This window comes from Arvicola amphibius, chromosome 10, assembly GCF_903992535.2.
Source record: "Arvicola amphibius chromosome 10, mArvAmp1.2, whole genome shotgun sequence".
NCBI classification, from domain to species: Eukaryota; Metazoa; Chordata; class Mammalia; order Rodentia; family Cricetidae; genus Arvicola; species Arvicola amphibius.
In genome coordinates, this window is record NC_052056.1 from 95,185,195 (window position 1) to 95,255,137 (window position 69,943).

At 51.3% G+C, this 69,943-nt stretch overlaps 3 protein-coding genes across 3 annotated transcripts; 1 reads left to right on the forward strand and 2 right to left on the reverse strand.

Annotated features, from left to right (window-relative positions):
• The first annotated feature begins 6,838 nt into the window (after nt 1-6,838).
• On the forward strand, nt 6,839-8,692 carry Vgf (VGF nerve growth factor inducible). Its single transcript, XM_038344678.1, has one exon. It carries the CDS (start codon nt 6,839-6,841, stop codon nt 8,690-8,692), a length of 1,854 nt encoding a protein of 617 aa, XP_038200606.1.
• A 2,322-nt stretch (nt 8,693-11,014) lies between these two features.
• Ap1s1 (adaptor related protein complex 1 subunit sigma 1) lies at nt 11,015-20,564 on the reverse strand. The gene is made up of 5 exons (XM_038345367.1): nt 20,451-20,564; nt 17,277-17,455; nt 16,576-16,684; nt 13,138-13,275; nt 11,015-11,747 (listed from the first exon to the last, which is right to left on the reverse strand). The coding sequence occupies exons 1-5, from the start codon at nt 20,451-20,453 to the stop codon at nt 11,700-11,702; spliced, it is 477 nt and encodes a 158-aa protein (XP_038201295.1). The 5' UTR covers nt 20,454-20,564; the 3' UTR covers nt 11,015-11,699.
• Nucleotides 20,565-34,164: 13,600 nt separating this feature from the next.
• Nucleotides 34,165-44,430, reverse strand: Serpine1 (serpin family E member 1). Its single transcript, XM_038345653.1, has 9 exons — nt 44,274-44,430; nt 42,839-43,104; nt 41,260-41,493; nt 39,624-39,818; nt 38,722-38,920; nt 36,854-36,954; nt 36,661-36,747; nt 35,984-36,067; nt 34,165-35,752 (listed from the first exon to the last, which is right to left on the reverse strand). The coding sequence occupies exons 2-9, from the start codon at nt 43,101-43,103 to the stop codon at nt 35,715-35,717; spliced, it is 1,203 nt and encodes a 400-aa protein (XP_038201581.1). The 5' UTR covers nt 43,104; nt 44,274-44,430; the 3' UTR covers nt 34,165-35,714.
• Nucleotides 44,431-69,943: the final 25,513 nt, after the last annotated feature.

Sequence of the window (69,943 nt, forward strand, 5' to 3'; positions counted from 1 at the left end):
GCATTTTCTGAACTTGTCCGCCCAAGGGGGGTTGGGGGGGGCGGGTCCTAAACATTTATCCAACTACGGTTTTGCTGTTCAAGGCTCCGTCCAGCAAGCGGTTCTGACTGGGCTGGAAACCTGAGGGCAGTAGAGGGCTATCCCATGATATTTCTGGACCCGTCTTCCACCATTCCTCTAAACAACGTGTGGACTCTCCCCACCCCCTTAGACAACATCTCGTGTATCCCGGAGCTGGGCCTGAATTTGAGATGTAGCTGGGAATGGCTTTGACTTTCTGATCTTCCTGCTTTACTCCCAAGTGTAGGGATTACAGGCATGCCTGGTGAGACTTAGTTTACGCAACAGGTGCTGGGGATGGAAGTCAGGGGTTCGGTTTGGGCATTCTAGGCAAAGGCTCTTCCGATTGCGCTGCACCCCAACCTCACCCTGGATTCTCTTTGCTTAAATATGAAAAATGACGTGTTTATTGGGTGTGGTCTCCTTTGTTGGATCTCCATGCTAACTAACTCAGAAAGATCCAAGTGGTTTCTAAGTGACTCTCAGTTGCCTGAAGTCTCTTCAGAGTCTATAACCTAAGCCGTCCAAGCCCCGAGCATGCGCGGAATCTCTCTCTGGGCAATGCTATCGGCTTGAACTTCTCGTTGGACATGGAAACAGTTGCTAGGGAAATGTTACCTTCAGGACAGCGTTTGCTGGAGATGGCATCCAAGTTGTGGGCTGTGAAGGGCTCCAGGAGGTTTCAGTGCATTCAAAAGGGGACAGTCATCGTGTCTAATTCTTCCCAGTTCAGCCATTGCAGCTGCTCTGCCCTGTCTCAGCCTGGCCATGCCACCTTTCTGGTCATTTCCACTATGGCCATGTGGCACTAAAGGATCTTTGGTCTTTCCTCTGTATGTGTATGTTTCATTTCTTGACCATGGGGGAAGGATGACTCCCCCCCCCCCCCACACACACACATCAGCCTGTATTCAAGAGGATCTCCAAGCCCCGTAGCAATTGGGCTAATGACTTCCCGGAGCAAAGGGCGGGGAAAGATGCTATCCATTCCCCCCCCCCCACCAAACAGAAGAAAGAACCCAGGTTGTGCCCTGGCTAGCCCAGGGCCTCAGTTTCCCCTGGACATAGGAATGAATTGCTTCCTAAATTCTTGGGTTCGTCTCCTGAGTTCACTCTGTCATCCAAGACCAGCTTCTCTCTCAACCCCGATCCAGGCATCTGGCTCCCACCTCTTTAGATTGTGCTTTTCAGACGTTCTCTGCCTTTCCTCATTTCTGGGTGGGCAGCGCGTGACAGAGAGGAGGAGGTGAAAGGAACCTGGGCACCGCCCCCCACCCCCTTCTGCTCCAAGAGCGGCGGAGACTGCGATCCTCAATCCTACCACACGGGGGCGCCAGGACAAGTGCGGACGCGGGCGAGGCAGCGCAAGGTGGTTCTCGTCCGTGTGAGTGCGCCCATGGGTGTCTTTGTGTGTCTGCGTTTCTGTACATACGTGTGCGAGCCAAGGGGTGTCTGGGTGGGATGTATTCGGGGCAACAAACCTGATATATCCTCTGAAACAGGTACTCCAAGTGTCTTTTCTTTTTATGAGGATGCTTAATGTCACTGGCTATGTGTGGATGGCGAGGCAGGAGACTTATGTGTATTATCGCGTGTACATAGTGCAGGCTGTGAGTCCCCGAAACTGCGTCTTGATTTTTGAAGTCACGTTCCATGAGGCTTTTTTCTTTTTTCTTTATTTTTCTTTTCTTTTCTTTCTTTCTTTCTTTTTAACCCTCTCTCCCACCACCCTGGGAGGAAAAAGGAATAAGGGCTGTCAATGAGAATTGCTATCACTCCGGGTACATCCTCAGCATTAAGTCTGGGTGACTGTGCTAAGTGTGACATTGTGTTTGTTAAGTGGGTGTGTCTGAGAGTCGGAGAGTAACTCGGTAAGAGGGGGGTCAGGTCCTGTGACAGGTGGATTTTGGAGGGGTTTGGAGCAAGATTATGGAAGCACCCAATTTCTCATGTTAGTTGTGAATACCACCTTCATTGTGTGTGTGAATGTGTGTGTGCGCACACACACACAAACATATGTGGTGTGTTACCCTTCCTAGGTCTCTCAAGTAACAGTCTCTCTGTGTCTCTCCCATCTCTGTCTCTTTTCCTTGTTGCTTGGTGACTCATCTATGCGGCAATGGCCTCCCCCGGCTTGCTGGGTCTCCCATCCCCCACTCAGAAGTGGGTGGGCGGGGGTCTAATAGAATGGGACCTTGGGATTAAAAATCAGAGTGGGAATTCCCCTCCCCACAATGTATCATTCGGAACCTTGTTGGCCCCCCTCCCTGACCCTCTCTCCAAGTTCCTTCCCAGACTTCTCCAGCTTTGGGTTGGCTTGGGGGGTAAGACATGAATGGATTCTAAATCGGACCATTCTCAAGGGTCTTTAACACTTTCTTTTTTTTAGTTCAGAGTGGAGACCCCTGTCTCCTTATCAAGCGCCCCTCTCCTTGCCTATTTCCATCCCTTCCCATGGCTGACGAAATGAATGGCTGCCGAGGTGAGTCACCGGTTGGGGGAGGGGAAGCAGGAAAAGGGGGGGTTGGATGAGCTGCAGAGCTGAGGGTGGGGAGACGAAGCCCCTGCTCTTCCTCTCCCATACTTCCTAATGCCCTTCCCCCAGCCCTCATCCCTGGTTTTCCAAGCCTTCAACTCTGTGATCATGGCTCTGCTGAACCTCACCTTCTCTTTCTACCCCTGGAATGCATGAGAGATTCAGATACCAGGACCAAAGTACACAGGTCCAAACACGAGTCAGAGCAAATACTGAGTGTCCCCTCCACGTCCTCATCTGAGCTATGCCTTTTCTAGGTGTCTTTCCGTGTCATTATCCAACTGGCCATTTTCCTCCTCTCCCGCAACCTAGGGACCTGCCCCTGTCTAGATCTTTTCCTATGTAGAGACGGCAGAGTCTTAAGAGGTGGTTGATAGGACTCGGGGTGGGGGGCGAGTGGAGCTCCGTCAGTAGAGTGCTTACTCAGCATACATGGAGCCCCGAGTTCAATCCCCAACACTGCGTAAACCAGGCATTGAAGATTGCATCTGTAATCGTAGCACTTAGGAGGGGGAGGCAGGATCAGACATGCAAGGTAATCTTCAGTTAGTGAGTTGGTGGCCAGCCTGTGCTACTTAAGACCCTGCCTCAGAAACAACATAACTACAAAGGGGGAAGTCGTGAGAGCATCTGTCATCCCTGGGAGGGGAGGGATATGTGCTATGTGAATGAGCTGAGCTAGGGACCAGATAGAGAGACACAGAGTCCCAAGAGCATGAAGGCAGAAGGGGCTTGACCCTGTGAAATGAACTCACCAAACCTGTCTGGTATCTGGGCCTTCCTTGCCCATCTCCACCCTATGACGACCAAGGGTCTTAAGACCCTTGAGTTTATGCGCAGTTACTTGGGTTTCCAAATAAGGGGAGTTAAGGATGACAGAGAAATAGGGAATGCCCCTAACAGCCTGGGATAAGGACTTGGGGGAGAGGAGCTGCAGACAACTGGCTTCAGTTATAGACTTTATTGTCCCGAGATTTGCAAGGCGAAGAAAGGAGAGGGACAAGAACCAAGAATGGTACAGAGAAGTTCACATAAGCATGGATCCCCAGAAAGGCACATACACTAAGCTAGACACCAGATCTGGGAGCACTCAAAGACCCCACATAACACAGGTGTCTGGCTGAGAGTTCCAAGAGATTAGAATTTACCCCACGTACCAACAGCCACACAGGTGGTAAGAGAAGCTCCCCACCCAACTAATTTAAACTGGAACTGCAGCCATCCAGTCTCAACCTGATTCCTTCACTTGCTTCTTCCTATTTCTCTTTTTCTTCCCTGCCTTGCGTCTCTTTACTCTCTGCCCAGAGAAACACACACACATGTACACGCACACAAGAGTGCCTGTGCATGCATACAAGCCCACAGGTATCTGGTTTCTCTCTGTGTCTGTCTCCTTTCCCAGGATCTCAAACTTAAGACTCTCAATCCCCTCAGTCACCCTTCTTTGGCCAGCTCTCTCCCCCACCTTCCTCTCTCTGAAGGCTTCCCCCCTCTCAGACATCGGAACCAGCAGCCTTCTGATCTTCCTTAAGGAAGGTAATGCGACCCTCTCCTTAGCTCACTGCTCCGGATAAAGGGAGATTGGGAGGGGAAAGGAATGGAGGGGATTCTAGCCGCAGGCTCTGGATGGTGGTGTGGGGGAGTGTCAGGCGCTGCTGCAGTGGTGGTGGTGGGTATCTCTAGGCCCTTCTCCCTCCCTTCTTTGCAGTGCATACTGTCACCTTGGTTCTCAAGTTGGTTTGTTTGTTTCTCTCCTTTCGCCCGCTCCTTCAACCTGCTTCAGGTTCTTTTTCCGTCCCTTCCCCTGCCCCCATCTCTTCCCTTTCCTCCCTCACCCCACCTTTTTCTCCGCAGAGCTGATGGGTTTTCTTCTGGGAAAGTCAAGCCACTGATGGAAGGGAGAAGCCACTGCTGGTTATAGAGGGACCGCACGTGAGTGTGTGTGTGTGTGTGTGTGTGTGTGTGTGTGTGTTCATGCCCGCGCGCAGGCGCGTGCACGAGCCAGGGGCTTAGAATGAGGGTCAGTTTAATGGTGGGATGAAGGTAGGGCTAACTCTGAAAGAGGCGCTGAGACCCTCCACACCCATCCTGGTTTCCAGATTGTTGGGGTGCTGGGGGGCTTTTCGTGTGCCTACAAGTACCCCTGTGTCCGCAGTTCTTGTGTTTCTGGTATGTGTCATTGTCACCCCCCTTTCCCTGCCCACGCCCCCGCACTGCTCTCCGTCCGCCTGCACCGCAGCCCCCTCCAGCCTCCCTCCCTCCCTCCCTTTCATTCCTGCAGTAGCTGCTCCCGGGGCCACCTTTCCCTCTCCTCTACCCCCTCCCCATTTCCGTCCTTCCATCCCACCCCCGCCCACGTCTGGTCTCCCTTCACCGGACCCGGCTGGCTAATAGATTTTCTGCGCAATCTCTGCGTCATCGCCCCCCACTCCCGGAACCTCTAGCTGTTCAAGCCCCCAGCCCCAACCCCTCTGGGCAGGAGATACGCTCTAAGGGTCTGATGGCCGAGAGGGTCCATCTCTGACGTGGCAGTGCACCCCCCCATCCGGTCGCGTTCAGACCTCCTCTTTAAGCAGCGGAGAGAAATGGAGTTGAGTCACCCTCTCCACCTGCTCAACCCCCTCCCCACCTGGTCTGGTCTCGCCCTCCAAATGTCCTTGGGTGGGGGCTGTGGGGGAGAGGAAAATAAGCAGAAGAATGTGGGAGAGGTGAATTGAAAAGGGGGCACAACATGGACCCCTAACACGCACAGCAGAGTCCGCTGGCCAGAAGGACAGACACACCTTTTTCCCCACCCCCTCCAGACACGAACCGGTCGTGAGCAGACACGACCCAGAGGCACACACACCGTCAATCTTTCCCTTTTCTCTTCCGACTAGGACCCTTTCCAAGGTGATTACCCAAACCGCAATATCCACCCATCTGCCCTGGCCCTGGGCGCGCATTCCGCACCGCAGATCCACTCCCTCCTCTCAGGTTCACGTCGTCCTTGGGCGTGCTCCCTATAGACCACGCTGTGGCGGCGGAGTAGGGAGCTCGTCCCCCTCCCCGGCTTTCAAACCCTTACCGTCCCCCCATCCAGTATTGATCTCTTATTGACGCCCAGTTAGATGCTGGCGGTGCCCTCTTCCTAGCCTATTCTGCTCAGCAACGCCGGCTCTGCGCCGCAAGTTGCTTTGTAACCCACCCTCCCGCCTTCTGGCTCCTCTGTACCCACCCTTCCATTCATTCTTCCATTCATTCATTCATCCTTTTCTCCTCGTCCCTCCTTCATTCATTCATAGCCCCCTGCCCCGCCCGCCTCGACATTTCATTCATTCATTCATTCATTCATTTCCCGGAGCTCGGCTGGCGCACGCCCCTCCAGCCGAGGGCCTCACTGCGCAGGCGCAGGCCGGGAGCGACGCTCATCCTCCAATCACTGGACACCCACCATCCACCAGGCACCCGCCCGCTTCCCCATGAATGAACATTGACGTCAATGGGGCGGGGCGAGCCCACGTGACCCCGCGCGCTCTCCTTTATAAGGCGGCGACGCGGGCGCTGTCCAGCGTGCTGAAGCCGGAGCGAGAGCGCTGCTTCGACCCAGCTGAGCCCAGCTCCTAGAACGCCAGCCCTCGACCATCGCTGATACTCCAGCCGCGGGACGGAGTCAAGGCGGACGGGTCCCGATCTTCCCCCTCTCCCGACCCTCCTCTCCACCTTCCGCCGTCGTGACACCGGCTGGTAAATACTCCGATGTCCATTCCTCCAACCCTCTTTAGTCGTGGGCGTGAAGGGAGGGTTTTCTTCCGAGTGGGGTGTTGAGAGCACAGCGGGGGGCCCCGAGAAGGGTCTTTGGTAAATGGGGGAGTCTCTGCTTTTCTGTCGCTGATGAAGTCGCCCACGCACCATCCGGGGAGTCCTGCGGGGAGGGAACAGATACCCCCCCTCCCGCTTATCCTTGTACGCGGGCGCTGGCTGAGAGATGACTTAGGGAAGGGGGAGACAGGAGGCACTGGGCACCCAGAACGAGGACTGCGGACCTTGTTTTTCATTTGCACGACTCCAGAGATCGCTACATCTTTCTTGTTCTCTGCTAAACGTGTTCTCTTCGGGTAAGGTTAGAGAAATGAGGGAAACCCCGGATTTCCTGCTTGAAGGTGGGGGAAGGGAATGTAGAAATAGAAACCGGGGAATTCTTACAGAAATCCTCTATTTTTTGGTTTTTTCTATTTTTCAGTCTCTGGCAGCCCGTTGGTCATGAAAACCCTCACGTTGCCGGCATCCGTCCTCTTCTGCTTCCTTATACTGATCCAGGGATTGGAAGCAGCGCCCCCCGGGCGCTCCGATGCTTATCCTCCTCCCCTCGGCTCTGAGCTTAAAGAGCAGGTAGCTGAGGACGCAGTGTCCCGGCCAAAGGATGACAGCGTCCCAGAGGTCCGAGCCGCTCGGAATTCCGAGCCTCAGGACCAGGGAGAGCTCTTCCAGGGCGTGGATCCCCGGGCGCTGGCCGCGGTACTGTTGCAGGCACTGGACCGTCCGGCCTCGCCCCCGGCGGTCCCAGGAGGTTCCCAGCAGGGAACACCCGAGGAAGCAGCAGAAGCTCTGTTGACGGAGTCCGTGCGCAGTCAGACCCACAGCCTCCCGGCACCAGAGATCCAAGTGCCCGCTGCAGCCCCCCCTCGCCCTCAGACTCAGGACAACGATCCCGAGGCCGATGACCGCTCAGAAGAGCTGGAGGCGCTAGCATCCTTGCTCCAAGAACTTCGAGATTTCAGTCCGAGCAATGCTAAGCGCCAGCAAGAGACGACCGCAGCAGAGACGGAAACCCGCACGCACACGCTGACCCGAGTCAATCTGGAGAGCCCCGGGCCAGAGCGCGTATGGCGCGCTTCCTGGGGAGAGTTCCAGGCGCGCGTCCCGGAGCGCGCTCCTCTGTCACCCCCGGTCCCTTCGCAATTCCAGGCTCGAATGCCCGAAAGTGCTCCCCTTCCCGAAACCCATCAGTTCGGGGAAGGGGTGGCCTCCCCTAAAACACATCTAGGTGAGACTTTGACACCCTTATCTAAGGCGTACCAAAGCCTAGGTGGCCCCTTCCCCAAGGTGCGCCGGCTCGAGGGCTCACTCTTGGGCGGCTCAGAGGCTGGAGAGCGCCTGCTTCAGCAAGGGCTGGCTCAGGTAGAGGCAGGGAGGAGACAGGCGGAGGCCACCCGGCAAGCCGCAGCGCAAGAAGAGCGGCTGGCCGACCTCGCCTCCGACCTGCTGCTCCAGTATCTGCTGCAGGGCGGAGCCCGGCAGCGCGATCTCGGGGGTCGCGGGCTGCAGGAGACGCAGCAAGAGCGGGAGAGCGAGAGGGAGGAGGAGGCGGAGCAGGAGAGACGCGATGGTGGGGAGGACGAGCTGGAGGAAGAGGATGAGGAGGCGGCGGAGGCGGAGGCAGAGGCAGAGGAGGCGGAGAGGGCGCGGCAGAACTCGCTCCTGTTCGCCGAGGAGGAGGACGGGGAAGCCGGAGCCGAGGACAAACGCTCCCAGGAGGAGGCGCCAGGCCATCGGCGGAAGGATGTAGAGGGGGCAGAGGAGGGAGGGGAAGAGGACGACGACGACGAGGAGATGGATCCGCAGACGATCGATAGCCTCATTGAACTGTCCACCAAACTCCACCTGCCAGCCGACGATGTGGTCAGCATCATCGAAGAGGTGGAGGAAAAACGGAAGCGGAAGAAGAACGCCCCTCCCGAGCCGGTGCCGCCCCCCCGGGCCGCCCCAGCCCCCACTCATGTCCGCTCCCCACCGCCCCCACCTCCCGCCCCGGCCCGGGATGAGTTGCCAGACTGGAACGAAGTGCTCCCACCCTGGGATCGGGAGGAGAATGAGGTGTATCCCCCGGGGCCCTATCACCCCTTCCCCAACTACATTCGGCCGCGGACACTGCAGCCACCCGCATCCTCCCGCCGCCGTCACTTCCACCACGCGTTGCCACCTGCGCGCCACCATCCCGACCTGGAGGCCCAGGCCAGGCGCGCGCAGGAGGAGGCGGACGCGGAGGAGCGCCGGCTGCAGGAGCAGGAGGAGCTGGAGAATTACATCGAGCACGTGCTGCTGCGCCGCCCGTGACCCGCCCCAGCCCCGCCCCCGCGCGCCCGCCCCCAGCGGGGCGCGCCCCCACGACCCCCTCCGTGTCGCTCCTCCTCCTCCTCCTCCTCCTCGGTGTTTGCATGCGCCCCGGCTCCGCCCCTCGGCTGCCGCCCGGCCCCGCCCCACGTGACCCCGCCCCGAGTTCTGTCGGGACCGGACCTGTCAGACTCCCCCCCGGGTCTGCAGTCCAGAACTCCCGAAACTCACCGGCGACCCCGGGGCCATCCCAGGCGGGTGGGTGTTTTGTGCGGGTCCCCTTACATCCCCCCCCCTTCCTCCAGGGGCCTCGTCCCCATCTAGTTTTGTCGGTCCCAAACGGGAAAATCTGTTCTAATAAATCGTGTGAAGTGTATGTCTCCCAGCCTTGGGGCCCTCCCCCCGGAGCCTCCCTTTCCCCAAATCGCTGTGAACTTCCCCACTTCCCGCCCTTCTCTGTTGTAAATACCCCTCACGGAGGAAATAGTTTTGCTAAGAAATAAAAGGGACTATTTTACTAGAGGACTTTGTTTTCCGTTATTCACCAGTCCCCTTGGGCCTGCGTGGTCCTCTCCAAGGGGCGGTGAGGGAAGCGGTGTCATCACCTGTTCCCGACTCTCTGACCAAAGCCAGAGCTGGCTGGGAGAAAGGTGTGAAGCTGTACCTGGAAATACCTATGTGGGATGGTTCAGTGGGTTGTCACATGTTGCCACGCGTGACAAGAGTGTGACACCAGGGTTCTTTCCACAGGATGGAAGGGGAGGGCTGACTACCACATGCCTACCACCCACCCACAGGATAAATAAACAAATAAATAAATGTAATAAAAACCAAAGCAAAATAGAATCTCAATCTCTGCTTTCCACTACCACTTTGTGTCAAAACTTTGGCCTAGGTAAGAGTGGACTTCAACAGGGGCAGGAAATTTGGTTGGGATACGGTTCAGTTGGTATGAGTGCCTGCCTAGTGTGCACTTGGCCCCTAGGTCTAGTCCCATAAAGTGAGTTCATAAAGGGTCAGAAAAAAAAGACAAAACAAAAACAAAAAAAAAGAGTCAATTGTCTGGGACGAGAAAATTTCTAGAACTCAAAAGAAAAAAGGTACCACCTAAGAGATGTTCCTCACTGGGTATCTGGGAGGTTCCCCCCACCCCAAGTCATCCATGCTCCCCTTCATGGCCCCCTGAATTCCCAGAAACTTGGGGAGGAGCTGACCCCCACATACCTTGCTTTTAACCATTTCTCAATTACCTCCTCAAACAAAATGAAAATGGAAATTCTCTATGCAGACATCTCAGAAGAGAGAACCTACGACTTCCGGCCTGTTTTTCCCTGGGTATGTGTGTAGTCACAGGCAGTGTGTGGGGCAGGGCCACCAGACAGAGCAAGACACTCATGTAAGCTTCAGTTCCAGATAAGCAATGGATACCCCAGAATAACATGGTGCATGGGACACACTAATTTATCTGTTGGGGCTTTGGCTGTGGCTCAGCAATAGTGCATCGACCTCAAATGCAAGAGACCCAGGGCTCTGATCCCTAGTATTGCAAAATACAAAATCAACTCTTATGGTTGGACATGTGTGGCTCTGTGGGTCAGTGCTTGCCCAGCATGCATGAAGCATTTCATAAAACAGAATGTGCTGCTGAACACCTGTAACCTCAGCATTTATAGAGTAGAGGCAGGAGGATCATAAATGACAAGCTTATCCTCCAATCCATATTGAGTTTGAAGCCAGCCTAGACTATGTCAGATCCCGTTTTAAAATTTAAAGAAACTGCCGGGCGATGGTGGCTCACGCCTTTAATCAGCACTCGGGAGGCAGAGGCAGGCGGATCTCTGTGAGTTCGAGACCAGCCTGGTCTACAAGAGCTAGTTCCAGGACAGGCTCTAAAGCCACAGAGAAACCCTGTCTCGAAAAACCAAAAAAAAAAAAAAAAAAAAAAAAAAAAAAAAAAATTTAAAGAAACTTCCGATGCATCTGTTGGGTGGGGTGTGGCTGGCACATGCTTGTAATCCCAGACTCATCCCCAAGATCCAGGTCACCCCGTGTCTCCAAACACAAGTGAAAACAATGGCGGGCTAAGCGCTCAGTAGGTAGAGTATCCGCCCGGCACGCACAAGGCCGTGGGTTTGATTATCCCAGAACTTAAAGCAAAACAGCAACAAAACCTGTTGCCCGGCTGTCATTCAACTGGGCATCTTCTATTTTTAGCTTTTTTTCTTAACTATGGTGACCCAGGTCCCAGGAAGACACTAGCAGGAAGCTTTCCTTGACCTCAGGGTGGACACCAATCTGGTTCAACAAACACAGAGGCAAACCAAGTCCAGAAACACGTGTTCTTTTATTCCAGAAGAAAGGAAATAGAGGCAGCCGCTTGCTTGGCTGGAGTGGAGGGGGATAGGGCCAGTGTCCCAGAAAGCAGGCCCTTCCCCCAACTGTCCCTTCCCTCCAGGAGGCAAGGACAGAAAACCATTAACTTGGTGGTTCCTTCCCTGGCTCTGGCTGGACAGGAGCCCAGCAGGAAGTGGGGGCAGGAGAGGGAAATCCCCTCCCAGGCAGAGACGCTGCCCTGGCTGGCTATGGGGAGGGGTGGAGGTAGGTTTTGGGGCAGAGGGAGAAAAGAGCCCTGGAAACCTTTTCCCTTTAACCTGACATATTTATATATTTACAGCAATAAAGGACGGGGAGGATGGAGGATGGCTGGGGTTAACATTGGTTCTTCCAAGGAAGGGAATGAAAGCCACTTAGCACCCCCATCCAGGTCACATTTTCCTGCCTTCCTACTCCTAAAGCCTCCACTGGGAAAGGTAGAGGGTGGAGGGAGGGAATGTTTGAATGAAGGGCTGGAGCCACAGCTCCTTCCAAGGAAGGTGAGGTGGCCGAAGAAAAGCAGCCAGCTCCCACCAAGAGAAGGGACCTGGGGGAGAGGTGGGAGAAACAGTCCCCAAGTGCTGCCTCTTGTCTCGGCTTCCCCAGCTCCACAGGGTCCCCTGGCTGGCTGACGGGGCTATGCCAGGCCCATCTCCTCCAGGACACTGCGCGGCGACTCATCCTCCTGAGACACCAGGAAGGGCAGACAGGGAGGGCAAGATGAAGGGATCAGAGTCAGGGGAAGCACAGACACGTGGGGGTGGGGGAGGAGAAGCTGGTGTGAGCCCAAGTCTGGAACACCATGAGCCCTCAGTTGAGGGGGGCTCACAGGCCTCACGGCACCACTCCCAGAACCCACAGTGGTGAGGAGAGGTGGATGCCAAGTTCATCACCACCCAGAACCTAGAGCTCTGGACTCTGGGAGCGTAGGTGTGCAGCTTCAGAGCCCAAGGGCTGGGGCAGGATGCAGAGGAACCCTGATTTCCGGGAGGCAAGTAGAATGGTCTTTGCCTCTTAGAGTGGGAAAGCCAGCAAGACACTGGTCCCAGAGTCCTCGGGAAGAGAAGCTTAATGACCAGGGGGCACGCATGCATCTGTGTGAGGGCGTGACGTGAGCGAGTCTCCCCTGGAGAAGCCAACCTCCCTCATCGCCCCATCTCTCCCCCTCCTCAGAGCCAGCTCAAGTTGGCTTGCTCTGGCTTGCTTGCCACTGCGGAGTCCTGGTGACTCATCCCCTGCACCAAGGCTCAGCAGCAGCGTGGCAGAGGGGGTGTGCCAGGTAGCAGGGAGAGCCAACAGTCCCCACAGCCGTCAGTGCCTGAGCAACAGCGGGGTGTGTGTCTACACGTGCATGTGTGTATACATGTGTATGTGGGTACACATGTTAAAAGTGGGGGTCAGGCATGGCTGTGGGGTCTGCCCCGTCGTTAATGTACTGTCATGTGAGCAGGAAGACCTGAGTTCAGGTCCCTAGCAACCACATGAAAGCCTGGCATGGGGGAGTGGGCGGGAAGGAGTAGAGACAGGCAGATCCTGGAGCTCAGTGGCCAACCAGTGAGGCTGAATGACCTCCAGGTTCAGTGGGAAACTGTCTGGAGGAATAAAGGTGGAGAATGACTGAGGAAGAGACCCAGTGTCGACCTTTGGCCTCCACACCCCCTCACGTTAAACACGGGAGCACACACAGGCAGGCCAAGTAGGGATCAGGGCCCACGGCTCCATCAGCAGAGGCAGAAAACAGATATGAAATCAAGGAAGAAAAGGCGTATCTACCATAAACCACTCTCCAATTCTCTAAACAGCCCTTACTGCCAGGAGAATCATTAAATCAAAGGAAATAGGTCTTGGGAAGAGGCCATAGCTTGGGATGAAAGAGGGAACTGGCGAGTGGGAGACGGCTCCACCCACCTCCTGGTCCAGGGGCTCAGGACTTAGGACAAGTCAGACAGCCGGACGTGAGGGGGGCCCACTCGTCAAAGGGCAAGGTGTCCCAGGGAGGGGAAGTCCCCTCGGCCACAGTATTCCTCCTCCTCCTCCTCCTCCTCCTCCTCCTCCTCACTGTCCCTGGCTCGTACCTCCTGTAGCAGGTCGGCCTGCTCAATGGCCTTAAGCACACTCTTCTTGGAGGTGTCCTGGACATCCCCACCCATCAGAAACTCATCCAGGATAAAGTAGGCTTTCTCAAAGTTGAAGATGATATCCAGCTCGCACACCTGGGAGGGGAGAGAAGGCAGAGCTGAGCATCAAGATGTCCCCGGCCTTCTTCCTTCTGTTTTATGCCCCTGACAGTCTCATGTAGTCCAGGCTGTCCCTGGATTCACTATATAACTGAAGCTCTCTTTAAACTGGCTCTCCTGCCTCCACACCGCACCATGTGGCACAGGGTACCGGGCATGCAAGGTAAGCACTCTACCTACATCCCCAGCCCGCAGTGAGTCCCTTCAGTGACTCTCAGATCCTCCCAGCCCTCAGCTCTCAACTCTGGTCTTTTCCCCTAGGCTGACCTTGAGGTCTTAATCCTCCTGCCTCAGCCAGTGCCACATTTCCTCATCCTTTTATAGTCAGCCTCCTATTCTGGACCAGGAAATACAAGTCTGTGGTCACTGTTGCCTTTCTCTTAAAATCTCCAACATGGTTTCTGCCAGACCCTGAGCTAGTCTCCGCCTTAGGCATTCTGGGGCAGAGGAGAATATCACGGTCTTTGCTTTAGAAGACCAAGGTGCTTTCTGCTAATACAAAATTAGCCATGTACATCATGGAATGTCTATGGGCCTCAGTTTCCCCATCCAAAAATGGAGACGGTAATGCTGACTCCTTGGATAGATGAAGAACAAACCAGAGAACCTCAAAAGGCCTGTGGGAGTGGTGTGGGTCTCTTGTCTCAGCTATTCCGGAAGCTGAGGCAGATGGTCTCCTCGGCTACAGAGGGAGTTCAAGGTCAACTTAGGCAACCTGGTGAGATGCTTTCTCAAAATACAAAGTGCAAAAGGGGCTGAGGAGACAGCTCAGGAGAGGAGCATAAAATAGCCTGATGTGTGAGGCCTTACGTGCCAGGTCTAACATGAAATCAACCAATCAATCGCCCTAGTCTAGGAATACAGCTCAGGTGGTTGAATGCTTGCTGCGCTGGTGTGAGTAAGAATGGCCCCCACAGGCTCAGATACATGACCGCTTAGTCACCAGGGAGTAGAACTGTTTGAGAGGATTAGAAGGATTAAGAGGTGTGGCCTTATTGGAGGAAGTGTGTCACTGGGGATGGGTTTTGAGGCTTCAAAAGCCCATGCCAAACCCAGAGTCTCTCTCTCTCTGTGGATCAGGATGTAGCTCTCGGCTGCTGCTCCAGCCCCTGCCTGCATGCTGCCACGCTCCCCACCAGGATAATGGACTAAGCCTCTGAGGCTGTAAGCAAGCCCCCAATTACATGCTTTCTCTTGTAATAGCTGAGTTAGTCATAATGTCTTTTCACGGCCGCAAGAACAGTGACTAAGACACTTGCTTAAAATGGGTCCGTTTCCAGAACCCTAAAAACTGGGTGTGGCGGTCAGACCTGTGACCCCAGAACTTGGGAGAACCAGAAGTCCAGGGTCACCCTCAGTTGTCCAGTGAGATGGAGACCAGCTTAGGATACATACATGCCACTCAAAAGCAGGAGCGGGCGGTGGTGGCGCACGCCTTTAATCCCAGCACTCGGGAGGCAGAGGCAGGTGGAGCTCTGAGCTCGAGGCCAGCCTGGTCTACAGAGTGAGTTCCAGGACAGCCAGGGCTATACAGAGAAACCCTGTCTTGAACCTCCCTACCTCCTCAAAACAAAACAAAAAATGGGCTGGCCAGACGGACTGGCAGGGAAAGGCCCTTGTCACATAAGCCTGACTACCCTAGGACTTACACAAAAGTGGAAGGAGAGAATTCGCTTGACAAAGTGGTTCTCTGGCTTCCCAGAGCCATGGCAAGCATGCCCGCAATAATGATAACAATAAGGGCAGTCAGATGGCTCTTTGGGTAGGGACACTTACACTTGCTGCCAAGCTGGAGGTCAATCTCCAGGACCCACGTGGAGGAAGGAGAGAAGAGTCTCAAAAGTTGTCCTTTGACCTCCACATTCCTGAGTGTGCCTTACCATCCCCAAGTAAATAAATGTAACCCCCCAAAAACCCTTAAAACAAAAACAAACAAAAAGAACAATAGGGAGAGCACAGAACAGCAGCAGGCGCGCAGGCCTGGCCCAATCCCTGGCACCACCAAAAGAAATCAACTGACCCTCCCCCGCCCCCTGCCTAAGCAGGACTTCTCTGTGTAGCCCTGTGTCTTGGAGCTCACTCTGTGTAGACTATGCTGGCCTTGAACTCACAGAGATCCATTTGCCTCTCCCTCCTGAGTGCGCCACCACCATCTGGCCCCAGTTGGGCTTTGTGCATCATTAACAGTCCTATGCATCACCACTGCATTCTGATTCTGTATCTACGGTCTGCACTGTCTGTCAAAACCCAACCTGCACACCACACAAGTTCATTCAGATTCTCTGAGAGGTTAGGTTCTGTGTATCATTTTTTAATGTTTTAGATTTTCTTATTTTTATATGCACGAGTGTTTTGCCTGCCATGTATGTATGTATATGTACTGTCTGCTTGCCTCAAGCCCAAGCAGTTGGGTCCACTGCACACGCCCAGACAGACACACACACACATATGAATAAACAATAAAATGGGCCAGGCGGTGGTGGCACACACCTTTAATCCTAGCACACAGGAGGCAGAGGCAAGGCGGATCTCTATGAGTCTGAGCCCAGCCTGGTCTACAGAGTAAGTTCCAGCTACACAGACAAACCCTGTCTTGAAAAACCTAAACAAACAAACAAAGAAATAAAATGAATCCTTAACCTTTGGGGAAAAAAGAAAGAAAGGATGGAAGGAAGGAAGGAAGGAAGGAAGGAAGGAAGGAAGGAAAGAAGGAAGGAAGGAAGAAAGGAAGGATAGAGAAGAGAAGAGAAGAGAAGAGAAAAAGAAAGAGAAAGAACAAACTCCATCAAGGTAGAGTGGAAGGTACCAGATGAGCAACACATGAGTTTGTCCTCTGGTGTCTCCATGAACATAGGCGCGCGCGCGCACACACACACACACACACACACACACACACACACACACACACACACCCTATAAACACATGCATACCCTCCTCTCCCTCCCTCCCTCTCTCCAGACTATCCCAACACAATGCCAAGTAAAAGGAGAACTTGGTCTTTGCCTATACTCAATGCCAGGATCCCTCTATGGCCACCACCCTCTACCTCACGCAGCGAGGCTGGAGCTCAACTAACTGAGGTACACCCCCAAGCTGATTAAGGGCCACAGCTAATAGGCTTAGAGCTTTAAAGGGGAGATTAATTATGGCTCCTGTGCCCCAACACTACCTCCCCACTGAGACTTCCAGGGCAGGGAATGGCTGAGCCTTTCTTAGGGCTTGGCAGTTAGAAGGGACTGCCTGGCATGGGAGCGGGGGTTTGTGGGGAGACGTACGCTGCCAAAGTACTTGTCCAAGAGCTCCACGTATCGGTGGATCAGCTCCAGCGTGATCAGTTCGTTGTCTTGACCTTCAATGGCGCAGCAGAAATACAGACTGGCGTATCTGGGGAGGAAGCCCACGAGGCGTAGTTAGGCGCTGGCTTCAGGACCCTGGAGTTCCAGGCTCAACCTGTCTGCCAGCCTGAGGTCCCCCAACTGTCCACAGACACGATGGTCCCAGTGGGTACAGAGACTAACACGTTTCCTGTGAGCGTGCTTCAGAAACACCCACGATTCGTTCACTCTCCCTCCTGCCCTCTGACCTGCCTGGCTGGACTCAGCATACACCTGAGCCAGTTCACACGCTCAGAGCAGAAGGTACTGGGAAGGTATGCATGGGAATGTGGGTGTAGGCATGAGGAAAAGTGGCGTGAGGCCTCAGCACGGTGAAGGAGACTGGGAGGGACCTCTACGTGGGCAGGAGAGCCTTCAGGGTGTGTGCGAGAGGACGCGTCGGAAAACCAAGGAGGCAACCTGAATTTAGATGACCTTAGAAAGTAAAGGAAGAGGGCGTTCATGACCACCCTGCAGATTCCTCAGCTCCTCAGAACTCCTCCCGACTTCGGAGAAAGAACCATTTCTCAGCCGCTTTATTTAACCCAGTGTGAATGCCAGTGCAATCCGGGGACGGCTAAAATAAAGGGATGGAGCATCACCTCTTGTAGACGACTTTGAGGTCCCTCCACTCCAGGAAGCTGCACATTTTAGGCTTTCGAGCCAGCACAACCTGCATGAGTTCCCGGACCATTTTCTTCCTCTCCTTGTCTGAGGTGGCCAGGTACCATTTCTGCAGTCGGAGCTTCCCCTGTCGGCTGAACAGTAGCATGAATCGCATCTGGAAGGGAGGAAGGACCAGAGCTGAGGGGCAGAGAATGGTTCAGGGCCTCTTGCCTCGCACCAGCGCACAGCCCCAGGCTCAGCACTATTCATGACCACCTTCTTCAAAACGTCTGTCCTAGCTGCGTGGAGAACAATGTTTCTCCTGAGGGAAAGGCAAAGATTTTTATGCCTGCGGTTTGGGTTCGAATCCTGGCTCTACTAGCTGAGTACAACCGCCAGCAAATTAATCTGTACTGGGCTGGCAAGATGAGCTAAATTGGTCAGGTTGCTCGCTATCAAGCCTGATGACCTGGGTTCAATACCAGTGGCCCACATTCCAGAAGAGAGCCACCTCCCACAAGCTGTCTCTAACCTCTACGCTCCAGCGGTGGCAAGCGCACGTATAACAAAAGGAATAAATGTAAAAACATTTTATTGCCAGGCAGTGGTGGCGCCTTTAATCCCAGTGCTTGGGAGGTAGAGGCAGGAGGATCTCTGAGAGTTCAAGGGCAGCTTGGTCTATGAGAGCTAGTGCCAGGACAGACAGAGCTGTTATGCAGAGAAACCCTATCTTGAAAAACAAACAAACAAAAAAAACCTAAAAAAAGGAAAAATGTTTTTATTACACTTATTTGTGTGTGTGTGTGTAGTTCAGAGGACAGTTTTGGGGAGCTGGTTCTCTGCTTCTATAATGTGAGTTTCAGGGATCAAATTCAGATACTTGTCTTGGCAACAAGTGCCTTTACCCACTATCTTACTGGTTTTGTAAAAAAATTGTCTCTGAACCTCGTTTTTTGTGGTTTTTTTTTTTTTTTTTTTTGACAGGGTTTCTCTGTTAACAGCTAAGGCTGTCCTGGAACTCGCTCTATAGACCAGGCTGGCCTTGAACTCACAGAGATCTTCCTGAACCTCAGTTTCTTTACCTGCAAGATAGAAACAATAAAGTTACTTTCTTTACAGAATTCTTTTAAGACTTGTCTTTCTTCTTATTATTTTTTAAAGACTTATTTTATGAGCGTGAAATAGTCACATGCATACAGGTATGCGCACCACATGCATGCCTGCTGGAGCCCTCAGGACCAGGGTTACAGATGGTTGTGAGCCACCATGTGGGTGATGGGAATCACACCCAGGTCCTCTGCGAGAGCAACACATGCTCTTGAGCACCGAGCCCGCTTTTGTTATCTTTAATGAAGTGTAAGTGTGTGCCGTGCATCTACACAGCGGGTATGTGCACGAGTGCGGGTGCCACGGGGGCCAGAGGCATCGGATTTGTTGAATCCGGAGTTACAGATGGCTGTGAGCAGCCTGACAAACGTGTTGGAAACGGAAATGGGTCTTCCGGAAGAGCAGCAGGTGCTCTTAATGGCTGAACCCCTCCTGCCTTAAGGAATTTTTCAATGAGCTCATTTGTGGGCGCACCTGGAGCACAGTAGGCCCTACAACATGCTAGGGCTGCTACTGCTCCTTGACCTCCTGTTCCTAACCTCGTTCTCCACGAGGATTGAGATGCCTGGTCTCATGATGAGCTGATGTCAACAACAGTTCTAGTTATGTTCCTTCTAGACACCGTGTCTCAGAGATGCCAGGTCTCTATCCCACCCTGCCATAAGCCCCTTGGCACACAGCCTCTCTGTGCCAGCCTCAAGCCTGTTGATAATCTTCTCTGCACATTGTACGTACATCCGAACTGCGCTTGGTACAGGGATATTCAGCTCTCACCCTCTGCTTTCCTCTGCTACCCACACATTTGGTTTCTAGTGCTGGCTTTCCTTCCAGTTTTTAAAAATGTTATTTCGTATGGGGGAGGTGTACTGATAGGGGAGTGTCAGGTCTCTCCTTCTACCATGAGGTTCCTGGGGATTGAACTCAGGTTGTCGGGTACTTTCACAGGCTGAGCCATCTCTCTAGCCCTCTTTTCTTTCTCTTTCTTTTTTGAGCCAGAGTTTCAAGTAGCTCAGGCTGACCTCAATTCCCTATGTAGCCAAGGCTGCTCTTGATTTTCTCTGATCCTCCTGTTTCTACCTCCTGCGTGCCAGGGTTACAGGTGTGCACCATAGGCCTGACCTTTCTTCCCAGACACCAGATCACGCAGTCCCTCATAGAGGGTCGGTCACCCAGGATGGCTCTCCTAGGGATGTCTGTGGAATAAGGAGCAAGCGGAGTCCTCACCACTTCATGGATCTAGTTTCTCCCCCGTTGGAGGGGCTCCTGATTCCTTACCCTTAATTCAATTCCCAAGCAAACAGAACTGTGAACATGGCCAGGGCTGGAATCTCTGGGTGTGTGTGGCACTTCCTGCTTACAGGTTATAAATTAAAAGGAACAAAGACCCCAGAAAGTAAGGGCGGGGATTGTTGGGAGGACAGGGAATTTGAAGAACTGAGGGAGCCGAGTGCGCTAAGATAGGGGGTGACAGCTATGGCAGGAAGACGGAAGGCCTAGGTTCCGGAAAAGAAAATGGGCTGGGGAGGGTGGAGAGTTGGGAATACCCCAGTCGGGAGTCTTCCAGAGCCTGGGTTCCCCGACCACAAACACAGGAGCCCACCTGAGCGAAAACTCCGAGCGAGCTCAGTCAAGGAACTGAGACAGGAGGTTAACCCCAGACACCCGGAAACCGCTCTCCTCGGGCCCCGCTCCAGCGTGGGCCTCAAGGGAAGGGGATTGGGCGAGCTGCGAGCCCCCGAACGACCCCGGCGCCCTCTCCCCGTGTGGCTTCCCTGCAGCAGCGACCGTGGGCATCGCGAGGGCCGAACCCCGTGTCCCGAGCGCTCCACCCTGCTCGGGACAGTCCCGCCACCCTTCAGCCCAGTCCCCTCTCCCCGCCCCTGTCCCGAGTGCCATTTCCAGCTCCCGAGGTCGGCTCGCCCCAGTTGCCCCGGGAAGTGGATCCTTAGCGGACCACAGGGAAGACAGGGCGACTCCTACTACAGGCGGCCCCCCTCCGGACCCCCAGCAGGTACAGCCCACGCCCCTCGGGTCCCCGTCCCCTCCCTCTCTGCACAGCCTACCATCCTGCAGCCTCCCGCTCGGCACGTCCCTCTCCGGCCACCGTAGAAGCCAGCTCCACTCCCTGTCGGATTCTTTTCTTTTCCCTCCCTCTCCGCTTCAAGCCCCGCCCCCGGCCTCGCCGGCTCCCTGCGCGGCTGCATTGCGCAGGCGCCAACGCTGCAGCGCCCTCTCTCCCTCCCACCCGGCGCGCGGGCGGGGCTGGAGGCGGAGAAGCGGAAACCATGGCAACCAGGTCCTTGACTTCAGCTTTGCAGAAGCTCGGTTGTCATGGTAACAAGGCAGTCTTGGAGGGTTGATTGGAGGATGGGAAAGGGAGAGAGGGTAGGGGGACAATGAGGGCCTCGAGCTTTGGAGCATTTGTGGGGGGGCAAGGCGGGAAAAGGGTGAGAGGCGGATGCACGATCTTTTAGAGTTTATGAAGAAGCAAGGAGGAATGATGCAAGGAGCTGAGCACTGAAGAGGGAGCACGGTGGGAATGAATGATTGATGTGGAAAACGTCCGTCAAAGGGTGGTGATGGAGCAGCACGAGGGAAGGAGAGAACGGAGGCTGGGAGATACGAGAACAGCTCAGGGCTACGTAACACACAAGGCAGGTGTGGTGGTGCACACATGTGATTCCCGCACTTGGAGGGCAGAGACAGGAGCAACTTGTAGTTCAAGCTCAGCCTCAACTAAGTGGCATGCTGGAAACCACCCAAACCTACCAGCGAGCCTGTTTTAGGCAAAATGAAACGAAGCAGTGGGGGCACGATGACTCCACAGAGATGTTCCCCAAGCCCATGGTGAAAGGAAATCAAGGACTCCTGCAAGTTGTCCTCTGACATCCACACAATGGAGCACCCTGGCAGGTACACGTTCCCACACAGCACGCTCCCTAGCAACGCAAAATACATCTATTAAATGTAACCTTCAAAAACTAAAGGAGCCGGGCGGTAATGGTACATCCCTTTAATCCCAGCAGTCGGGAGGCAGAGGCAGCAGATGTCTGTGAGTTCAAGGTCAGCCTGGTCTACAGACCAAGTCTCAGGACAGCCAGGGACAGAGAAACCTTGCCTCGAAAAACAAAAAAGCGTAACAGTATAGAGCTTAAGTATTGAGTGAGAATTTACTAGACACAACACTCTTTGGTGTGTATATACAGTGTGTGTGTGTGTGTGTGTGTGTGTGTGTGTGTACCTGGGTGATGGTATACACCTGTAATACTGGAGTTAGGAAAGAAGAGACAAACAGATCAAGGTCAAGAGTTCATAGTTATCCTCGGTTATATAGCAAGTTCACAGTCTGGGTTGAGACATCTGTCAAAAAAAAAAAAAACAAAGCAAACAAAACAGCCAGACAGACAACAAAATTACTCACAAACAAATAAACAAGATTAGCCAGGCATAATTGTGTGTGTGAGTTGTCTGACGCCTGGGAAGGCAGAGGCAAGAGGATTGGTCAAGAGAGTTCAAGGTCAGGCTAGGCTGTGTAAAGAGAGAAACTGTCTTAATAAATAAACAGATAAACAAATAAACAAGTAAAAACAAACAGCAACAACAAATCCCCAAAGCAAAACAAAATAAAAAAATAGTAGTGGCGCGCGCCTTTAATCCCAGCACTCCAGAGGCAGAGGCAGGCGGATCTCTGTGAGTTCAAGGCCATCTTAGTTTACAAGAGCTAGTTCCTGGACAGGCTCCAAAGCTACAGAGAAACCCTGTCTCAAAAAACAAGCAAACAGCCGGGCGGTGGTGGCACATCTCTGTGTGTGCCCATACAGATACACATGTGAACAAAATTAAAAAGCCCGAAGGATGAAATAGAACGATTATGACAATGTGTTGCCATGGAGTTATCACCGTCGCTGCTTCTGTACTCTAGACCATTCAGCGAAATATGGGGTATTTGGACACAAGCACTGTGCTCACTCTGATAACCAAGGTGGCTGCTAAGTGGTTAATGTGTGAGCACTGGACAGTGGGATGATGGGGACGGAGCGGGGAGTCCTCAGGAATGGCATGCGCTTTAAAGCTCATTAATCAGGACTGGGGATTCAACTCAGTTGGTGGAGTGTTTGCCTACCTTGTGTGGAAACCTGGGTTCTGCTCCCGGTGGTGAACGCCTGCAATCCCAGCCCTTGGGTGGTGGAGGCAGGAGGTTTAGGGATTGGAAATCATTTCCTTCTGCTTAGCTGGGTCAAGGACAGCCTCATATCCGTGAGACTGTCGTCAAACAAACACACAACAGTAAACAAATAAATGTTTAATAAAAATGCACAGGGAACTTGTGAATTGTTTACTTCTTTTTCATTTTAACTTATTTTAAAAAGTAGCTTTTCTCATTTTACATGCCAAGTCCATTTCCCACCCAGTCCCCTCCTCCTGCTTCCTCCACACACACCCCCCATCCATTACTCAGAGAGCTAAGGCTTCCAATGGGAGTCAACAAAGTCTAGCATATTGCTTTGAGGCAGGACCAAGGCCCTCCCCACTATATCTAGGCGAATTGTTTGCTTCTGAGTATTTTCCATTTAATTTTTTTGGATTACAGTTGACTTCAGGGAACTGAAACTAGAGTGACCATTACTAAATAATGGTTGGGGGCAAGGAACAACTGTATTTTTTTGTTTTCTAAACATTTGTTTTTAAATTGTGTGTGTGTGTGTGTGTGTCTCTGTGTGTGTATATGGGCACACTAATGTGAGTATAGGTACCCTTGGAGGCAAGGAGAGGCTGTGGAGCCAGGTTGTGATGGTGCATGCCTTTAATCCCAGTGCTCGGGAGGCAGAGGCAGGTGGATCTCTGTGAGTTGGAGGCCAGCCTGGTCTACAGAGTGAGTTCCAGGACAGCCAGGCTGTAGAATCCCCTGGAACTGGAGTTAAACACAGTTGTGAGCTTCCCGGTGTGGGTGCTGAACTTGGGTCCTCTAGAATTGCTCTCAACAGCAAAGCCTTCTCTCCAGCCCTGTGTTTTATTATTATCATTTATTTTATTGTAATTTTTTTTTGTTTTGTTTTTTGAGACAGGGTTTCTCTGTAGCTTTGGAGCCTGACCTGGAACTAGCTCTTTTGGACCAGACTCGAACTCACAGAGATCCACCTGCCTCTGCCTCTGGAGTGCTGGGATTAAAGGTGTGCACCACCACCGCCCGGCTTCTCTGATCTCCACTCATATTATCGCAAGTGCACACTGTCTCTGTCTGTCTCTCTGTCTGTCTCTCTATCTCTCTCTTGCACGCGCGCGCACACACACACACGCGAACGTGCACACACAAATAAGCATTAAAAAGAAAAAGAGGTGGAGAACCAGCCAATGACACCTGTTAAGTTTGGAGGCTCCAGAGATGTGAACACTCCCTGGGAAGCCGGGAATCTCGAGAACTCCTCATCTCAGTTTGCCTAGCTGCAGAAAAGAGGCAATTCACAAGAGAATTGTCGGGAAGATGAGTTTCACAGACATGGCTGGCTAGTGTGGGAGCTGAGCATTGTCCCTGTGTGGTTGCCTGTCTTGCCTTTCCACTTGGAAGGCAGGAGAGAGCAGCAAGAAGCTGAAGGGAGATGAGGCTGCTAGTCCTATTAACTGTTCCCCTCCTGCGCCAGGCGTAAGCTCAGAAGGAAACTCTGGCTTTGATCCCCAGTGCCTAGCACAAAGAGCTATCATTACACTTGTAATCCCAGCTTTTGGGAGGTAGAGGCAGGAGGCTTGGGAGTTCAAGGTATTTAGCAGCTCCGTAGTGAGTTCAAGGTCATTTTGGACTAGGTGAGGTTTTGTTTCCAAAGCCAAACAAATGACCAGAAAACAAAAACAAACGAGCCAGGACCAGAAAACAAAAACAAACGAGAAGCCAGGACTGGAGAGGATTTGCTGCATTTCCAGAAGACCCGAGTTTGATTCCCAGCACCAATGTAAGGTGGGTCACAACATCCCCACCCCCACTCCACCCACACCCCTCCTCCATAACCACAGCTCCTTGGATTCTGCCTCTGGTGTTTACATCCTTAGGCACCTGCACATACATGCACACACTCTCACACAGACACAGAAGCACAATAAATCTTAAAAACAAACAAGCAAGGATTCTGCTCGTGGAGAATGACAGAAAGGTGATGGGCTGGATTTCTTAATTGTTTGTGAATAATGAAAGCTGAGAGTACACGTGAGGGTTCCTTACTGCCGGTGCCTGGGGAGGAGTTAGGGTTTGATGCAGTGGGCAGCTGGGAGTCGTTATGGCCATTGGAGCCGGTGAACCACCTAATGAAAACTGTGGTAGGAAGCTGTGAGTCAGCTCAGTGGTTAAAGTGTTAAGTCATACAGCACTGTGTGGGATAATTGGGAAGCACTGATGGAGGCCAGAAGATCACGGAGGAGGCCAGTTAGGTGTATCCGGGCACAAGGGGGAGAGTCAATCAGAGCTGAGTGTGATGGGCTAATCAGCCTAGGCTGATAAATGATCTAAGAGGCGGAGAAGGGAGAAGAATCAAAGATGAGTTGGAGGAGCATGTGCGACTCCCTTTGCGTGGATGACGGAGAGCACAGAATGCAGTGTGGGGGGCGGGGCGGTACCTCCATCCCACCCAGAGCAGCAGCCAGGGCCCTCCGATGACAGAAATGGGGTCTCACGTAGCCCAGGCTTATCTCAAACTTGTGTTGTTAAGCATGACCTTGAATTTCTGATCCTCCTGCCCCTACCTTCCTAGCACTGGGATTGCTTGCTTAACAAGCACATCTGTTTTGTTTGTTTGTTATTTGTTTGCATATTTTTGTGGATTTTTTTTTTCTAGATAAGATTTCTCTAAAAAGCCCTGGCTGTCCTGGAACTCATTCTGCAGACCAGGCTGGCCTCGAACTCAGGGATCTGCTTGCTTCTGCCTCCCGAGTGCTGGGATCAAAGGTGTGCGCCACCACGTCATCTGGTTTGTGCAGTGCTAGAGATGGAACCCAGGCCTTCAAGCAGGCTAGGCATGCGCTCTACCAACTGAGCACATTCCCAGCCCTCATTTGACAACCTTGGCAATTTAAACAATCGTGGGTGTGGGTTTTTGTTTTGTTTTGTTTTGTTGAGATAGGGTCTTAAAAATCCAGCCCAAGGCTAGCTTCCAAGTGGCTTCCTAGCCCAGGCTGCCCTGGATCCTGAGATCTCTTGAGTACTAGGATTATAGGTTCATGCCACCACACCCTGCTTAGCATGACCCTTGCAGTCCAGTTCAAAGCCTGCTGGACTTTGGTACAGGAGGGAGTGAGGCAATCAAAGCAAGATAGGTAGATTCTCAAAGAGAGTCAGAAGGTGAAATCCCTCAGGTGGCCATATCGTGATGCTGCTGACGGTATCCCCTGTTCAGCAAGGACATGGGTGGGGTAGGGAGGCACAGGTGTCTTGGGGAGCATTGTTCTTCATACGTAGCTTTGTTCCCCTGCTGGCCTGGAAGTTCTCTAAGCGCCCCGTTTCCCTGCTGTGCTTCAGTTAGTCAGAGCTGGTTTCTGTTCATGCCACAGAGAGCTGCCTGGTAAATTTCCTCATTGTGCGTTCTCTGCTGACTGCCTATGAGTCAGCCTCATCGATTCAGCTGGGTTCCGGGCTCCTGTGGGATGCTGTCACATGCTTTTTCATTGCTCCCCATCACCCAGAAGAGGGGTGTTTGTTTCTGTATACGTGTGTGTGGATGCATACATGTGTATGCTTATGTGCACACGTATAGTTTGTGTACATGTTTATATGGGTATGTGCATGGGAGTTGTCTGCGTGTACGTGTGTGTACATCCATGTGAAAGACGGATGGGTATCTGGTGTCTTCCTCAATTGATCTCCACCTTGTTTATGAATTTTTATTACATTTGTGTGTGCGCACGCACACATGCTCACACATACATGCGTGCACATGTTTTTCACATGTGGCAGCCAGAGGCCAGCTCTCAGGAATCTGTTCTCTCCTGCCCTCATGTGGGACTCAGGGATTGGACTCGGGCCATCAGGCTTGTTGGCAAGTATCTTCATCTGAGCCTCCGATTCATTTTTTTGAAAGAGGGTCTCATTGAACTTGGAGCTCGCCAACTGTCTAGGCTGGCCGGCCAGCGAGATCCAGGAACCTGGCTGTCGTTGCCTCCTCTGCACTGGGATTACAGATAAACACAGCGCACTCAGCTTTATACGGTCTGTGGGGATTGGAACCAAATCCTCACATTTGCCCAGCAAGTACTTGGCCTCGGTAGGCTGAGCCCCATCTCCAACCCTCAGAAGAGTTGTGACCCACATAGATGAGTTTTGATATAGGTTAAGTGTGGGTCCCCTAAAATTCCTGCCTTACTTTCTCAGTGTGACAATATTGGGCAGCAGGGCCTTTGAGATGTGAGATGAGGGGTGGGGCTGGAGAGATGGCTCAGTGGCTAAGAACTTGTTCTTGCAGAGGACCCCGGTTTGATCCTAACACTCTGTGGTTAGGAACACTCACAACCCATCTGTAACTCCAATTCCAGGGGATTTGATGCTCTCTGAACTCAGCAGAAACCAGGCATACATGAGGTGCACAGACAGACAGACAGACACAACACTCATAGACATTTAAAAAAAGGAGGTGGTTAGGGGATAGCTGTGGATTGAAATGGAAATGCCTCCTACAGGGCTGTGTTTTAAGCACTCTATCCCCTCACTGTGGAGCCTGTTAGGAAGTGTGGCGTGATGGTTAGTGCTAACCTACAACTGACATAGTCTAGCATTCCCCCGTCAGAAGGACACTTCCACTGTGGGTGGCACCATTCCCTAGTTGGGATCCTGGACCACATAAGTAGAGGAAGGGAGCTGAGCACCAGCAGGTACTACTATATGTTCCTGGTTGTGGGTGTCATGTGACCAGTCGCTTCCAGCTCCAGCTGCTTTGACATCCTCGTACGAGCTTGATGTAAACCCCCTCTTCTTTATGTTGCTTCTGGTGGCGTATTTTATCGCAGTAGAGAGAAAAGTAACTAATACTTGGGGCTCTGCTGACAGAAGTGCAGCCCTAGGTCTCTGAAGGACACACACACACACACACACACACACACACACACACACACACACACACCGCTCCCACCTAGGTTTCCGTCTCCTGGTCTCTTACCATGGGAAGAGCCACTGCAGCATGCTCCCCCCACCTGGGACGGAGCCATTCCACTGTGTCTCCCCAGGATGATGGACTACATCTCCCTAAAATCACAAGCCCAAATAATTCTGTGATGGTTAGTCTTCATTTTCAACCTGACTGGATTTAGAATTGCCTAGGAGACATGCCTTTAGGTGTGATGGGAAGACCCACCCTGAATGTGAGTGACGTTATCCTGTCCACTGGGACGCCAGGGAGCTGAGCACAGCACCTGTCTCCCCCTGCTTCCTGACTTGAGATGCAGTGTGACCCCCCTCCACCTCACCTTTCTGCCATCACTCCCTCCCCGCCATGATGGACTGTAGCCTTCCAGTTTATTGTGGCTCACAGTCTGAGCTCGGCGCTGATTGGAGCTGCTGGGATTGTCAGGTCTTTTATTACAACACAAAAGTAAGTAACGCAGCCATTAAGGGGGTGATGATGACTTCCTCACTCCTTTGAGCTGGATTAGTCACCAAGAGTGCGTCGTTATAAATGGAATCCACCCTCCCCGTTGTCTTTCCTCTGCACACGTCCATTTGCCCCCCCTCTCCCCCCACCATGGAAGTAGCATCAGGCCTCCGGCAGAAGCTGAATAGATGCCAGGGCTGTGCTCCTGGCCCTCTCAGCCTCCAGAGCCGTGACCATCAGGATCCTCTACCCTTTATAGATTACTGAGTCCTAGGTGGGAGTGCTGACTGGCACTTGCCTGTCAACCCCTTATTTGAGTGACTGAGGCAGGTGACTGACCAGTTCAAGGCCATCCTGGACTCAACAGTGAGACCTAGTCTCCTAAAACAACCCTGAAAGCCAGAACAATAAAGCAAGACCCGTGTGTGTGTGTGTGTGTGTGTGTGTGTGTGTGTATGTGTGTGTATGCAATCAATGGTCCACACACAGAGGAGGTCAAAAGACACTGGCCCAAGCTTGTTCTTGCCATCCCAATATGGGCACTGGGGATTGAACTCAGGTTGTCAGGCTTGGTGACAAGTGCCTGTGCCCACTGAACTGTCTCAATGGACCACACACACACACACACACACACGCACCACACACACACGCACCACACACACACACACACACCACACACACACCACACACACCACACACACCACACACACAGGTTTCACAGCTCCAGTGCTTTCCCCAATCTCCTTTCTTTGAGACAGGGTCTCATGTATCATAGGCTGGCCTCAAACTTGCCATGCGGTTAAGGATGACCCTAGAGCTTCCAATCCTCTTGCCTCCATTACAGGAGTGCTGGAATTACAGGCCCGTGCCATTCTGTCTGGTCTACGGCGTTGCAGGGATAGAACTCAGGGCTTTGTGCAAGCAAGTCAAGCCCTCCACCAGCTGAACTGTGTTCCCAGCCCCGTGTTTGTCTTGTAAGTGAATCTGAGCTAAACACAGAGTTCAGAATCTCGGCAAGATTTTGTTTGAAGACACATCTGCTTCTATCCAGAAAAGAGCATTCCATTAGCGTCAATGTGACATCTGGTTGGGGGGGGGGGGGAGCACAGCGATGACACACACATTTTACCCAGGAAGCCTCTGTTTAGGCTAAAGAGTGGCATATGCAAATGCAGGCAGTGGAGACAGGACATGAGGCCAAAATGGTCTGCTTGGCCGTGTGTAAGCTCTGTGCGCGCACACACAACACAACAACAATAACAACGACAACAACAACAACAAAATGATTGATTGTGTGTGGGTGTGGGAATGCACATACCGCGTCATGTATGTGGAGATCAGAGGACAACTTTCAGGAATCAGGTCCTTCCTTTTATTATGTGGGACCCAGGAATCGAACTCAGTTCCTCAGGCTTGGCAGCAAGCACTTTCACACACCAAGGCATCTCCCTGAGCTACTTCATGGGCTCCTCTAAGCACTTTTGATGTCTGGAGAGACTTATTCTCATTCATCAATGTCACAGAGAATCAATACACATATCGACAGAAGTGCAGGTGTTGTTCTCTGTGGTGCTGTTGGGTAATTATGAAATCATCAGTAGGAATTAGGGTGCATTAGTGACTGTCTGTATTCCCAGCTACTTAGCAAGTTGAGGCAAGAAGGCTGCTTAAGCCCAGGCCATTGAAGCCATCCTGGGCAGTATAACAAGACACTGTCTCAAATATACTATTGTTGATAGAACTGTCCAGCTTCTCAATCTCTCTGCATTTCTCTCTCTTTTAAGTTAATACACACTTCTTTAAGACTTTTAAAAAAAACATTTATTGGGGGCTGGAGACATGGCTCAGTGGTTAAGAGCATTGCCTGCTCTTCCAAAGGTACTGAGTTCAATTCTCGGCAACCACATGGTGGCTCACAACCATCTGTAAATGAGGTCTGCTGCCCTCTTCTGGCCTGCAGACAGACACATAGACAGAATATTGTATGCATAATAAATAAATAAATAAATATTTTGAAAAATTTTTAAAAATTAAAAAAAATATTTACTGTATGGGTGTGCGTGTGCCATGTGTGTGGAGGACAGAAGACAGCATGCAGGAGAAGGTTTTCTCCTTTCTCCAGGGTTCTGGGCCTTGAACTCTGGTCATTTTGGAGACAGCAGCCTTTATCTGCTGAGCCATCACGAGGACCCTGTCTCAAGTTTCCTCCTCTCCACATAACTGCTTGCCACTGCTAGCACAGTGACTCTTACTTGATGGATCGATTTAAAAAAATGGTTTAGGGGTTAGAGATGTGGCTTAGCAGTTCAGAGCCCTGACTGCTTTTCCAGAGGACCTTATCTCAATTCCTATCACCTACATGGCAGCTAATAACCACATAACTAATAACTCCAGTTCCAGGGAACCCAATGCTATCTTCCGCCTCCTCTGCCACTGCATGGATGCGGTACACAGACATACATGCAGACAAAACAGTCATTGGTTCCAGGACAGGCTCCAAAGCCACAGAGAAACCCTGTCTCGAAAAACCAAAAAAAAAAAAAAAAAACCAAAAAAAACAGTCATTATAATAAAAGAAGAATCAATAAATCTAAAAATAATGTAAAAAAAGATTTAATTAAGTCAGATGTGATGTTACATACCTGTCATTCCAGCTCTCAGGATTTTGGGGCAATATGATGGCAAGTTCCAGGCTAGCCTGGGCTACATATCAAGATCCTATCTTAAAACAAACAAGCAAAATCTTCCTCACAATTAGTGAATCTTTAATTCCAGCACTTGTGAGGCAGAAGCAGATGGATTTCTATGAGTTTGAAGCTAGCCTGGTCTACACAGTGAGTGAGACCCTGTCTCAAAACAAACAAACATGAACCAAAATCCCATGATTATTAGATTGGCACAGTGTCACACAATCCCAGTACTCAGCAGCATGAGGCACAAGGATTGTGAGTTCGAGTATAGCCTAGGTCGTTTAATAGTATCCTGTTTTAAGAAAGAAAGAGAGAGAGAGAGAGAGAGAGAGAGAGAGAGAGAGAGAGAGAGAGAGAGAGGAAGGAAGGAAGGAAGGAAGGAAGGAAGGAAGGAAGGAAGGAAAGAAAGAAGAGAAAAAGTTTGGAAACAGGTCACATCTCCTTGACAGATGTGATTTTTATAGAATATCTTTGTCGTGAAGGGTTTCTCACACTCGCATTCATTGTCTGTCCATGGGCAGATAAACAATCCCACTGTGTGAGAGTCATAAAAAAATTAAAAAAAAAGAAACTGGGAGTGGTGGCTGGGATGGATCTTGTTAGTTTTTCATCTCTAAAGAAATAGAGAAAAGAAGAAAAGTTTGGGAGGCCAAGAAAAGGAGGCCATGCAGAAGGCAAAGAGGGCAGGCAGGTTGCACGCTGTGAGGTTGCTGCCGGGTCTCTGAGGTCCCTCACCGTCTTTATCTCGACTATATCTGAGAATAACCGAGAACCTGTTAAGTGGGGCAGCGCCTTGCTTGATTCCTCTGTGGTGAGGGGACCTTTTGAAGAATCCTTTCTTCTTGAGCCTTCCCAGCATGTGAGGCCATTTTTGAACTGTGTATTGGAGAATTGGGGCTCACGAGTCCTACTTTTTTGAGATTTTTTTTTTTTTGGTGTAGAGTTCCTTGTAAGTTTTTAAAAGAAAATCTCTTATTATAAATGGGTCACTATCCAACCTTCGGCCCGAGGCCTAGAACTGCTCACATTTTCGGGGCATAAGGAGATTATATCTGGGTCCCAGTGTTCTTGAATTCTTAGACAGTTGTCTTCATGACCCTAGCTACCCACCAGTGAGCTCAAAGGGAGTGAGGCAGGAGGATGGAAACTAGTGTCAGAGGAAGGTTGTTGTCTCCTTCTTCTTTTACTTTTATTTCCTTCGCACATATGCACGTGCATGCTCCTGTGTGTTCATGAATACAGATATGCACGTGCCATGGTTCGCATATGGAGGTCAGAAGGCAGTTTGCAGCACTCGCTGGTTTTCCCTCCACCACGTCAGTCCTGAGAATAGAACTCACATCCTCAAGCTTGGCGGCAAGCGCCTTTCCCATTGAGCCATGTTGCCTGTCCTCAGCTGAAGTTTGGGCCACAATCTCGGTATAGAACTATCTTGTTTGGATCTCTAGGCTAAGTTAACCCAGTGGTGTCGATGCTATTTCCCTTCGTCCTTTTAATTTTGTTATTTTGTTGTTGTTGTTGTTGTTGTTGTTGTGGGCTGGGGATTGTGCCCAGGGCCTCATGCATGCGATGTAAGTATCCTACCACCCAGCCAGTCCTCTCACTGGCCGATTCTATCCAGCCTGGAGAACGCTTGCCTAGAATGCTCGAAGCTCTGACTTGGAATCCCAGCCCTACACACACACACGCACACACACACACACACACACACACACACACACACACCAGAAATAAATAAGCCCCCAAGTCCCAAGTTGGAGGGAGGGAGAGAGGTAGGGAGGGGGGCTTTATAGGAAGGTCTTTAAAAGTGGCTACAGAGAGTACATACGTAACAAAAGAGCCTCGGTTCCCGGGGACCTGATGTCTAAATGGGCCTGGGTACATGAATGCAAACATTGTTATAGCCTGGAAATGACAACTTGACTGGGGTCATGTGGAAAGAGAGCCCACTGACTGGCTTTGCTGGGCCATCCCAGAGGGAAGTACAACCTGATCTCGGGCTGGAGAAACGGAGAGCAGAGGTAGAAAGCAGTGGGTGGGAGTCCGTGATGGGAGGAATGACGGAGGAATAGATTCGAGAAACAGACACGGACAGCAGCTAGGTCTTTGGGTGTGGGTGCGAAGTGTTTGATGGATCTGGATCTCTGTCTCGGCTTCTCTCCCTTTCTCCTCCACCCCTTGTTTACACACATCCCAGGCCGACCTGGAACTCACTAGGTAGCAGAGGATGACTTTGAACTCTTGATCTTTTCCTGCTTCTACCTCCCAAATGCCTGGCTCAAGCCTGGTTCTGCTTCTGAGACACAATCTCATTCTGGTATCTAACGCCTAACCTTCAACAAGTGCTAGGGTTACAGGCATGCCCCACTCACCCTTCCTTCCCTTCTTCCCTCTCCCCTTTCCTTCCTCTTTCAATTCATCAACCTCCTCCCCTTCGTTCTTGCCAGGGTCTGTCTCTCTCTGTAACCCTGGCTAGCCCTCAAACTTGCTGTGTGGACCAGGCTGGCTTGAACTCACAGACATCTGCTTGCCCATGCTTCTCAAGCGCTGGGATTAAAGTTGTGCGCCACCAAACCCAACATACCTCTCCTCCTCCTCACTCCTCTCGGTCTCTCTCTCTTCCTTTTTTCCCTCCTTCTGCTTTTCTGGAGACAAGATCAGATACAAATTCACTACATGGCCCCAAGATGAACTTGAATTTCTGAAATCCTCCTGCCTCTGCCTCCCAAGGCTGGAATTACAGGCATATGTCACTGTGCCTGGTTTGATGAAGTGCCAAGGATCAAACCTAGAGCTTCACGCATGCTGAGTAAATATCAACCAAGCCACATCCTCAGCCCACCCTTTCCCCATTTTAAGGATGGTTTCTAGGGGAGAATCAAACCCTGGACAACCTGTCCTTGAGGCAGGACACACAGCTGTGGTGACTATCTCATGGGTTTTCCCACAAGCTTATCCCTGTGTGGTTCACCAAAGTCCCTCCCACTAGGGGTCTGTTATGGTTTCTTTTTTGTTGTTGTTGCTGTAGCCATTGATTCCAGTTTATACCTGAGGCTAAGCTAGCCTAGAACTGGAAGTGTATGTGCATGTGTGAGCCCCTAAGTGTGTGCTCAGCGTGGGTGTGTCAAAGTCAGAGGACAACTTGTAAGAGTTGGTTCTTGCCTCCTGACCTGCGGGTTCTGGGAACTGAACTCGGGTCTTTAGGCGAGCCATCTCACCTGCCCCTTAACTTTCTTCCATTCTCGCTGTCTGCATGGGTGAGTGTGGCACATGTGCCATGTTCTGTGTGTGGAGGTCAGAGGACCTTCCAAGGGTCAGTTCTCCCCCCTCCATCACATGGGATCCAGGGCTTGAAATCGCGTCATCAGTCCTGTGCCGCAAATGCTTCGCCTGCTCAGCCATTCCAGCCCCTAATACAGTTTTGACTCCTTGTGTTCAGAGAAAGGAAAAAGGCAAAAAGCAAGTAATGTTGCTTGCATATTATCTGTTTTTATTGTTTTTGAAAACATATTTACCTGCTTATATATCAAAAGTGAAAAAAAATGCTTGTTACCAACAAAATTCAAGAACATTCAAGCCCACATTTGGGGCCCCCGTGGGTACACGGTGTGTGGCTGTCCAGTGCATAACAAGAAGAGGAAAAAGGGAGAGAGAAGGAGAGGGAGAGAGGGGGAAATGAAAACACAAAGAATGAGTTTTGTTTTTCTTTCCGGTGGAGGCGTAATGGATGCAGAGTGGCCTGCTATGAGATTGCATTCACGGTACCTTCCTGTGCAATTTTTCAGTAAATTGGTTTTCTGATCATACCCCCAGCTAAGGAGGCTTTCAAAAATGATTATCTAACGAAGGTGGTTGACCGGGAGCTGGCTGTCTCTTTCATCCCCCCCACCCCCCCGCCTCCCCACGTGTCCACTGCTCACATACAGAAGCCGGAAATGACACATTGAAGTGAGTCACCAGTGCGGCTCTGAGTCACCCAGTAATTGGAGAAAGTTCTGTCCTGTTAGGTCACACAGTCCCTTTGCCATTCTGTTCCTGAATGTATTGGAAAAATCTGAAACCACTTTGCCCTCCCTCAAATGTCTCTCTTCCACCCAACCTTTTTTTTTCTTCCTCTTCTTCCTTTAACGTGGGCTGCCAAGCATCACCTTGGCAAGGTCCCTAGAGAAAAAAAAGCCACGGAGGGTGGGGGTAGGGGCGGGGGTGGGGAGTATTGGGTAAGGGTGTGTTAGGCCACCACCAGGCGGCAGTGTGAGCCCCATCACGGGGACCACCAGGAGGGCTTGTGGAGTGAGGCTCCTGAGAGACAGGGATATAGACCCCAAACGGAACACCGTGTGCCATGGTTTAAATAAAATCCTTTTTTCTTAACAGTGCTTCTTCTTTCCAACAAGCATACAAGAGGAAGAATGAGATAAATAGTCAAGCACACCCCTGGCATCTCCCCTGCACCCCCTCAGGGAGACTGCGGATGAAGAGCCAGGCACACACACGTCTGATCTTTCTTTCCCTTCCCAGAAGAAAACAGTTTGTGAGTGAAGATATAAAGAAGCTATGTAAACAAGTCACCTACACTCTGAAAGGACCTCTGCACGCTGTGTCGGGGAGGGACAAGAGGAATTGGGCTCCATACTGGGCAAACACCCAATCTGTCCATCTGCTGCCTGTCGGAGCTGGGCAAGGTGGTCATTCCCACCGTGGACCTTGAGATAAGGCAGCGTTTCTTCCTTTGCCTGTGGCCACCCACCAGCAGCGGCAGATGGTGCAAGAGGGGGCCCTGGGGCGTTGTTGGGACCTGGGTCCAAAGGCTGAACGTGGGAAAGACGAGCAGATGAAGGTTCTGTGAGGTCAAGGGTCTGGATCAGGGGAGTCTGCCTCCTGTGAGAGAGTTAGACATTTTCCCCTTCGAGAGTCTGAGGTCTGGAAGGCTGGCCGGAAGGGTTTTTCACTGTGGAAGTGAAAAAGAAATGCCTTCTCCTTCTCCCAAAAGAACACTTAAAATAATTCTCTTCTTCGGAGTTTCTGCTTATAACGGCTCCAGTTTCATCCCGAGCGAAGGCCTCTCTTCCGGCTGTCAAGGCTCCATCACTTGGCCCATGAAGAGGTTCGTCTCTGAGGGTAGAGGAATCACGCATGTCAGGTGAGAATCAGAGCAGGTGAGTGAGGCGCAAGTGACTGGGGTCCTGGCACTGTGTGACGGGGTGCGGGGATGGAAGGGAACTGAGCTCCAGCGTCTTCGCTGAGTCCCTAAAGGCTCGAGGGACGTCTACATGGTGGGCAGGTCTATCATGGTTTTGAAGAAATAGCGGGAGGGGAAGAGAGAGCCATGGGGGCTCTGCTCACCTGTCGGATTGTGCCGAACCACAAAGAGGAAGGGTCGGTCCATAACCACCTCCTGAGGGGCCATGCGGCTTGAGACGACAATGGCTGAAAGAGAAGGGACATGTGTTAGGCTTAGATTGGTGAGATCCAGTGACACCAGTCTATCTGGGGGCAGCACTGGGAGATGACATTCAGGTGGTTTAAAGGAAACCAGTAGTGGGTGTGAAACCCAGAGCCTCGGGCATGCTAAGGAAAGAGTGCAACGGTTGAGCCACACCCCAGCCCCTCACTGGGGGATTCTAGGCAGGTGCTCTACCACTGAGCCACACCCCAGCCCCTCACTGGGGGATTCTTGGCAGGGGCTCTACCACTGAGCCACACCCCAGCCCCTCACTGGGGGATTCTAGGCAAGGGCTCTACCACTGATCCACACCCTATTCCCTCACAGGGGATTCTAGGCAGGAGCTCTACCACTGAGCCACACCCACTGCGGCAGCACCTCAGGTCTTCCTTTGGGGTGATTGTCACATCCTGGAGCCCCAGGAGCCACGGATGGGGCAGCAGTGTCCCAGGGGAAGTGGATCCACTTTCCACATGAGGAAGAGGTTTGGGGAAGGGTGGTGATGGACCTGCTCTAGCTCCCTGCAGGGCGATTGCTGTCCCAGGTGATGGACCGACCCTGGCAGAGCCACACTCACCCGTGGAGGAAGACGCCACTGTGCCGCTCTCGTTGACCTCGATCTTGACTTTCTGCAGGGCCTGAGCTACAGAGAGCTGCTCCTTGTCTGAAACAGTGGGGGAGAAAACACAAAGGACAGGTTAGCCACCACTCTGTCCTCTCCAGGGGACCCTGACCTGCGGAAGCAATAAAGTGAGAGGGTTCTAGCTCACCAGAAAGACTTGAGAAGTCAGCCTGGGCTGGGTTAAACATGTCAGTCATGCCCAGCTCCTCCAGGGGCCCTCTGAGGTCCACTTCAGTCTCCAGAGAGAACCTGTGGGAAGGAGCAGGGAGCAGCGTTAGTGTGACCCTCAAATGGCTGATTCTCTCAGGACCTACCAGGTATCTGCTAGGACAGTGGGACCGGGTAGAAACTGACGTGAGCTCGAAGGCCTGGTTTGGGTTTGCCTTGACCCAGGAGCTCATGTAGCCCAGGCTGGCCCCAGACTTATTATGTAACCAAGATGATCTTGAACCTCTGCTTCTACCTGCTAGGGTTTGCAGATGTGCACCACCATGCCTGCTTTATGCTGGGGTCTGAACCAGGGGCTCCAACAAGTTAGGCAAGCAGTCCGCTAACTCAACTACTTCCCCAGCCCTGACCTTGAACGGATCCTCCTGCCTCCACCCCAGGACAGGATTAGAAGTCTTTGAAACCTCATTTGGCTAGGTAGGGGGTCGGGCCTTTTTTCCCCCTCCTTGCCAGAAACGTCTAATATTAATGAACAAAGTTCAGCATCTCTGCCCCCTCAAATCCGTGACTAATTACTTTCCCCAAATAAGACAGCAGTTAGAACATAATTGTATTCCGTTTGACTGCAGGAGAGGGACAGGATCGCATCCTCCTGTGCGGGTGCTGGGGATAACTGTGGTCTGCAGGCTGTTTCTGAACGACTCACACAGGGAGGCTTTGGGGGGGGCTCTGCTTCCCACCAGGGCATGACTCATTATCTCCATCTTGATGAGAGAGGAAGTCAGTAGAAGCTCGGTAGCTAAAGCGACTCAATCCCCCCCTTTCTCCAAGCCTGGCATTAGAGCATCTGGGAGTTTAGGGGAAGCCTGGGCTGGGAGCTTCCCTATAATTCTGGAATTACCCAGACACAGCCCACTCCACCCCTTTTGATTCTGCAGAGGATTAGGGGAAAAGAGATTTTTTTTTTTTTAAAGTCTCAGTCTGAAGCTGTGGCCGCTCCTCTGCCTGGTTTTGGAGTGGATGCCTTTCATTGTTGGTGGGTGAGGGAGGAGGCGGGGATGGGAGTGAGTGGGGACATAGAATAATTTAGGAGCCCCTACGTACTTATTTCTCCAGCTCCTCTTTTGGCTGGTCTTTTTTTTTTCTCTCTTAAAATGGGGGTCTGCTGTAATCCAGGAACAGAGAGAGGGTGACCTTGAACCCCCGATTCTCCTGCTTCCAGCTCCTCGTGCTGAGACTGCAGGTGTCACCACCATGCCTGGGTTATGCGGCACTGGGGATCCAGTCTAGGGCTTTGCGTATGGGAGGTGAGCACCCTGACAACCGAGCTATGTCTCCACCCCTTTCCCTATGCACCCTCCCCCTTACAAGATAGGGTCTTGCTACATCAGCTCAGGTTGGCCTTATCCTAAGTGTGCGGATTACAGGTTTGTATCCCCATGCCTGTCTGTGTGGGTTCGAACCTGGGGCTTCATGCATGGTAGGCGAGCACTCTACCAACTGAGCTATGGCTTCAGCAACCTTGCTCCCATAGCCAAGGCCCCAGCTCTCAAGCACTGAGGCTGCGGGCTTGCACCCTCTACTTCGGCGGACTCTGACTGGGTGTTTGGTGCATGGCTTCTGCGGGGATGGATTTTATAAATTCTGTCACCTCTCCAACAGTAGAGACATTCTCCAAGTATGATGATGAAATAAGAAACGATAATCAAACCCAGGCTAGAAGGTTTCCCATCAGCCTCCCACACTTCCTGTGGGTGTTCCCCATCCGGGAAACTGCCCATGGAGATGGTGGCTTCAGGAGAGATGGTGGATATTGGGACTAGGCTGTTGGCGAGTGGGATGGCTTACTTGGGCAGGATGAGGAGCCGGGGCAGTCTGGTCATGTTCCCTTTCCATTGTCGGATGAGCTCAGCATCCAGAATGTTGGTGAGGGCAGAGAGGGGCACTTCCTTCTCGTAGGGCGCTGCGATGAACATGCTGAGGGTCTCGCCATGATAGGGCAGTTCCAGGATATCGTAGTAGTGGCCATCGGGAGTGGTGAATTCAGCTGGGAAGACACCAAGATGGCACCTTGGAAATGGCTCCAGCTCTCGTGGATTCCTCCCTCCCTCTCCTCCTGCGTCTCTTGTTTTCTCTCCTTCTAGAAGACCGAGCTCTCTGTTCTAGTTTTGGAGGTCTGTCAACCCACTCTACATGCCATTCCAATGTTTTCCTTTTATCTCTTAACTAGCTATATAGTCGAGGATGGCCTTGAACTTACTCTCCACCACACCCAGGGCTTTACTGACGCTGCATGCACCTTCTCCCTAAGCTATACCCCACACCCTTCTATCTATTTTCTCCCTCCTGACCTTCACTAATTTCTGTCTGACCCCAGCCACTAATTATCCCCATCCTCAGCCTCTAAATCTCAACTTCCAAACAGCTTTCCCCTCTCTCTGGGCTTGTTGGCCTCCGGTAACGATAACGACACTAGAAACCTCTTAGGAGAAGAGATGGGCTTAACGGTCGGGCAGATGTGGGTCAGGGAGACGGTCTCTATTTCAGCTTCATCTAGCGTGAAAGAAGCTGGGACTCCCCCCCCCCCCCCGCGCTTCTTGGATTATCTCAGTATGTCCTGCTTGGGAAGTCATTGTAATAACGTGGGTGTGTCCACCTTCTCTGCCATCTTCCTTACTCTGACAGTGACACTGGATGCTGCCCAGGGCCTGTCGTTGTTAAAAGGTAGGGACTGGGGATCTTGGACTCACTGTAGTTGAACTTGTTGGTCTGAGCCATCATGGGCACAGAGACGGTGCTGCCGTCAGACTTGTGGAAGAGGCGGTGGTGGGTGCTGGCCTCTGAGAAGGGGGTCTTCCATTGGCCATTGAAGTAGAGGGCGTTCACCAGCACGAGACGTGTCAGCTGGTCCACAGCCCCTTCGGCAAGTAAGTCACTGATCATACCTAAGGGAAAGCAAGGCGGTAAAGAAATGAGAGGGCTTTGAAGCATCTATGATGCTTCCCTAATATTCCCTGTGCTCAAACAGGTGTGTGTTGAAGAGATGCAAAGATCTGGTGGGGGCTAAATAGGTCAATTTGTCTTAAGAGTCTTGGGATGTCTTCCAGCTCAATACCCCCCATTTCTTTCCTTCCCTCCCTTCTCACTTTCTTCCCCTTATTTCCTCTTCATAGTACAGCCTACTTCAGAGCTCACCCCAAAGCCTAGATTGGCCTTGAGTTCATGGTAGTCCTCCTGCCTCCGCTTCCCAAGAGCTAGGATGATAGGATGAGCCACATCCCTGGCTTCGCCACATTTTTCTTGGCTTTGGGATCCAGTTTAGCATCAGAATTAGACACCTCTACCTTCTCTCATTACATCTCTCCTCTTGGCCCCTAAGCTGTAATCTTGGAGGCCTGTCCACACACGTGGCAGTTACTGCTGTTCTTACTGAAAGCCATGTCTTTCCATTGGCTTTGCTTCTGTTTGTTTGTTTTTTAAAATTATTTATTATTATTGTGTGGGGGGCAAGTATGAGGTGTGTGGGGGCGCGTGCATGCCAAGTGGAGGTCAGAGGACAACTTACGCAGAGTTGGTTCTCTCCCTTCCCCATTTCTGTGGCTTCCAGGAATCGAATTCAGGTCACCAGGCTTCATGATAAAAGTCTTTACCCATGCAGCCATCTTGGTGGCTCTGGTGGGTTTTGGTTGTTGTTGGTTTTATTTATTTATTTATTTATTTGGAGGTGGGGTAGAGTAGCTAGAGCTACAGGTATATGTAATGGCTTGAATTGGCTAGTGTTCTCTCTCTAGTGTTTTGTTTTGTTTTTGACAGGATCTTGCTGTGTCGTTCAGGCTAACCCTAAACTCATGATCTTCCTACAGGAATGAGCCATTATACCCAGCTCTGAGTGGTCTTATGAAAAAGCCTGGGGCTGGAAAGATGGCTCAGTGGTTAAGAGCACTGGCTGTTCTTCCAGAGGTCCTGAGTTCAATTCCCAGCAACCACATGGTGGCTCAAAGCCATCTATAATGAGAAATGGTGCTCTCTTCTGGCATGCAAGCATACATGGAAGGAATGTTGTATACATAATAAATAAATAAATCTTAAAAAAAAAGCCTAACTAAGACAAACAGGGTTTTGGGTTACAGCTCAGTGGTAGAGCACCTGCCTAGAATCCCCCAGCGAGGGGCTGAGGATGTGGCTTTAGGGGCAGAGGATTGTCCAGCAGGCATGAGGTCCTGGCTCCCATCCTCAGCACCACAGGAGCAGAGGAAGAGGATGAACATTTGCCTTTTATCCTCAAATACAAAGCTGAAGGTGAGAATTGAGGACTGGTGAATTTAACATGGAATCCCCTCCCTCTGCACGCACCCTCAGGACTGGCCTGCCTTCCCCGCCACTTACCTCTGGTGTGCCTCTGCACCCAGTCATTGATGATGAATCTGGCTCTCTCCACCTCCAAGAAGTCCACCTGCTTCACCGTGGTCCGGAAGAGCTTGAAGAAGTGGGGCATGAAGCCCTGGACCAGCTCCAGGTCCCGCTGGACGAAGACGGCGTCCGCAGTGCTAATCTCATTCTTGTTCCATGGCCCTGTGAGCTCCTTGGACAGCCGACGGAGGGCAGGGGCTGCGCCCTTCTCTGCAGAGGCACCAGAACAGGATCCATTATTCTCCTGTTGAGCCAAGGGCTTTCATCTGGACCAGGTGGATGAGGCTCTTTCATCCTTCCAGTGGTCCGTGGAGGAATGTAATTGTAGCTCTTTCTTTCTCTCTCCTTTTTTCTCACCCTCCCTTCCTTCTACCTTGCTTTTTTGTTCTTTATTTTTTGAGACCAGGTCTCATCAGGCACCTCTGGGTAGTCAGACATTACTGTTTAGTTCAGGCTGGCTTTGAACTCACAGAGAACTGCCTGCCTCTGCCTCCTGGGACTAAGGGTGTGTACCGCTATGCTGTCTCCTTCTCTCATTCTTTCTTCTCTCTCCCACTCCTCTCCGAGGAGGGTCTCACACGGTAACCCAGACTGCATAGACCTGTTTGCCGCTCACTATATAGCCCTAGATGTCTTGGAAGCTAACAGAAATTCCCCTGCCTTCCCCTCCCCTGTGCTGGGATTAGGGGCATACACTGTTAGACTCAACTCTCAAATCTTAACCCTTTGTGCATCCTTCCCAAAAAAGTCTCAGCTCCTAATACTTTCCTTACATTAGAACATTCTTCTCAGTTCTTAAATCATAAACACAAGTTTGCTTCCACCGCCCCCGCCCTCACCCCACCCCACGCCCCTTGCAACAGTCCTCCTAAGGGCCACACAAGTGCTGGCATTACAAGCACGAGCCACCCTGCTTGGCTTGCTCTTCTGTTTGGTTTCGGGACAGAGTCTTGCTCTCTAGCCCAGCCTGGAGTGGAGCTTGCTATGGAGCCTGGGCTAGCCTTGAATTCATACCCCCCCCTTCCTCAGCCTTCCATGGGCTGGGATTACAGGTTTGTACCATCATAGCTAGCTAGGTTGTTTGTATAATCATGGTGTTGTCAAGTAATTCAAGTTCACAATCCTGTTACACATTTACTCAGCCCTGTGTGGTAGACACTTTTTCAGGCATTCCCCATTTTATAGACAATAAAACTGAGGTTTTCAAGAGTTAAGGTCATTATACGACATCTCCAGTTTTATTTGGTGTTGGGGATGGAACCCAGTGACTTGTGCATGCTAGGTAAGCTATATCCCCAGCGTCATATAAGAGATATAAGAGATATATAAGATAGATATCTTATAAGAGATATAAGCACAGTGTGGATGTTTTGTATCTACTGGCTGGCATACCATGGACAAGTCAAGGCTATCTGACCGAGAAGCTGGACTACAGCTGAACACGGCCAGACTGGGTGATACTGGAGTGAGTCTTCTCTACCTTCTCTGTTGGCTCTGGCCCCTAGTCTGTGAGGACCTCATGACTCTCCCTCTCCGGCTCTGCCCCGTCTCTCACCGATGATTTTGAATCCCATGGCATCCTGGATCTGCTGCTGGGTTTTCCCTGCCGTGGTCAGCTGCAGCATGGCCAGCACCGAAGACACCCCGTAGGGAGAGAAAACCACGTTCCGGTCCTGGGAGGCCTGGACCACATGCTTAAACACTTTGACGCCAAAGTCAGTGGCCTGGTGGACTGTGTGGGACTCGTGATGTAAAACAGAGCCTTCCCCAAAGACCAGAACCAGGCCCAGGGTGAGGCAAGCTAGTGCTGGCGTCTGCATCCTAGGATACAAAGGAGAGAATCTGATAAGGAAAGGATTCTGGAAGACAGCCCGGAGCAGGACTTGGTGCCTCTGCCATGGGGCTAGGTTCTCTGTGCTCACCTCTAGCCTGTAAGAGATCAGTCTGGTAAGTTCACATTCATTAAGATCCCATAGTGAGACTGGATGATGAGCTCATCCACTTCTGCCTCCGACCAATTCTTTCCATCTTTTCTAGACAGAGTCTTGTTGTGTTACCCAGGCTGGTCTTGAACTCAGGGTCCTGTTTCCGTTCTCCCAGGTACTGGGATTACAGGCGTGCATTATTGCCCAGAGACGCTCCCTGATTTTTAATCCCAGGCCACCCGTGGAAATCTTAGAGAAGCACCCCTGTATCTCTCTTCCCTTCTGTGGGACTCAGAGCTTTGGATAATGACAGCTTTTGATTTACAAGTCGGTTTGTTCGTTTGTTTTCTCTTATCACAATTCCCCAACTACTGCTTGTTCCATTTAACAGTATGAAAAGGTTCTCTGGGGCCAGGAGGATGGCCAAGTGGGTAAAGGCGCTTGCCACCAAGCCTGCTGACCCGAGTTCTAGTCTTGGGACCCACATGGTAGAGAGAGCTGACTCCTGAAAGTTGCCCTCTGATTTCCACACTTGAACTGTGACACACGAATACGCACACACATACACGCATGCACATGTAAATAAAAATTTTAAAGTTTTGGTTTGGATTTTTTCTTTTCTTTTTTTTTTTTCTTTTTTTGGTTTTGTTCCTCCGTGTAACAGTCCTAGCTGTCCTAGAACTAGTCCCTGTAGACCAGGCTGGCCTCAAACTCACAGAGATCCGCCTGCCTCTGCCTCCCGAGTGCTGGGATTAAAGGCGTGCGCCACCACCGCCACCCGGCTTGGTTTTTCTTTTAAGTAAAGTTTCTTTGCTAAATTGAGAAAGGGGAGGTTTGCTGGGGAGGCCCTGAGAGACAGCGTCTTCGCTTCTGGGATCCAGGGTTAGAAGTGGAGTTTGATCATCTTTCTCGACCACCTGTGGTCCTGGGTGGGCTAAAGGCTGCGGAGTTCCAGAACAGGGTGGAAAAGAAATGGAGGGAAAATGAGGGTGACAGACTTCTGGGAAGGGAAGGTCACCTTCCTAAGGTAACCAGGCCTTAGGAAAGAGCTTGCCTTTCTCCTACCTGGAGTTTTCCAAGGTGCCCTGTGATTGACGCTTCGTCCCGCTTGCTGGCTGTTGCTCAGCTGTGGTTGGCTGCGTCCTGCCGGAGGCGGGAGTGCGGCGGTCCTCCTTCGCGGCTCTGCAGCAGCTTGCTCCAGCTGTGCCGTCCTGTGGCTCCAGTCTCCCTTTATACCAGATGTGGGCAGGAAACAGATGAACTCATGTTCCAGCCCCACCCACTTTCTAACTCTGGAAATGTCTGGGCTGGCCGCCCGCCCTCCCCCCTTCCCTCTCCCTCCCTCCCTCCCTCCCTTCCTCCCTCCCAGGGATTTGCTGGGACATGTGTGTGTACGTGTGCTGGAGGGCATGCCGGATAATTGAGCAAACCCTGGTTGCCTTGATTGAAACATCCCCGTCAATTTGCCTTTGGCTGGTCAGATGTCTCAACCCCCCGGTGGCACCACAGAGTTTACAATGCCTGGTGTCTGGGACTCCCTTCCCTGGTTCTCAGCTTGCAGCCACAAGACTGAGTTTGCCCCTTTGCTTTGGAGGAACCCATCCCAGAGAAGCTATGGAGCTTGTCAGGGCTGTCTGCTCCTTGTGCACCTTGGGCCTACCTCCAGGAAAAGTTGGCCTGGCTGTCCCTTGGGTTTCTGCCCAGTGGCCAGAGGGCATGAAATGTGCCCTGTGATTGTCTGGGTTCTGGTTCCTCTTGGGCTTGAGCCCAAACCGGAGAACTTCAGGTTCTTTCCTCCTCCCTCCAGGTGCCTGCCAGGCCTCTGTGAAGCAGGGCTGACTCCTCACGTGGGACTGTGAGGCCAGACTCTCCTGGTGCCCTGAGGGCTCTGTCAATAGCCTTGTGTGGCTGGGTTTTGAAGTGTACTGGGTGGGGCGCTGTGGCTGAATGGAACCAGGGTTTACCACGGATGGAAGCCTGGTCAAGGAACAAGGAGTGGTGTGGAAGTTTTGCTGATTGGAACAGCCTGAGATGACTGAGGGAGAGAGATTTAGTGGTTTGTTTTTTTTTTTTTTTTTTTTTAGATTTTATTTTTTATCAACTATTCATTTATTTACTGAGAGAGTCTATCATATAGCCCTGACTGGGGAACTTGAACCTGGAGTTCTGGCTGGTTCCCGGCTCCCAGCAATCAGTCTGCTTCTGCCTCTCGACATTGGAGGTATCTCCACTACGTCCAGCTTTGTTCTTAAATTTTAACTGTGTGTGTATGCGTGTGTCCATTCGAGGATATGGGCAGGTGGAAGCAGGGGCGTGTCAGGTTCCCTGGAGCTGGCGTTACAGGCAGTTGTACGCTGTAACTCCACAGAGTACTCTGCTCATTGTGGGAGTGCAGAGGCGCTTAGGTCCTCTGCAGGAACGGTATGTGCTCTTAAGGGCTGAGCCGTCTCTCCAGACCCCAGAGAACACTTTAGCGTTTTCTTCTCCCCTGGGTGTAGACACAGGCGGGCTGGAGCCACAGGAGCAGGGATAGAAAGAAACAGAATATATATCATGGTGGGGGTCTGGTCCTAGACCATAGTGATCCTGGGGAGGAAGAAATGACTGAGGAACTTTTAAAATAATTAATTAATTAATTAATTTTTTGAACACTCTCATGCTCATGCAGCCCAGGCTAGCCTTAAACTCATTATATAGCCAAGGATAGCCTGGAGATTCTGATCCTCTGCCTCCACCTCCCATGCAGTACTGGGGCTTGAGCCCAGGACACTGCGCGTGTTAGGCAAACTACCCACCAAACGGCTTTCCCAGCCTTAGGCTTTCTTTAGTGAGTGAGCATTAGGATAGCACCTAAGAGGACCAGACTGCTGCCTCCCAAGGTTGGACAGACTCAAACGCCCTTTGTGACCCCAGGCCCTGTGACTAGAGAAGGTCAAGGCGGTCCGGCCGTGGGAGCTGAGAAGGCACTCTGGCCTTGGGGTTCACGTGCTGTCATCTTCTGTACAGGTGACGGGGTTCACTTGGCAGTCTCCATGGAGACAGCTGGCTGGCGAGTCATGGGAGGTTTAAGTGGGTGGTAGAGCGGGGATGTTTGTTTTGGATTTTCAATAAACAGATACCAGGGCAACCAGTCCTACAGAGTTTTCTCATGGCGACCCTGCCTCCCGAGCCAGGTGGGGGAGGGAGGGCTGAGGAAAGAGGGGAAACCTCGGTTGGAAATTTAGGCTCACAGGCCAAGCAGAGAGGCGTTCTAGCCCATCTGTTGTTTGTTTGGTTTTATTTCTTTCTTTTTATTTTTTTATCCCCTTTCTCATCGTGGCTGCTTGCCTGGGAGGGAGAGGCAGATGTTCTGGGCCATCTCTGAGGAAGATGACGAAGACCAGACCCATCCTCCTCTCTTACCCCTAGACATATCTCCAGATGCCACACCCTCCGTCCTCAGCGGTCAGGGGACCCAGGACTTGGGTGTCCCCAAGGTTTCAGGAGCGGGGTGGATAGAGATGCAGCTGGCAGTGAGCCTCCTGGTTGCTCTAGCTGGGAAACTGAGGAACCCTCTCTTCCTCTCACCGGGGGTGGGGCGAGGCTCTGTTAGGGTGCAAGCAGCTTTTTCCTGACTCAGGTCCCGATACTCTGTTCCAGGACTCAGGGGAGCTGGATAATGGCTCTGTGTCCCTTCTGGAGGTGGGGAGGGATGAGGGACACCCTTTTCTTAGGAAATGGAAAGGTCTGACTCTCTCTTTCTTTCTCCTTCCTCTCTTTTCCTTTGGTGGGGAAGACGCTAGAGATCGTGCCATGTTATATAAGCCTGAATGCTCCGAAACTCACTATATAACTCACAGCAATCCTCCTGCCTCTACCTCCCTAGTGCTGGAATAATAGGCATGCCCAGTTTTTTTGTTTTATTTTGTTTTTTCCCTTTGAGACAGGCCCTCACTATGTAGCCTAGACTGGTACTGTTCACAATCCCCCTGCCTTAGTGTCACAAATGCTGGGATGACGGATGTACCACCATAGCCAGAACCCTAACGGGACCTCCAAACTGAAGGGGACCCATGGGCATCTAGTGGGTAGGTTTTAGAAACTGAGTCGATGGGCCTATGAGTTGGCTCACTGGGTAGTAGGGCCTGCTGCCAGGTTTGATGACCTGAGTTCAATCCTTGGGACCCACAGGATGGAAAGAACAAACTGATTCCCACATGGAAGCTGTCTTCCAGCCTCCACGTGTACTCTGCATCACACGTGTGTCTACACGTGGGCATACACATATATACAAATAAATAACCAGATAAAAATATATAAACTGAGGCACAGCCCTAGCAGAATGAGGCCTCTGTTTCTTTATGAATTAGGGCTGCTGAGATGGCCCTGAACCCAGATTTGACCATGGTCCCTGCATCTCCTCTTTGCCCCCATGACCTAATCTATCCTCGAACACACAGGATGCAGCTTCCTGCGAGCTTCCTGGAGGAAGGAGGGGTGTCTTACCGCCCCCCCCCAGCTCTCTGAGGGACACCCTTCTCAGAATCTAACCTGAGTCACCGGCTTGTGTCACTTTCCCTTTTTCTTCCCCACTAGAACCCCAAAACCGCTTTGACCTCATCATCTTCTTTAACTTTTGACCCTTTGGTCGGCGCGGGGGAGGGGAGGGATCGAATGAACAGAAAGAAAAGTCCTGGCTGTTGAAATAGCTCAGCCCTTGATTTGCCTGGGATCAGAGATAAGAGCGCGTGCCTTATGTGGAGCTGTGGATTTCTGGGAAGGTCCCAGGATCAACTCCACAGGAAGATGGCTCTGTCTAGTCCCTTGGCAGGTGGTTTGTCATTGGAGGGAACTCATACTTTCCATGACTGTTCCCCTACCCCAACTCCTACCCCTGCACTCTCTCACAGAGCAGCAGGCTCCACTGGGGCCTCAGGAGTCATGGTCCTTGGTCCATTGCCCTTTCCTGCTTTTAGTGTGTGTGTGTGTGTGCGTGCGTGCGTGCGTGCATGTGTGCGTGCGTGCGCAGGTCGGCCTTGGTGGCACGCAACTTTATTTGCTGAACTGTCTCCCAGGGGCCTCTCTTCCCTTTTCCTTTTGCCCTTCCTGTTTGCATCTCTGGATCTCCCCTCTCCCCCAGACTAGACGTTCCTGTCACTCAGGATAAAGCTGCTCCTTACTTCCTCTTCTGGTCTCTCTCTTGCACTGTTTGTCATGTCTCTCAAAGAGATGGCGCCCCCACTCCCTCTCCTCGACGTCTGACTCAATCCCTCTTTCCTTCTCCTTTGCCTCCTGGAATCCCTTCTACAGTCAGCCTGGGCTCCAGGGCTCTTCCTCTGGGGAGGAGGTTCGACCTCCTACCAGTTACACAGGCTCCTAGGAATGCCGGGTCCGGTCCCCCATGCCTGGTGATTTCACTGGGAGAGCCGGGGGTGGGAGAAGACAACACTCCCCCCTCTAACTCACTGCACTATTCCTGGCCTGGTGGCTTTCCAAAGAACACAGTTCTGAAAATAGCCCATGTTTGGGCTGGACTGTCTCTGCCCTTTCTAGGAGTGAGCTGGGCGGAGTGGTCAGTGCCTTGGCTTCTGTTCATTGGCAGTCATGGTTCTGGACAGTCCAATGTGGCCTGTCTGGTGTCAGCCTGTCTGGGGGTTCTTTCCACACCTGACTTTCTCCTCTCCTACCTTCACAAACCCAGCCCCTTGGTCTCCTTCTTCTGCAGCTCATGGCCAGCCATTGCCATTTAACTTTCAGATTAAGTTCATACTTGCTCTGGGTCCCCACAGTGTAGTCCATGTTTAAATGGTGTGTGTGTGAGTGTGTGTTTGTGTGCGTGGTGATGTGTGTGTGTATCAAACTCTGGCTTCCAGGCTTGTGTAGCCTTTAACTATCTCACCACTCACCAGCTCTGATACACACACACACACACACACACACCGCACACACACACACACACACACCGCACACACACACACATACCGCACACACACACACACACACACACACACACACACACGAGTTTCAAAATTGAGGGTCATAAAAGTTTATTGAGCCGGGTGGTCGTGGCACACACCTTTAATCCCAGCACTCGAGAGGCAGAGGCAGGAAGATCTCTGTAAGTTCTAGGCCAGCCTGATCCTGGAACAAGAATTCCAGGACAGGCCCCAAAGCTACAGAAAAACCCTGTCTCGAAAAACCAAAAAAAGTTAATTGACTCAGAGAGGCCAAGATATGAATTATGGTCACACAGCAACTGTTCTATAAATGGAAGAATGCTGGTCACAGTCAAATAGAGCAAGCCTCCAGGCAAGGACCTGATGCTGACTGGCTGAGGATTACCGTAAGGATTACTTAGTTCAGAAAGGTCAAGAGATGAGCTATGGTCAGACAGCAACTATTCCATAAATTTCCATAAATGGGGATGGGGGGTGCAGATACTGGCAGTGAGGTCAGACACTCCAGGCCTCCCAGCAGGGACCTGAGGCTGGATGAGGATGTAGGATGCGTATGAAGGCAAAAGTTAACAGTGCTGTGTCCGGTTTGTCTGTCTGACCTGGAACTTAGTGGGTAGCTCAGGATGGCCTTGAACTCTCCACCTTCCTGCCTTAGCCTCCCAAGTGTTGGGATTGCAGATGTGTGGTCTCTCATCCAGCATAAGTTAATCACTTTGAGTCTTAGTTTTAATTTTTAAAAATAATTTACGTGGGTTGATGATTGATTGATGATTGATTGGGGGGACTTGTGCGTTGCGTGCGTGTGTGCATGCGTGCGTGTGTGTGTGCGTGTGTGTGTGTGTGTGTGTGTGTCTGCCTGCGCATGTGAGCAGGCCAGAGAACACCTGCTGGGAGTTAGTTTGCTCTTCAACTCTGGTTGAAACTAGAAGCTAGGTCAAGGGGCCTGGCAGCTTGGCCGTTAGCACTTGGCGGCTAACACGTTTACCCTCTGAGCTCCAGCAACTTTCGTTTTTTTTCCTGTTGTTGTTTTTTTTGGGGATTGAACCTAGGGCTTTACCCCACCCGCCAAGTTGCACCTTTTGCCAGGTCTTAACTCTCCGGCCTGCTAATTATTAATCATGTGTGCGTGCGTGTAAGCGGCTGCTTGTACATGCATGTGTTCATTCATTGATTGCTCTCTACCTTATTTATTTATTCATTCATTATTTATTTTAGAGACAGAGTCTCTCATTGATTCCGCTAGACCAGCTGGCCAGCAAGCCCAGGGATCCCTGTTTACATCTCTCTAGTCTAGGCTTAAGGCACTGCTGTGGCCAGTGTTTTAAAATATGGGCTGGGGTGGGGGAGGGGCAGGGCTTCCAACTCAGGACCTCAGGTTTATGTGCCAAACACTTGACCTCTTGAACCATCTCTCCAGCCTTCTTCTCTCTCTCGTTCTAAAGTTAAAATTGCGTTTATTTACTGAGCGTGTGGGTGTCAGTGTGTGTATGTAGGTAGGTAGGAGTGTGGTGGTTAGAGGCAGTTCTTCCCTCTTGCCATGCAGGTTCTGGGGACCAAGAACTCAGGTCATCAGGCTTGGTTGTGATTGCCTTGACCCCGGAGTCATCTCATTGACCCAGCCTCTCACCTGAGAGAGGTAGGGATTCCCATGTTTGGGGCTGCTGTGAGGATTTGAGCTTGCTAGCATTTACGCAGCGTTGAGAGCCCTAGGGACACTGGGTGAGTAGTAGCTATTTTTGAGTGGCAGACAGCCGACGTTGTTAATTCTTAAAGAATGCGAGCTCCCTGAAGGAGGAATGTTGGAGGCCGTCTTTCGGACTTCCTGTGTTTTGCAGTTAGCCTCAGATATCTTGATGGTGGACTGACTGCTCCCCCGGGGGCACTGCTGCCAGCCACTCTCTGGTTGGTTTCCATGCGCATTCCTGATGCATCCCCACTGACGGGTGTTGCTGCTCGGGACTACGGGATGCTGTGTGGACCCTTCTGATAGCCCAGGTATAGCCTCTGCTCTGTGACGCGTTCCTGCTGTGTAGCTTTGACCTCACTGGAGTCCAGGTTGGTCTTGAGGTCCAAAGCCTCCTATCTCAGGGCTTGACCCACCTTTCCAGAGGGGCCCAATGGGACATGAGTCTCGCTATCCACTACTCCTGTCCCCGGGGTCGCACTGCGTAGACCAGGCTGGCCTTGAACTCACAGAATCCTGGATTAAAGATCTCTGTAGCTGAGGCTGACCTTGAACACTCTTCTGGTCCTCCTCTTCCATTCCTAGGACACTGCAATTCCAGGCGAGCTCCCTGTTTTTTTGAGGTGCTCGGGATTGAACCCAGGGCATTCTTTACAAGAGCCAAGCACTCTCTACCAGTTGAGCTACATCTCCAACGCCCTGTTTTTTTTTCTTTTTCAAAGTAGGGTCTTGCTGTGTAGCCCAGGATGGCTTTGAACTTGTAATCCTCCTGACTCCCCTCTTGGAATACTGGGATTTCAGATATAAATCAACACGTCTGGTTTCTATTTCCTGAGGGTGTTTACTGCAGGGTCTCTCAGGAGCTGTGTTCAACAAGCATGACTGACCCTCAAGCATCTGAGGCAGAAGGAGCCGTCTAGAGGAAGTGTGTCGGCGGGAGGGTGGTGCTCACCATCTGGGCAGACGTGATCACCGACGTTGACCCAGTCAGCCAATAATGAGACTTAGGATCCAAAGGGCCCCTGACAGCATCCTGTCCCTTCATCCATTTCTCTTTTCCCAAGCCTCCGGACGGCCAGGCTCTGATTCACATTCCTTCATCGTGGCCAGCCCCCGTTCCGCATTCTCTACATTCCTAAGTTTCTTTTTAGCTCTTTCTCTGAACACAGTCTGTTTGCATTCTGTTCCAGTTGAAGGATGAATCTTGGCTTCCCCAGCATGACCAAATATTAATTGCCACTCATGCTTGATGGCATAACACCAAGAAAAGAGAAACAGTTCTTTTCCCTGAAGAACTGGCACACACACACACACACACACACACACACACACATGCTGGGGGCCAAAGACTGGCTCTAGTGATTAGGAAATAACATACAGAGGCTGGGAGGGTGTGTGGCTCAGTGGGCAGCTTGCTTGCCTCATGCACAAAGCCCTGGATTCAATTCACTGCATACAGTCAGGCATGGTCAGTACACGTCTGGAATCTCAGCTCTCAGGAGGTGGAAGCTGGAGGATCAGTTCTGTGTTATCCTCAGCTACACAGTGAGTTCAAGGCCAACCTGGGCTACGTGAGACCCTATTGAAATAAACAGAGAAGAAAGAGCGTAGTGGCAGAGGTGGCGTACACCAGAGCTAGGGAAGCAGAGGCAGGGCAGGAAGAAGCTGGGCATCTTGGAAATTCGCCATCTGTATTACTAGCCACGGCCCCTCTTCCTGTCTGCCGACCAGGGAGTCTCTCTAACTCTGGTCTCTTTAAGACTGGCCTTGCTGGGCAGTGGTGGCGTACGCCTTTAATCCCAGCGCTCGGGAGGCAGAGGCAGGTGGATCTCTGTGAGTTCGAGGCCAGCCTGGTCTATAAGAGCTAGTTCCAGTACAGACTCCAAAGCTACAGAGGAACTCTGCTTGAAAAACAAAAACAAAACAAAAGACCGGCCTTGAACTCACAGATACTTACCATCTATTTCCCACCATTGGTTCCCTGCTGACGCCTGGCTCAGCAAGCTCAAGGCCTCATCAGGACAAGTCACATCACAGTTGCAGACCAATCAACAGCAATCCTATAAGCTTCAAATTGACCAATCCTAGAGTAGGGGATGATTCTTCAGAGGCTTTAAGCCCTGCCCCCCCCCCCCCCCAACAGGCCTTGAAATGAGGTGGCTTTTGGGCTCTCCCTCATCTGCCCTGCAGAGGGTCTCTTCCTCTGTGTGTCTGTCATGTGCACGCTTCTTCACCCCTAATAAACACCTTCCTTCAGCAGCCGATTCTCTCTGTGGTGCTCGGGAACTCTGCCGTTGCCTCTCGTGCTTCTGTTTTTTGGTTTTTTTCCCCTGCCTTTTAATTCTTTAAGAGACAGAGAAAACAACCCCCATCAAGACTCCTAGACCGTATCATTTCTAGACTGGTCCAGCCTGGTCTACAGAGTGAGTTCCAGGACAGCCAGGGCTATGTAGACAGACCCTGTCTCAAAAAGCAAAACCTTGGTTCGGAGGAGAGAGTCTCTCTGGCCTGCTAATTATTAATCATGTATGCATGCGTGATTCAGCCATGTTGCCTGGGCAGTGAACTGCCACTCAGCCCTGGGATTACAGATGGGAGCCGCCACACCCAGCCTTTGACATGGTGACAGGGATCTGAACTCAGGCCCTCATGTTTCTGTGTCAAGTGCATACCAAGTGAGCTGTCTCCCCGGCCCCTTAAGCTACACTGTGAGACTTGGAGTTTCATATAAAGATATGCAGACGGTGTTTGAGGAAGGAAGACCTTATGGAGGAGGTGGGGTTGGTGCCTGGTTGTGAGGGAGGCCTGTGTCCTTGGGAGAGAAATGTGAACGGGGTCGGCCGGGGAGAAACCAAACACTGCAAGAAAAGGCATGGGTGGGGGCTGGAGAGATGGCTCAGCGGTTAAGAGCATTGCCTGCTCTTCCAAAGGTCCTGAGTTCAATTCCCAGCAACCACGTGGTGGCTCATAACCATCTAATGAGGCCTGCAGGAAGAATACTGTATATATAATAAATAAATAAATATTAGAAAAAAAAAAAGAAAAGGCATGGGTGGTTGTTTGACTAAGGAGGGTTCCGATTGGCTCATATTCTTGAATGCTCAGTCACGGACGGGTAGAACTTTTTGAAAGGATTAGAAGGATCAGGAGGTGTGGTCTTGTTGGAGGAGATGTGTCACTGGGGGTCGGCTTTGAGGCTACAAAAGCCCTTGGCAGGCCCAGTCTCTCTTCTCTGCCTGTGGTTCAGGGTGTAGCTCTCAGCTGCTGTTCCGTTCCGGTACCATGCTCCCCACCATAATGATATGGTCTAAGCCTCTGAAACTGTAAGCAAGCCCCCAATTAAGGGCTTTCTTTTGTGAGAGTTGTCCCGGTCACGGTGTCTCTTCACAGCAATAGAACAGCGTGTTTCCATTTCTAGAGAGCAATCATCCTCTCTCTGTCTCTGGGGATGGAACACAGGGTACAGATTTGCTGGCTAGTTAGACAAGTATTCTGCTATTGAGTAACTCCCTAGTCCCTGTCTTACCCTCTTTATGTGCTATGATGTTGTAGCTCTTGCTGCTCTGGAGGCTTCTGCCCATTGAAATAGATGTTCTTGTTCTAATCTGGATGTGGACATGGACATGCCTTGTGTGCGTGCGTGCGTGCGTGTGTGTGTGTGTGTGTGTGTGTGTGTGTTACATGCCTTTAACCCATGGACCTAGGAGGCAGAAGCAGGTGCATTTCTGTGTGTTCAAGGCCAGTTTGGTTTATATAATGAGCGCCATGGTAGCCAGAACCACACAGTGAGAGTTTTGTCTTACCAAAACAAAACAAAACAACAACAAAAAGATTTGTTTTTAATGATTTATTTATGTGTGGCTCTCTCTCTCTCTCTCTCTTTCTCTCTCTCTCTCTCTCTTTCTCTCTCTTTCTCTCTCTCTCTCTTTCTCTCTCTCTCTCTTTCTCTCTCTCTCTCTTCTTTCTCTCTCCCTCTCTCTCTTCTCTATCTCTCTCTCTCTTTCTCTCTCTCTCTCTTTCTCTCTCTCTCTCTCTCTCTCTCTCTGTGTGTGTGTGTGTGTGTGTACACAAGATGGCAGGTGCCTGCAGAAGTCTGAAGAAGGTGTGCGATCCCTCTGGATAGGGCACTAGGAATTCAGCGTGGGTCCTCTTCACCACTGAGCCATCTCTCCAGATCCTACCCCCACTGTTTTGTTTTTGTTTTTTAGTCAGCTTCTCTTTCTTTTATCTCAGAGTGACCTCAGACTATACAACCAAAGACAGCCCTGAACAATTGATCCTCTAGCTTCCACGTGTCGAGCGCTGGGATTGAAGGCATGCACCACCATGGCTGGTTTATGTGGTGCTGGGGATGGACCCAGGGTTTCATGCATGCTAGGCAAGAGCTTTAGCAATCAGCTGCATACTCAGGCCCTGGACTTGACTTTTTGGTTGCATTCCCACGGAGCCAGGCAGATGCCCAGAGAGATGGTGACTGTGGTCAGTAGAAGCTTTGTGGGTAGCTGAGGTCCCAGGGACCGAGAAGACAAGGTGATAAAACCCTAATGAATTTACCACAGGGTCTCCGGGGTGCCCCGACTCATCGTTCTTTTCCTCCTAGTTTTTCCATGGGATCAAGTCTTTTGTGCATGTCATCGTCTGAGTCAGCCCCGCTCACTCTGCTGTTCCCACCATAATGCAGTCAGGCTGTGGCTTTGCTTACACTGCCTGGCACCTGAAGTCCTTCCCAAAGCCCTGTGCACAGGGCTGTAGAAGTGGGGGAGCAGGTGTCTGGTGTGAGAGGGTGAGAATGGGGGACCCTAGACCAGACAGGAAGTCCCTGGATTGCTCTTTCTTCCTCCACCACAGCGAATCATATCAGCGGGGTCGACAAGATGGCTCAGCAGGTAAGGGCACTCACTGCCAAGTCTGAGGACCTGAGTTCAATCCCCGGAACCCACAGGTAGAAGAAGGAGAGAACCAACTCCTGTAAGCTGTCTTCTGACTGTGCACATAAGCCAAAGGCTACACAGTTCACACACACACACACACACACACACACAGAGTGTTCAACAGGGTAGGGAGTGGGAATACCAAACCAACTAGCTCTTTCGTGTGTTTGTGTATGTGTGTATGCCTACATGTGAAGGCCAGAGGTCTACCTTGGGTCATTTCTCAAGAGCTTCCCACTTTGTTTTTGAGACAGAGTTTTTCACTGGGACCTGGGACTCTCTGCTTGGGTATCCTGGTTATAAAGTGACTCCCAGTAACCCTGCCGCCCCATTTCTGCCCTCTGGCATTGGGATGACAAGCATGCTTCCCCATGCCTGGCTTTTTACACGGGAGCTGGGACTTGAACTCAGGTCCTTGCGCCTGGGCCACAAGCACTTTGTTAACGGAGTCACCTCCCCAGCCCCTGCTTATGATCTTTTCTGGAACGGGTTATGTGACCTTCCCAGATATGTGTGAGAGATACGGTCCTTGTCCTTAGGACCCAACACAATATTTAAAAAACATTTTCCTTTTAATTAAAAGCATATGCCTGGCGTGTGGACGTGTGTGCACATAAAAGCCAGCACCTGAGGTGATCCTTCAGAGCTGGACTGACAGGCAGTTGTGAGCCACCTCCCCGTGCTGGGACTAACCTTGAGCCCTCTGCGAGAGCCGGACACACTCTTAACCCCTGAGCCACCTCTCCAGTTCCTGCCAGAATGGAGGCCATGAGGAAGGGCCGCCCCAGTCCTCCCCACCCTTTGCTTCCTGCTATCTCTTTGCCCTTGTCCAATCCTGTACCCTATCTGTCCCTACTAGAGTCCTGCCATTGTGTGTATCTCTGATGGATTCTTGGTCTCAGGCAGTCCTCAGATATAAGGACACTCAAGAGCCTAGGACATGGCTCAGTAGGTAGAATGTTTGCCAACCACGCATGAAACCTCAGGTTCCATCCCCAGCTCGCTAAATGGGGCGTGTGGTGCAGCAGCTGGGAGTGGATGTGGGTCAGACGTTCAAGGTCACGTTTGGCTTGTGGGGAGTCGGAACTCAGGCTGGGCTGTTCACTGCGTGGAATGTGTATGTAGGTCAAATAACAACTTGTGGGAGTCAGTGTTCCCCTTCCACCGTGTGGGTCCCAGGGATTGAACTCAGGTCCTCAGACCAGGTGGCAAAGACCCTTGTCTGCTGAGCAATTTCACCAGCTTTCTTTTTTACTTATAGACGGTCTCTTATTGACCTTGGAGCACAGCAACTCAGCAAGACTGGCCCTGGCTGTCTGGTCAGCCTGAGGAGCCTCCTGTCTCTGCCTCCCCAGTGTGTGATGTCATCCACACAGACTGCACCTGACTATTACTTGGGCACCAAGGGTACGGCTCAGGTTTTCATGCTTGCACTGTGGACGCTCTGCCCATGGAGCTCTCTCCAGCTCCATCCCTTGAGCTCTCGCTGATGGAGGCCAGGACTCCCACACTAACGCACTAACTAAAGCCTAACGGTGTGATGAATGAGTTAGTCCTTCAGTAAGGGAACCCTGGAAGCCGAGCAGAGCGAGTAGAGGCCGTCTGGGTCAGTGCTGGAGTGAGGAAGGTCACCAAAGGCTCTGGCTCTTACCTGTATCCCGCACAGCAGAAAAGGAACCAGACATTTGCCAGGAGTGATGGCTCAGGCATTTAATCCCGTGCTTGGGAGACACTGAAACCAGCCTGGTCTGCATAGCGTCCCGGGCCAGCCACGGCTATATAATGAGACTCTGCTTCCAAAACAAGCCAACAAATATTAATTAATTAGTGTGTGTACATTAATTAATTGATTGATTGATTGATTGATTGATTGAAGGTCTCAGATAAGAGAATCACTATTATGGAGTGAACTTCAGAGCCTTTAGGCTGGTACCCCACCTACTCCCAGAATCTCCTGAAGAGTAAGGACTCACTATCCTCCCTTCCTGGGGTGGCTCTGCTGCACCCCTGCTGGGCTCCCCAATCTGGGTCAGAACTACCAGACAGGATGAGTAAGGGCTGATGCAGGCAGGGCGAGTAACCGTTATTCATATCAGTTCACATTGAAGCAAGGCCTTGCTGGGGGCCCCGGGGGAGGGGTTGGAGCTGCAGAGGCCAGGGGAGCTGAGGTGGCAGCTATGAGGCAGCTTCTGCTCAGTGGCTGGAAGAGTGGGGTAGCCTGGGGTGAGCTCTGTATGCCAGGAATCTGACGGGAACTCTTGAATTGAGCATGTGAGGACAGGAGCTTCAAGGCTGGAGCCACCCCTTGTCCCTGCGACTGTTCCTTCATCCGTACCTTTGCAACCCCCGCTGGTTCCAGCGTGGTGGCCTACACCCATTATCTCAACACACCAGAGGCCGAGGCAGGAGGATTTCAAGTTCAAGGCCAGTCTAGGCTACAAAGCAAGATCCTGTCTCAAGAAACTCAGAGGCCAGTGATACGGCTCAGCTGGCAATGCTTGTCCAGCATGGATGAAGCTTTGGGTTGGATCTTCGGCGCTAGGTAAACTGGGCATCGTGATACATGCCTATAATCCTCGTACTTGGGAGGTAGAGACATTGGTATCAAGAGTTCAAAGTCATTCTCAGTTATGTAGGGAGCTAGAGGCCAGCCCTGGCTACATAGGAAGTTAGAGACCAGCCTGGGCTACAAATAAAGAGAAGGAGGGATGGAGGAGTGGTGGGAGGGAAAGAGGGAGAGCAAGAGAGAGAGAAAGAGAGAGGAAGAGATAACACAAATAGGACATACCATGAGAAGGATATTTGTTGTAGGAGTTGAGTAGCCCCACTTCTGCCAAATGGTGCCCCTGGCTGCCAGTTGCAATCTCTGTCTGTCTAAGCATGTTGTCATCTCCTTCAACTGGAGGGTTCTTCACCAAATTAAGTACCAAACTAGCGGGAGAATGAAGTCTCCAGTGGGGTAGGGTCTACCCTTCTCTGTGTGTGTTTCCTCACCTGACCATCCCAGGTTTGCAGCCTGACATCACACTTTCCTGCTGCATAGGGGATGGCTTTCTGTCCACGGGAACACGCCACCCAAAGTGGACACCAAAGAAGAGGATGCAAGAGAAGAGTCCCATTTCCTGCCTCGATCCTCCGTGGTCTTCAGCACCAGGCTGCTCTGCCAGTGGTCAAGCCTCTGGCTGGTGGCCAGCCCCTGTCTGGACAGGAGGAAGTGGAGACATGAGGAGCAGCACACCGTGTCCTCAAGAGAAGAAATTCCACCGGAAAGGAAACAATAAGCCGAGGAGAGTCATTCTCCACAGAGAAGAGATCCCGGAGACAGGGAGGACCTTCCTGCCTCTGCAGGACAAACAAGCCCACTGGGGAAGCCCCACCTACGCACTACCCTCCAGGTGTTCAATGGGAGTCTGAGCAGGGTGTTGGTTGCTGGGGACAGGTCCTCCGCTTTGACACCATGGGAAGAAGTCTCTCTTGTCTTGTGTTCTAGTCACAAGGTAGACAAACTCCTAGAAGAGTCAAGATCAGTGGGGCCAGTGAGGCGGCTGAGGCAGTAGCTCGCAGCCACACCTCACACACCCCCCACCAATAAAACAAATATGCCTTTTAAAAAAAGAGTTAGAATCGGGAGGATCTGAACAAGGCCAAGGGCAACCTGAAGGAGCCTCTTCTCTGCAGTTTCAAGTGTGGAAACCAGGCTAGTCACAGACCCCTGTGCCCAGGTGCCTTTTAGGGACCAAGAAGACAGTTCTAGGTTTTAAAGAAATTCATACAGCTCTATGGGTAGAGGGGGTAGGTAAATAAAGGAGGCTAGCCCAGATACACTATCTGGGGAACTAAAAAGGACAACTAACTTCCCTCTTCCTTCTCTTCCCCTCCCCCCCTTTCTTTAAGACAAGGTCTAGGATTATATCCCGGGTAGACACTGAGCTCTCCCTGGTCTTCCTGTTTCAGCCTCTCAAGTGATGGTGTTGCAGGGTTACAGGTATATCAGCATGCCAGCTCTTCCTTCGGGGCTCAGACACAGCTTGCCTTCAGGAAGGGTACAGAAGAGCAGGAAGGAGGAAAACCTCAAAACTGAAGAAACCATACGTGGAAGGAACAGAAGAAGCCCACAGGCCTCAGTGTTCCTAGGATTCCCAACCCAGCTTGTCATGTCCAGCAAGACAGGAAAAGGGGCTTAGGGCCTGGATCAGTGGTAGAGCCCCTGCCTAGAATCCCCCAGTGAGGGGCTGGGGTGTGGCTCAGTGGCAGAGCCCCTGCCGCGTGTGAATCAGGCTCAGTATGCACAAGCAGGCTGAAGTAAAGCCTGATGTCCAGAAGGAGAAAACTTGGACCCAAAAGTCATGCATTGTGTTTGACCCTTTTAATGTGGTCATTTTCTACTCTATAAAACTCACTTTTAAGATCTGGAGGTCCCCACCCCCACATCTCAACACCAACCGTGGCTAACACATGTGAGCCAATTGCTCTGGCCAAGCCCGGCTTTATTCCCATTATTTATTTCTTCATCACGGTGCTCAGAAGTGGGTGCAGCTGGCTGCCTGTCCTGGGCATAGAGAATCAGATACACAGAGGGTTGATATCTGGCTCTGACCAAAGCTCTTTGAAGACGCCACAATCTTGAAGATTCCTTAGGATTACTGGAAGTTGGAGATTTCGAAGAGATAAAATGACGCAGTCAGAGAGCAGAGTTATTTGGGGCATTCACAGCTACGTCTCCACAACCTCTCTATCTGACTTGTAGCTCCCAAAACCCATCTTTCTCCATCCCCCGAAGCCGGGAGTTGACAGGCGCACATGCCGAGCCTAGCTCTTTGCATGAGCGCTGAAATTCAAACTCAGGCCCTCACGCTTGCTTGCGCAGCAAGCACTGTTACCCACTGAGCCAGCTCTCCATCCTCTTCTACCGTCTTTTTTGAGACAGGGTCGCTCACTGAACTGGGGACTTGCTGATTCGACGGGGCTGGCTGGCCAGTATGCTCCGGGGACCTATCTGTCTGCGTCCCCCGCGGTAGGATTTCAGGCCTGTGTTATGACGCCTGCGCAGAGCTTCGTACAGCAGTGAGCATCGTAGAGACTGAGTCGTCTCCCCAGAGCCTTTCCCAAGAGTTTTTGGAGACATCTGGAGCCCCGAGCACCCGCCTTTGATGATTCTCATCAGAATTCTAGGACGCCGATGTTTGGGTTTTAATGGTTTTCATCAGCTGTCTAGGTGTATCTAGGATGGTGATGACGGCAAAAAACGGCTCCTGGCTGCCCTGAGGCAGGTGTTGAAGTCAGAGTCCTTGTCACACCCGAGGCCCAGGGGCCAGGTTCAGTGCAGACCTCAAGGGACTGGAAAGAATTCAGTCAGTTTCATAGGAATGTCACAGCTGGGGACGTGCTGGGAAGTAGGCCTGGGCCAATACAGCTCATTAACGGGATTTCATCTGCAAAATTTTCCTTTGCCGTGGGGCCCAGAAAAAGTGGAGCAACTTTGAGTCTGTGGCGGGAGAAAGGAGAGGCATGTAGATGTATTGCTTCTAGTTCTTAAAAAATTGTTACTTTTTTTCTTCTTAATATTTATTTGTTTGTGTTAGTGTGTGTTTGGCACACATGTGTGCATAAGTGTGTAAATCCCAGAGGTAGACACTGGGTGTCTCCTCTATCACTCAACACCCTAACCTTACTTAGTATATTTATACTTAGCATATTTACAATTTCATATTGAATTTTAGTGTGTGTGTGTGTGTGTGTACTGTGCACTCCTGTATGTATATGTGTTAGAGGTTGGTATCAGGTGTCTTCTTCTTTTTTTGGAGGTTGGGGTGGGGGGTAGGGGTTTGAGACAAGGTTTCTCTGTTGCTTTTGAGCCTGTCCTGGAACTAGCTCTTTTAGACCAGGCTGGCCTTGAACTCACAGAGATCTGCCTGCCTCTGCCATCTCAGAGCTAAGGTTGTAGGCTTCCATATACGACTGAACATGGCCTCTACGTTGGTATCGGGAATTGAACTCAGACCCTCATGCATTTCAGTGACAGTTTTCTCTGTGTACCTCACTCCCTATGCTTGCCAGCCCCCAAACAGGAATTTTAAAGGGGAAGAGGCTTCTAGGGGAGTCTACGACAGATGCTTCTTAAAATGGGGAGTCCAGCAAGGAATATATGGGGTTTGGAGCAAGCAAGAAAAAGTTCACAGACTTGAGTGTGGCACAGGAAGATTGAAAATGGGATGTTGGGAGCCCTGCTGGGGCAATGGCACACATGGGCTCCTGATGGAGCCCTTCTGTTCCCTGCCTATCACTCACCTGCCCCGACCTGCTGGATGAGTCAGCACCTAGTGCTTCCTCCCTGCAGGGCGGCTGATGAGGCCCCCGTTATTCACAGGCTGAACCTCGACTCCCAGGGTGCAGCCTGGCCTGCCAGCTCACCATTCCCTTGTCGCTGGCCCCAGACTCAGACAACCCCGGGTGTGCCCAGGGCAGGCTCTGCAGACAGAGCCCTCAGTGGGCAAGAGCTAACCCCCTGAAAGGATTGGGTTGTTTCAGGAAGCTCAGGGGGGTAACTGTGTTTCCACCGCCTAGCTACCCACAAGGGGATTGCAGAAACCAGTCAAAGCAGGCTTTGAGGTTCAGGAAACATGGACTCTTCCTTCTCATTCTGGGTCCTGCTTTAACACACACACACACACACACACACACACACACACACACACACACACACGATTCATTCATTATTGTTTATGCATTGTACAAAATGTTCTTCATTTTAATTTCATGTTATTTACATGTGTGGGGGTGTTTTGCCTGCGTGTATGTCTATATGTTACATGTGTGCAGTGCCTACAGAAGAAGGCACTGGATCCCCTGGAGCTGGAGTTACTGACACTTGTCAGCTGCCATGTGGGGACTGGGACTCAAACCCAGGTCCTCTGGAAGATCATTCAATGATCTTAATCACTGAGCCATCTCTCCAGTCCCTGCTGGTGTTTTCATTTTTGAGATAAGGTCTTATGGAATCCAAAATGGCCTTAAATTCACTGTGCTCAAGATGACCTTGAACATGGGACGCCCCCATGTCTCCACGTGCTGAGGTTACATACCGGCTTGTCCTTTGCAGGTGGGGGATGGAACGCAGGGATGCATGCATGCTAGGCCAGCACTCTACCAACTGAGCCACATCCCCAGATGCACCTCTGACTTGGTGGTGGTGGTGTGTGTGTGAGTGTGTGCGCGCACATGTGTGTTTCTTCGTGATACTTTCACATATGTGTATCATGTGCTTTGGTCAGTCCCTATCACTCTCTTCTGTCGCCCCCCACACTGAACCCCCTCCTTTTCCAAACAGCCCCTCTTCTATTGTCATGTTTGATCTAAAAAGCACCCGGATTCCACATCTGTGAAAAACCACAGAACCTTTGTCTTCCCGAGTCTGGCTTATTTCACTCAACACGATGATCTCTAGCCCCGCTCATATTCCTGAAAAATGACACAATTTGACTCTGTCATTTGTCTTTTTAAGATGAGGGCTTGCTACATAGCACAGGCCGGCCTTGAACTCATGATCCTCCTGCCTAGTCTGCTAAAAGCTGGGATACAGGAATGTACCACCCCATCTGGCTTAATTTTCCTTCTTAGAGAATTTATTCATTACACTAATGTATGTATTGTGGGGGAGCACATCTGTGGGGGCTAGTGCACAACTTTTGGGGAGTTGGTTCTTTCCTTCCACCATGTGGGTCCCAGGAATCGAACTCGGGAGGTGAGCCTTGGCAGCAAGCCTCTTCACCATTGAACCCACTTGCTGGCCCTCTTCATGTCTTTATAAAACTCCACTGTGTAGATATAATGAGTCCTATTGTAGACTATCACATGCTTCTCTTATCTCTGAACTTGTTACTGATGCTGATGTCAAAGACTTCAGTTCCCAGCTGTTTTTTCTTCAGGAAATGGCGTGCCAAACATTGTTTTGCTCTTGTCTGGTGTTGGAATTGGCTCACGAATTGGCTCACTGACTGGGGGAGGGGGGGGGGAGGGATGAATGTGGAGATGGGAAGCAGGGCTTGAGCATAGATAGAAAGCTCTGGAAACTCCCAGTTACTCTTTCTGAGAATCCCAAGGGGCTTGCAGGCGAGAGGTTATGTTGTGTCTAGAGTGCCCGACTGCCTTTCCGGGCTGATTCAGGGCCACGGTCAGCGACCTCGCAGCAGGTGGAAGTTGGTAAGAATTTGGCTGGGCAGAGCTTTCCTATCCTGCAGAGACAATTCCAGTAGCTGTAGAGATTGTGTGTGTGTGTGTGTGAGTGTGATAAGCAACTGCTGGGTCTGTGTCTTCTGTTTTTGTTTTTAGGAGACAGGATCTGACTTCATACTCCAGCCTGGCCTATAACTCATGATCTCCTGCCTCAGCCTCCTGAGTGCTGGGATTACAATTGTAGATGTATGGCATCCTTTCAATGTGATGAGTTTATTTTGAATAAATATGGTGTTGGTAGTGCTGGCAATGATATAGTACTAGGGATTAAACCTAAGAACCCCCCCCCCCCCAAAGCACTCATATTATTGTATGTATGAGTGTGGGCATGCGTGTTCCTTGCACACCTGAGGAGATCAGAGGAAAACTTCAGGGAGTCAATTCTCTCCTTCCACTGTGGGTCCCAGGGATGGAACTAGGGCCACCAGGCTTGCAGGGTGTCTCAGTTAGGGTCTTATTGCTGTGAAGAGACACCATGACCATGGCAACTCTCATAAAGGAAAACATTTCATTGGGGCTGGCTCACAGCTCAGAGGTTTAGTCCATTATGGTCACGGTGGGAAGCATGGCGGTATGCGGGCAGACACGGTGCTGGAGAGGGTACTGAGAGTTCTACATCTTGATCTGCAGACAGCAGGAGACTGTGAGCCACACTCGGCCTAGCTTGAGCACATGAGACCTCAATGCCTGCCTCCTCCACAGTGGCAAACTTCCTCCAACAGGGCCACGCCTCTTCAGCGTGCCACTCCCTATGGGCCAAGCATTCAAACACGTGAGTTCATGGGGGCCATTCCTATTTAAATCACCACACAGGGCATGTACTTTCGCCTGCTGAGCTCACTTGTCGGCCCCCATTTTGGCATTCTTAATGTCGTTTGCTTTTCCCCCCGGAGTCTCATGGTGTGTCTAACAGTGTAGCCTAGACATTTGCAGAGGTCACTGCCACTAGCGAGTAGCGGGCTGAATAGTGAGTCCGAATTCTTCTCCAAGGAGAAGAGGAGCATATCAAAGACATCACTGGGACCAAACGCCAGACAAAAGCAACTTCAGGGAGTGACTATTATTATTTTTTAATATTTTTTAAAATATTTATTTGTTTATTGTGTATACAATAGTCTGTCTGTATGCCTGCAGGCCCGAAGAGGGCACCATTTCTCATTACAGATGGTTGTGAGCCACCATGTGGTTGCTGGGAATTGAACTCAGGACCTTTGGAAGAGCAGGCAGTGCTCCTAACCTCTGAGACATCTCTCCAGCCCCGAGTGACTATTATTTTAACTCATGGCTGGAGAGAGACGCCAGTCCACCATGGCGGGGAAGGCGGGGCAGCCAGAGCACGAGGCCAGCCAATCACATTCCATCTGAATACAGACAGCTGAGAAAACCGGAACAGGAAGTGAGGCTGGGTTAGAAACCCTCAAGCCCCGCCCCCAGTGATGTACTTCCCCCAGCTAGGCTCCACCTCCTGAAGGTTCTGCCCCAAACAGCACCACCACCTGGGAACATGAGCCACCGGCTGCCTGAAGCTTCTTCCATCATGGTGTCCCTGCCACAGTGAACTGGACTGCGAAACTGTGAGCCAAAATGAGCCCTTCCTCTTTGGTCAGGTACTTATATTTATTTTACTACCTTTTATTTATTTTTATGTGAGTGTATGTGTGTGTGTGCATATGTGTTCCTATATGTGCCATGATGCATGTATGGAGGTCAAATGACAGCTTCCTACCATGTGGGTACCAGGGATCAAACTCAGGTCATAAGCCTTGGTGGCAGGCACTTTTACTGCTCAGCCATCTTGCTGGCCCGTGGTTGGGTGTTTTATTGCAGCAATAGGATAAGTAATTACTGCTTACGGTGGGCAAGATGGGAAGGCGCGTGCGGAGGGCCCTGCTCAAGACGGGAAGGCGCGTGCGGAGGAGCCCGTCTTGTCCAAACCCAGTATTCAGCCTTCGTAGCTAGAGTTGGCAGCTGTGGTCCTCAGCTGAGGATGAAATGGTAGGAAATGAGCTTTACAGGGGAATTTCCAGTCTTGATTATCTGAAGAGGCGAGATCTGGCATGGTGCCCTGACAGGGAGCACCCTGATAGTCCAAGTTGCTTTTCTGTGGCTATGATAAAATATATTTGCAGAAGGCAACTTCAGGGCAGAGAACTTTAAAAAGCTGGTCGCATCACAGCCACAGTCAAGAGCAGAGAAATGAATGCCTGCACGCTTACAGCCCAGGATCCCCTGCCTAGGGACTGGTGCTGCCCATGGTGGGCTAGGTCTCCCAAACCAATCACCTTAGTCAAGACAGTCCCCCCACAGACATGCCCACAGGCCAACCTGATCTAGACAATCCCTTGTGAGACTTCCACTGTTAATCCCAACACTGAGAATAAGACCACTATCATAATTTGAGCCAAATTTGAATCAAATTTGATTTTTTTATTGAGGTTCACCCAGGAAGTGACCAGCAACTGCTTCCTAAGTCAGGTTAAAGGTAGCAGCCCCAAATCCACCTCTTGGACCTCTTTTAAGAAGTAAAATCATGTGTAGTTTTACAGAAGAGAGACAATGGGGCAATAAGGAAATATGAAAAAACCTTAAAGAAAATAAAACATAATGTGGTCTCCCTCCATGTGATTAGGGAAGGGAGGGGTCACGGATGGCCAGGGAGGGTAAGGGAATTCTCAAAAGCAAATCAAAGTCATGGGTCAAGTTCCAGGAAACAGAACAACTCAGCTCTCTCAGTAAACAGAAACTTATTTTAAAAAATACAGCATAATGGTTCCTGCCTTCAAAATGGAGTCAGGCAGGTTCCTCATCATCCCAAGTATTTCCAGGATGTGTCAAACTGACAGAACTAACCATCACATCCTTTTCCCACGTACACACACGGATGAGGATGATCACTCCCGGCCCCATGCACAGTCCCATGTGTGAGTTCCCATTGTACCCCCTCCTGGGTGTTTTGCCTGCATATATGTCTGGGTGCCACACATACACTTGGTGCTTGTGGGGGGCCAGAAAGGGCCTGAGAGAGACTGCAGTTATAAACAGGGGTGAGCCTCCATGTGGATGCTGGGAATCAAACGTGGGTCCTCTGGAAGAGTAGCAAGTGCTCTTAACCCCTGAGCCATGTCTCCAGTGCCCACCTTAGTGGGTTTTTTGTTTGTTTTGTTTTGGTTGGTTGGTTTTTTGTTTGTTTGTTTTTCGAGACAGGGTTTCTCTGCAGCTTTTAGAGCCTGTCCTGGAGCTAGCTCTTGTAGACCAGGCTGGTCTCGAACTCACAGAGATCCGCCTGCCTCTGCCTCCCGAGTGCTGGGATTTAAGGTGTGCGCCACCACCGCCCAGCTCCACCTTAGTGTTTTGAGGCAGGGTTTCTCACTGAACCTGGCAGTCACTAACTTGGCTAGATAAGGCCGGCCAGTGAGCTCCCAGGAGCTGCTTGTTTCTGGACAGGACTGATGGGTGGCACTGCCTTGCCTGGCTTTTACTAGGGTTCTGGGATTCGAACCAACGTCTTCATGTTTGTGTGGAAAGCACTTTAACAAATGGGGCCACCTCCTAGCTCCTTTTCTTTGTTCTGAAACAAGGTCTCACTGGGTAGACAGGGCTGGCATTGACATTGCAGCTATCCTCCTGCCTCTGCCTCCTGAATGCTGTGATTAGAAACACAGACCACCATGCCTGGCTGGTCAACATTTCCCGTCTCCAGAACTGTCACACATAACCTGACATCACCTGCATAAATTTCCCTCTGCCTTGATTGGCAGCTTTTTTATTTTATTTTATTTTATTTTTGCTACAAAGAAAGGTATTTTTCTTCCAATTCAGAAAATAAAGGCTGATCCCCGGACAGGGACTGGTAGGGGCTTGAAGAGACATGCCCAGCGTTATGTATTGTAGCTCATATACTGATGTTTGGAAAGGATGCCTAGAATGTAATACTAGATGTAATATTAGGAAGTAATATTAGACAAAGTCCTAAGGGTGGGGCCCCTGTCTGCTTCTTTGAAGACGAGAGACATGACACAGGCTTGTTCAGTTTCATAAGATGACCTCTGTCATGTTACTGTAGCAAGACACTATCTGATGTCGGCGCCACGTCCTTGAACTTCCTGGAACGGTGAGCTAAGACAACTCAGTATTTTGTTGCTGCTCTGTGAGACAGGGTCTCTGTCTGTAGCTGCCTTGGAACTCAGCATGTAGCCCAGTTGACTTCAAACAGAGTCCTCTGGCCTCAGTCTCCCAAGACTTGGGATTACAAGTGCGAGCCACTACATCCAGTCAAACTCATTATTTACAAATAATGGCCAGTCTCAGGCGTGTTGTTATAGCAACAGAAAACAGATAGCTGACTGCCTGGCTTTGTCTTGTAGACATAAACATCTACTCATCTCAGATAGAGAGAGTCCCAGCAAGCCAAATAAAGGAATCTGCTTGAATCCAGTTTGGTGAACCAGTGAATTTATTGGGGTAACTTTCATGGGCACGGGTGACTCACGGGTGGCTATATCCCTGGAAAATCCCCTAAATGTCTTACAAACAACCATAGCGTGGAAGTGACCCACCCCAGTTCATTGTCTACTGTGCAGAGAGCGGGACTGGAATGTCCAGGAGGGGAGGGGCCTCATGAAGGGACTCATCTCCTGATCTCACGAGATCATCATGATGCCTCTGCTTTGTTATGGCAGAGGTCACACTCAACCTGGAGACAAGAGGTATGCTATCCAGATCAAGGCCTCTGCAGAGGAGAGGCAGCCAGAGTGTGTGGGTTTGTATTCGGACTAGTCCAGGGCAAGATGCAAGCATGCTCTCCAGAGTGTACCCCTAACTCTGATTCCTGCCCTAGACAGACTGCTCAGTTGGCTCCAAAGCCCAAATACAGGGAAAGGGAACTCACCCCAAACCAATTTTCTGTGGGATTTCTGCTTGGGAAGCTGAGCTCCAGCACAGGAAAGGCCCTGCTGACCATAAAACACCAGGGAGCCAAGAGGAAGGGTGGGGTACGGAGGACGCCTCATTGGGCGAAGTGTTTCCCTTGCAAGGATGAGGACCTGACTGTAGAGCCCCAGAACCTGTATAAAAACCAGGCATGGGTGGTGCGTATTTGGAATCCCAATCCTGTGCAGGCAGAGACAGGAACATCCCTGGGTCTGGCTGGCCAGCTAGTCCGGCTGATGGTTGAGCTGCAGGCCAAGGGGAGATCTTGTCTCAGAGAGGGCGAATGGTTTTCCTGAGGATGTCCTCTGACCTCCACGTACACACACACACACACACGTGTGAAGCTTACATACACGTTTATCCATGCATGTGTGAATGTGCACAGGCACGTGTGTTAAAGCGATGACAGCAGCTGGAGAGATGGCCTAGCAGTTAAGAGGACCAGGGTTCGGCTCCCAGCACTGACATCAGGTGACTCACACCAGGTGACCGGAAGTCCAGCCTCAGGGGATCCAGTGATCTCCCCTGGCCTCCCCGGCACTGCACATGCAGACACCCCTCCCCCAACAAACACAGAAAAGGGATCATTTAAAAAAGAATAAATCTTCAAAGAAAACAAAGCCAGCAAACAACACGTAAGCCCCAAGACGCCAGGTCCTCTTGTCTGCAGGTGGAGGGCAGGGAACAACCTGAAACCTCAGGCTGGCTTGAAGGCAGATCCCCTTCCCCATCATCTGCCCTCCTCTCTACCCATCAACTCTGATGTCTCCCCAGATGAAGTGAATCCGCACATAGGAGCAGAGGACTATGGAGGGAGCTGGAATGTGTCCCCGGAGGAGTTGGGGACACACACACACAGAGAGAGAGAGAGAGAGAGAGAGAGAGAGAGAGAGAGAGAGAGAGAGAGAGAGAGAGAGGAGAGAGAGAGAGAGAGAGAGAGAGAGAGAGAGAGAGAGAGAGAGAGAGAGGAGAGAGAGAGAGATTGGCCAGGTCAGATATGGGATACTGGGCTATGGCTTTGCT

Excerpts from the sequence above, each read along its gene's own strand:
- Vgf (XM_038344678.1), top strand. The coding sequence starts at position 6,839 with ATGAAAACCCTCACGTTGCCGGCATCCGTCCTCTTCTGCTTCCTTATA.
- Ap1s1 (XM_038345367.1), bottom strand. Across the intron at positions 13,276-16,575 it reads TGGACAAGTACTTTGGCAGC|GTGTGCGAGCTGGATATCAT; the intron begins GTACGTCTCCCC and ends CTCCCCTCCCAG. Across the intron at positions 11,748-13,137 it reads AGGCCGACCTGCTACAGGAG|GAGGATGAGTCGCCGCGCAG; the intron begins GTACGAGCCAGG and ends CTGGTGTCTCAG.
- Serpine1 (XM_038345653.1), bottom strand. The coding sequence starts at position 43,103 with ATGCAGACGCCAGCACTAGCTTGCCTCACCCTGGGCCTGGTTCTGGTC. Across the intron at positions 41,494-42,838 it reads CATGGGATTCAAAATCATCG|AGAAGGGCGCAGCCCCTGCC; the intron begins GTGAGAGACGGG and ends GTGCCTCTGCAG. Across the intron at positions 36,955-38,721 it reads CGGCTCCTCATCCTGCCCAA|GTTCTCTCTGGAGACTGAAG; the intron begins GTAAGCCATCCC and ends TCCTTCCCACAG.